This window comes from Dendronephthya gigantea, unplaced genomic scaffold (assembly GCF_004324835.1).
Source record: "Dendronephthya gigantea isolate DGI-Jeju-01 unplaced genomic scaffold, DenGig_1.0 000387F, whole genome shotgun sequence".
In the NCBI taxonomy this organism is placed as follows: Eukaryota; Metazoa; Cnidaria; class Anthozoa; order Malacalcyonacea; family Nephtheidae; genus Dendronephthya; species Dendronephthya gigantea.
In genome coordinates this window covers 1-71,127 of record NW_021163397.1, presented here as the reverse complement: position 1 = coordinate 71,127, position 71,127 = coordinate 1, and the positions used below count along the sequence as shown (strand labels likewise).

The 71,127-nt window shown below is 36.6% G+C and overlaps 6 protein-coding genes and 2 long non-coding RNA genes across 11 annotated transcripts; 1 reads left to right on the top strand and 7 right to left on the bottom strand.

Annotated features, from left to right (window-relative positions):
• Positions 1–13,661: 13,661 nt before the first annotated feature.
• Positions 13,662–15,232, bottom strand: LOC114542750. The gene is made up of 3 exons (XR_003689746.1): positions 14,825–15,232; positions 14,351–14,413; positions 13,662–14,162 (listed from the first exon to the last, which is right to left on the bottom strand). It is a non-coding gene; the product is annotated as an uncharacterized LOC114542750 (long non-coding RNA).
• A 16,438-nt stretch (positions 15,233–31,670) lies between these two features.
• LOC114542746 lies at positions 31,671–34,661 on the top strand. The gene is made up of 5 exons (XM_028562217.1): positions 31,671–31,886; positions 32,717–32,757; positions 33,483–33,641; positions 34,239–34,428; positions 34,497–34,661. Exons 1-5 carry the CDS (start codon positions 31,844–31,846, stop codon positions 34,640–34,642), a joined length of 579 nt encoding a protein of 192 aa, XP_028418018.1. The 5' UTR covers positions 31,671–31,843; the 3' UTR covers positions 34,643–34,661.
• A 194-nt stretch (positions 34,662–34,855) lies between these two features.
• On the bottom strand, positions 34,856–38,456 carry LOC114542745. 4 transcript variants are annotated; one of them, XM_028562216.1, is made up of 10 exons: positions 38,383–38,456; positions 37,910–37,981; positions 37,575–37,753; positions 37,304–37,400; positions 36,738–37,070; positions 36,537–36,654; positions 36,381–36,472; positions 35,792–35,906; positions 35,319–35,606; positions 34,856–35,139 (listed from the first exon to the last, which is right to left on the bottom strand). In XM_028562216.1, exons 2-10 carry the CDS (start codon positions 37,931–37,933, stop codon positions 34,973–34,975), a joined length of 1,413 nt encoding a protein of 470 aa, XP_028418017.1. In that variant the 5' UTR covers positions 37,934–37,981; positions 38,383–38,456; the 3' UTR covers positions 34,856–34,972. The 4 variants fall into 4 exon arrangements, with proteins under 4 accessions (XP_028418017.1, XP_028418014.1, XP_028418015.1 ...); XM_028562213.1 differs by lacking the exon at positions 38,383–38,456 and having other exon boundaries at positions 37,910–38,076; XM_028562214.1 differs by lacking the exon at positions 38,383–38,456 and having other exon boundaries at positions 37,304–37,397; positions 37,910–38,076.
• A 691-nt stretch (positions 38,457–39,147) lies between these two features.
• On the bottom strand, positions 39,148–40,518 carry LOC114542742. The gene is made up of 4 exons (XM_028562211.1): positions 40,420–40,518; positions 39,871–40,150; positions 39,708–39,779; positions 39,148–39,281 (listed from the first exon to the last, which is right to left on the bottom strand). Exons 2-4 carry the CDS (start codon positions 40,130–40,132, stop codon positions 39,148–39,150), a joined length of 468 nt encoding a protein of 155 aa, XP_028418012.1. The 5' UTR covers positions 40,133–40,150; positions 40,420–40,518.
• A 5,785-nt stretch (positions 40,519–46,303) lies between these two features.
• On the bottom strand, positions 46,304–49,441 carry LOC114542751. Its single transcript, XR_003689747.1, has 3 exons — positions 49,173–49,441; positions 47,111–47,187; positions 46,304–46,660 (listed from the first exon to the last, which is right to left on the bottom strand). It is a non-coding gene; the product is annotated as an uncharacterized LOC114542751 (long non-coding RNA).
• Positions 49,442–52,900: 3,459 nt separating this feature from the next.
• On the bottom strand, positions 52,901–62,408 carry LOC114542749. Its single transcript, XM_028562219.1, has 10 exons — positions 61,507–62,408; positions 60,849–61,127; positions 60,232–60,590; positions 59,072–59,446; positions 58,339–58,474; positions 55,811–55,995; positions 54,496–54,720; positions 54,030–54,330; positions 53,615–53,725; positions 52,901–53,151 (listed from the first exon to the last, which is right to left on the bottom strand). The coding sequence occupies exons 1-10, from the start codon at positions 62,186–62,188 to the stop codon at positions 52,955–52,957; spliced, it is 2,850 nt and encodes a 949-aa protein (XP_028418020.1). The 5' UTR covers positions 62,189–62,408; the 3' UTR covers positions 52,901–52,954.
• Positions 62,409–62,590: 182 nt separating this feature from the next.
• On the bottom strand, positions 62,591–65,193 carry LOC114542741. The gene is made up of 2 exons (XM_028562210.1): positions 65,177–65,193; positions 62,591–64,056 (listed from the first exon to the last, which is right to left on the bottom strand). Exon 2 carries the CDS (start codon positions 64,004–64,006, stop codon positions 62,591–62,593), a length of 1,416 nt encoding a protein of 471 aa, XP_028418011.1. The 5' UTR covers positions 64,007–64,056; positions 65,177–65,193.
• A 1,411-nt stretch (positions 65,194–66,604) lies between these two features.
• On the bottom strand, positions 66,605–68,694 carry LOC114542747 (putative inactive phenolphthiocerol synthesis polyketide synthase type I Pks15). Its single transcript, XM_028562218.1, has one exon. The coding sequence runs from the start codon at positions 68,615–68,617 to the stop codon at positions 66,605–66,607; it is 2,013 nt and encodes a 670-aa protein (XP_028418019.1). The 5' UTR covers positions 68,618–68,694.
• Between the last annotated feature and the right edge of the window lie 2,433 nt (positions 68,695–71,127).

Here is a 71,127-nt window from a genome sequence, read left to right as displayed (position 1 = left end):
GAGTAATTCTCATAAAATGCTGTGGAACTCAGCCTAAATAAACAAACAAAACTTTTATCTTGGCTCTTCTGGCTTACGACGAAGAAGCAGTTGTGGTGCGCACTATACAACAGTTTAAAAAAATTCAGTTCCTTTAGCCACCATGCAATAGTATCACAGGGAACGGGATGGTGAGGTTGTGGTGAATCTCCTCGTATAGGTTCGGTCCATAGGCGTCAATCGAACGTTAATTGAGGGGGACCATATTCGTATATTCTGTTATGCCAGGCTTATTTCTATTGAAAGTGAAGTTGTTTTCAAAAAAAATATGAATATGGTCCCCCTCGATTAACATTCGATTGACGCCAATGGTTTGGTCAATTGCAAATAGTGTTTTAAACTTTTAACAATACACAGGCTTGGTTCGCTAGGATAAGCCAAAAACTCCTGGCGTCCCCAGTGTTTGCCAGGTTTAGACGTTTTTAAAAGTTGATCCACATAGAAGATATATATTTATTTTCTTCACGATCCATGCTTGTTATACTTATACGTCAATTAAGTCATCTTCCTTCAAGCGACATACTGCACTCCATCAGCGTCTCCATGATATCGTTAGCCGTAAGATTTTTTAAAAGTTATCGGGTCGCCAACGTAACTATAAGAATCATGCTACTAAATTTGGAAGGCCGAGCGTAGTATAGTAACACTATGATTATAGCAACAGCATTGGTACTACTATAACACTATGATTTGCTATCACACTTCTTATCGTGAATTTGCTCTACCTGTTGCTGGTTCTTTCGTCGCAATGTTCGGTTGGAATTTGAACTTAAATAATCAGTCGAGTTTTCTTCTTCTTCATCTTTTACGAAAAGCAATGTTTATTCCTTCCAGTGCCACTGCATAAAGAATGATATCACACTCGTCAAAAATTAGCACAAAAATATTTACCCTGAAGCGGGTCTATTATTTACCTGTGCGAATAAATTTTTTTTTATCTATTTAAGAAATCCACAACATGACCAAACAGCCTGCATGGTCCAATATATAACAAGGAAATTGACATTTGCTTTGGAATGATCATGACTGTCTTGATTTTCATAATCGCATGTGGTAACTTTAATTACTAGATACCGCATATAGAATTCTCTTACACTCGTGAACAGCGGTATGCCAAGCCAAGGGATGGTTAATTTATAGGTTAAACCGTTTTATTTCCTTTCACAGCAACCAGTGATACAGTCAACCAGTGACGAGAAAAGATTGATGGATACGCCATGCATATTTTAAAAGCTGTTTTATAAAATCAAATTTTGAGGGATCTCGAGTTATTTTCTGGCTATTGCAATAACTCGTATATGAAAATATGTACAAATAACAAACCCAGTAAATCTATGTTTGTATAAACTTAATGCGAATTTGTAATTAACTTAACCATTTGTAATGGGAAGGCTTGTACACTTATATAACATACGAACTTCTTGGCAAATTTTTAACTAAATGTATCTTTGCAAAGGAAATTAATATGAGTAAATCCATATGAAAATTGAACTGCATTTCCTGTTCTGGAATGCAGAGTTCTTGAATACCAGTAATCTGTGTATACTGAAATACAACAGGACCGGTCTGGCCGTTTTTACGGAAAATGAAATAGATCTATAGCAAGATATATACGACGTCAAAGCCTGGGTATATATATATAGTGATCTGGTTACCTCTTTGGACGAGATCTCGCCTTTTTCTCCTTGCATTGATTACCATATAATGGAAACGCCCTTATAGTAGCGAAATAATTAAATAAATGTAAAGCTTACAATGTCGTAGTCTCCTAACCATTTTACTATAGGCTTTATTTGTATTGTTTCATAAAGACTCGTTATAAGCTAATACCTCAAAAAATTTCTCGTCTTGTTTAATGTCGTCCTTATAGGCGGGATCATGCAGTAAGCAAACGCAACATTAGCACGCATAATGTGTTTTTATGTATATAGCTACGCGATTCGCTAATATGTCTATACGTGATTATATATATGTATGTTTATACGTGAGTATTCTCAAATGTTACTTATATAATATTGTGAAACGTCTTTAAAATAGGATAAAGTTTATTGATCTTACTCTAAAGCCGCGTTTACACTAGAGGCCTTGATCTGGCCTGGAACACGTTCACAATACTGTCTTTCTTGTTAATAATTGACAAAATTTCGAACCAGATGCAAAACTCGCCTAAAAATACTATAGTATCATGCACTTATTAAGTTGAGAATAGATCAGGACTAATTAAAAGCCATTCACATCACAAAAATCGTGCTCAAGTGCAGCTCCAGGCCTGTTAGTCTGTTTTCAGCATTAAAAAAGCGAAGTGCATATAAATTGCCCTAAAAAAGTTTGGCAATGCGTATATATATATATAACAATATTGTTAATAATAAAGAAACAAGACAAAAATGAGCGAAATAAACAATGTTTAATGCTCACGTGATTGATATTTCAGTAGTCCTCGCTAACTCGAACTCCCAAGGATAAAGAAAAATTGTTCGAGTTACCGGGGGTTCGAGTTAACCGGAGTTGGTGTCAGATTACGTTTATTATATAAGTAATACAATAAGATATAAAATCCAATCGAATCATTCTTCAAGCGGGATACCAGGCCTCTCAATATGAATGGTCAGCGAGAGTGGACGACGTTTTAGAATTAAAAAGATCGAAAGAATACAAAAGGAACTAAAAAAGTTAGATCAATAACGACCGTAGCACCACACAAAATCTTTTAAAATTATACACTGATTAACTTGTTGTTATTTTGATAGTTTCCAGTTGTCAAAATTCTATCTTCTCACATTTTAAAGTTTGCTAATCTATGGTTCGAAACCAAAGTTCGAGTTAACCGGATATATTTGACCAAGGGGAAACAAAATTTGTTCGAATTAGCGAGGAGTTCGAGTTAAGCGAGTTCGAGTTAAGCGGAGTAAATTACTATAAAAAACACTATCAAATTCAAGGGGAATTGGATTTAGTTCGAGTTAGCGAGGAGTTCGAGTTAAGCGAGTTCGAGTTAGCGGGGGACAACTGTATATATTTGTATATATATTTATAGGGACAACCTTTTTGATAACGACTGTATATATATATAAATATATATATAAATATATATATATATATATATATATATATATATATATATATATATATATATATATATATATATATATATATATATATATATATATATATATATATTGTCCAGTAATATTACGAGGATATGTTCAACAATATATATATATATATATATATATATATATATATATATAATATATATATATATATATATATATATATATATATATATATATATATATACATATATATATATATATAATAATATGGACAAATTTTGTATTTAACTACCGCCATTCAATTGAAAGGTAGTCAAGCATTTTATATATTACATTAATAGGTATACTTCAGTTAGAATTGTCGTCGACAATTCTAAAATATAAGCACGAAGCGAATGATATGAATATTGCTTTAATTAACACATAGCATTGTATATTTCTGAAGCGCCCTTAAATTTGCCAGCTCGTACAACCTTTCGCAAATTTCCTTGCAAAGTTGTAATTAACTTTGCAATGAAAATTTGTATTAGACAACCTGTTTGCAAAATTCAGTGCAAAAACTACCTTTGATGCAAATTTGCTATCGTGCAAATCTTGCGAACAAGTAGTTTGCACGCGTGTAAACGATTTGCAAACCAAACTCAAATTGAAAGGCTTGCAGTCATATATGCACACATGCAAACCCGTGGCAAATTTTGTTATAAATTTACGACAAATTTGCACGCGTGCAAAACCCGTGGAAAATTTAGTTATAAATTTGCTCCAAATTTGCACGCATGGCAATTTAGTGCAAATCTAGATCCAAATTTGCACGCGAGCAAACTGGTATGCAAAATTGCCGCAAATCGGAAGGTTGCGTTTTACAAAAATACACGCGTGCAAAATTGAAGCAAACTTAGTCTTTTGATTTGCAACTAGTTTGAGTTGCGTGTAAACTTATGCCAAATCCAACTTTTCGCCCCGTGTATAATCTGGGTGGTTTAATCAATCCAAATTAGGCTCTGAACCAGATCAAAATGACCTTATTTTGTGAATCAAACAAATATTTTAAACATGAATATAGGAACACAAAGACATAAAAACATTATATGTTATAAAAATACTGATGTTGAAGTTTGCCAAGCAACTATTCCATTTTTCTTGACACTTTATATACCGAGTTGGGAACAGCAATTAACTCACTGGAAAAGTATCACTCAGCCAAAAAAAAACCACTTAAATTTTACTTCATCAACATGGTAATCAAAGTTTGTTGGAATATAATTTACATCCAGTTTGTGTATGAAAATCTCATTGACTTTATGCTTGACAAGAAGAATGGCATTCTTCTGCATTGAGAATTCATCCCAGTGAATATACACAAGATGGTGAATGAATTTATCCTCACAGCTTAATACTGAAGAAAAAAGTGGCAATGTATTGACATTATTGGCATAAAACGCTTCAATGCCATTCTTCATAAATATAAAAGCTACAATATCTATGAGTTTTGGCTTTCGAGGTCATTCAATCTGATAGGAATTGCGAGCATAACAAGTCTTGCTGAAACCACTAATCTTTGTCGGAAACGCAAATGAGTGGGCACATTTTTGAGGTGAAATTAAAATATCTCCTCAATGCAAGGTTGTTTGGCTAAAATCTCTTACTCCATTCTTCGTTGGCATCAGAGGCACCAATCTAAAAAATTAATTTGTTTCTGTAGTTTAGTTTTTAACGTAGAGCGAGAAGAAGCAAACAATATTGAAGTTGCAACCCCTGATTCACCGGTCAAAACAAATGCACTAATTCGTTATCATTTCTGGGGTTTTTCCTGTGTGCCTGGACGAAAGATTTGTTTGGTTTGATCATAGTTAATATGAGAACCATTATATTAACCATGCTGTGATTGATCTCCTCTACAAACTTGATGTTGATATTATCTTGCTTATAACTATAAGCTAAACCCTGCTTATAAATTACAGTTACATTTGTTGGTTTCCAAACGTAACAGGATGTTTTTCTGTATTTTTGTAAATGCGAAACAAACAAGTTTGTTATTTTCCGCTGCTAGCTAACTGTTTCTGGGTTAAAAGCGCGTTTTAGCAAATAATGCGCAAATTGCGGTAAGCAAACTGTATCCGTTGCGCAAGTGCCAACTTCTAGGTATTTCATTCCGGTGTTGCTGCGCATAAATACCAGCCAAAATCTCAGTTTAGGGCAGTTTTAATGCGGACGCTTGTGAGCAAGCAACTTTGTATTGGATACCTCATTGTCCTTGCATAAGGGCTAAATCTCAATTGTAAGCCGAAAATAGTCATGAAGTCGGAAATGTTTGTGTCGCATAAACCAAGAAGCTTAATAATACAGAAATGCTATAGACTCCAGCGTTCGCTTAGTTTGTCACCTTGCAAAAATTTGAAAAGGAGATTACACGCAAGAAGATTGGTTGATATTGCCGAAAAAGAGAGGTTATTCAAAAAAAATTGTGTGTTTCATTGCAATGAGGTTTGTACTGGTTTACTCGGCGGTGGTAGATCTAAAAGTAAAAGAAAAAATTGCAAGAATGTGTTGGATCAAGCACGGTTTGTTGATTCCATTCGCTTTGCCAAATCGCTTCTCTCGTCTACTAAGAAGCAGTTTTGAAAAACTGTAGCTTCTCAATACTTTGGTGATATGAAGGTAAGCAATAAGAAAGTTGATAAGTTACGTTTATAGCTTGGCGAAGGGATGAAGGTGGAATTCAAAAAAAGTGTGAGAACAACCACGATGATGATAATGTGGTAGGTCACACTTCAACAGGGTCTGCAACAAGTGAATTCGAATTTCAAAGCGGTTCCGAAAGTACAAGCGGCAAAATATCAGATTTAAAAACTAAGTTAATGGAGGCACATTCTGAAAGTACAGGGTCCAAGAGCATAGCATTAATGGATAAGCCCTGTCACAACGGTGACGAAATGACCGAATTCCTTGGCAATGTTATAGGAAGTGCTATAAGCTCAATTTATCGGGAAAATTTCATTGGCCAAAATGAGCATCAACGCGTAAAAACTGAAACTATACCGCCACAGCAAGCTAATTTCACATCTAGTATTAAAAAGACGCAGAAGTTATCAAAGCGTAACTCGCAAACAAATTTCGTAAGTAACTTGACTTCAGATGAATGTCTCAGCTACGAACAAGTTAAACCATCTGCGACCGGATTAGAGTTTCTTAACATCCCAAACGTTTCAAGCGCAACAGCTATGTCTTTATCTGGAAGCAATGTCCCTTCTTCTGGTACGTTTTGTGCAAAACTCAACAAAAAGGTGTCCCTTATTCCACTTCCCTTGGCATGGCGTGATTTACCCGTAAAGAACATCTCAGATAATAATCAAGGAAGAAGTCACAGAGCGTTTTATACTGGTTACACCTCATTTTTCTCAGATATTCTAAAAATATTTAATCCATACTGCTGTTGGATTTTTAAACGAAACTATATAAAGAAGGAAGATTCCAGGAAAAAATCGTCTCCGTATTGGTGCGGTATGGCAGCATGCAAATTCGGAGGTGTTACAGTGCGCTTAAGGATTGAAAACACAGATGAAGGTATATTAGAAATTTGCTTCACTGGAGATGTCTGTCATGATATAACATCAGCAAAGGCAAAGAAAATTACTGGTAATCAACGAGCAAAATTGATTGAACATGCCTGGAACTCAAACCAAGAACCATCGAAGATGCACCGAGACAATCTTCTAGGAATAGACGCAGATTGTTTCGCTGCTGGTGTACGAACAAGAGCAGGTCTTACCAACAGCACAATGAAATGAATTAAACACGAAGCGAAAGCCAGACACCAAAGTGACCAACACTTAGCCACAAGTTTATCATCACAGTTGCATGTTTCCATTGCGGAAGAGGACGAAAAGACCGCCATCAATCTTGGACATGTATGAAGAAATTTTTTGGATATATTCAAATGCTTCTGTACGGCTTTATCACGAACTATCAAGACACGACATAATTTATATTGATGCAACTGGAAACTTGTTTGCAAATGAAAAAACGCACTCAAGACTTCCATATTACGCTATGGTGTTACGGAATCCTTTTCCTGAAAACTCGCCTGTTCCAATAGCTGAATATAATTATAGCAAGTCGTCATACAGCAGACTCCATTAGAATAATGATACGTAAGCTAAAAGAGCGTGAAAAGGAGATCTTTAACAAGGAAGTAAATCCCGTGCTTGTGATGAGTGATTTCAGTTTGGCAATTATAAATGCCTGCTTGAAGGAATTTAATAACGAGTCATTGGATGAATCTTTCAAACGAGGGTATCGAATTGTGATAGGAAAAGCTACGGTAGAAGAATCACAGAAAACCATACATCACGTATGTTCAGCGCATATGATGCAAATAATAAAACGTCATGCCAAGACCTTGTGCGAATTTAATTATCCAGCCAATAGTCAAATTCATATTGCAATGCGGTTCTTTGGGTTTCTTATATCCGCTTCCTCTTTAAATGAAATGAAAAACATCGTAGATTTGGCGTACGTTATTTTTAAAACAAAGCATATCTCTGCTATGCTGAAAGAAACTCTTGATAAGTTTTCTGAAACTTTTAATACATTTAAAACACATATTATTGATGAAGCAAATGAAGTGGAATCTGATACCGAAAGCCATGAAGAAGATATTGATCTTCTAGAGAATGATGTCATTGGTCCATGTTCCATAAAGACATTTTGGAATGAGGAATTGGATAAGATTAAAAAGGTGACCCCGATAAGGGAAGATGACAACGGTGATATTAATAAGTATTATATGCCACGCTTTTTTGAATATGTTGTCAATGATTATCTTCCATCCTGTATGCTTTGGTCAAATTTACTAATTGGTGACTTAACTAGGCATAATGCTGTCTATTCCTCCACCGCCAATTTGACAAAAAGTGTCGACGTTCGAAATTATTTAGCAGACAACCAAACCAACGGGGAAATCGAAGATTCATTTTTTTAAAATTAAAAAACATTGTTCATTCAAAGGGAAAAGACACTTACGCTTAGATACATTTATCAGCGAGAATTGGAAAGATAATCTAGCATTACAGAGAAAATTTGTTGACACGATTCTGAAAGAAGGAACGAAGATAAGAAAATCGTCATTTGAGAAATTGAAAAAGCTCGGCTCGGAAGTAGAAGATTACAATGATAAGTCAGAATGGGATTACTCTGCGCTATTAAGTGAATCAATAAATCAATCTGATGATGAGAATGACGATGCAACTTTGTTGCCTGAAGAACAATGGAGGAAAAGATGCCAAAACCGTTCCGCAAGGAAGAAAGGTAAATACTTGAATGCAACAAGTAAAAAACTAACTTTCAACCCGAATATACCGCAAAAAACTAGGCAAGATGATAACAAATTGACCGCAGCAAACTTTAAACAATTTGAAAGTTTAGTATGGCCTGAGGTTTCCAACAGAATGCACGGATACCACAATGTAAAGAAAGAAATAAGGAGAATATGGAAAAGAGAACAAACGACGACACAAAAGAAAAGGATCGGCGATATAACTACGCATTTCAAACCAGTATCCAAAAATCAGGATAATCAAACATCAGAAAATCAAGATTTCACAAGCGCTACGCACTGTATTTGTCGTCAAAAGAGAAATACAACCTCTGTTCTTTGTGTTTTGTGCAATGAAAGTTTCCATTGCAATTGTGTCGACTTCTGTACAGGTCTTGCAAAATTAATTAATACAAACTACTTCTGTACGAGCTGCATTTACAAACTTTCATACCCTTTGCGAATTATGTACTTCGTTCAACGGTGCCAACAACTGAATTAAATAGAGAGAACATAGGGAAGCTAAACGATGAATTCGCCGTCTGTCGTGTAGCAATTAGTGAGTTTGGGAAACGCATTAACGCGAACGCGACGGCGACGTCTGCGCGAAACAATTTCGCGGGAAAGTTTAAATTTGGGAAGTGCCGAAGTGACATAGAAGTTATAAACGTCTTTGATACAATGTCTAGTAGAGCAGATATATTGCATATACTGTTAATAGCTCACAATAATAGCTATATTTCTGATGCAGAGCTTCTTTGGCTGGATGCCAAGCTACGAAAAAATGATTTTGCACAGTCGAATTGTCCGTACAAAATATATCCTCCTTTCAATTGGGAAAATTACGAGGAAAATACGTGTCAAATGGAACTGCAGTTTGAGAAAGCTTACATTCTACGGCTAAAACATTGTTTAGGTATCCCAGACGAAATAAAATTTTACTAAGGAAGCTACTGCAATGGTCTAGAAGCACTTTGCATACTTTTAAAGAGGCTAGCTTATCCCGTTCGATACTGCAACATGGTTCGTACATTTGGACGATCTGTGCCAGATCTCTGTAAAATAACTTACTGAATGCTTAACTACGTGTATGACAGACATTCATACTTACTGCACCGATGGGATACGCCATTTTTACGGCCAGAGGCACTCCAATGTTATGCCAATGCTACCCATATTAAAGGGGCCCCCTTGAGAAATGGCTTTGGGTTCGTAGATGGAACTGTTCGCCCCATATGTAGACCAGAAAAACGCCAAAAAAGTGTGTACAACGGTCACAAAAGAGTGCATAGTATTAAATTCCAAAGTGTTGTGAAACCGAACGGGCTCATAGCGAATCTTTCTGGTCCATGGGGTAGGTTTCTAATAATTTACAAGTTCATCAGTAAGAAGAGTCAGGATAAACACAAAATATTTATTTATAAATATTTTTTCACAGAAGGAAGAAAAAACGATGCTGGGATGCTGGGAGAATCGGGTTTGATGAGAGATCTCGAAAGCTTTGCTCACTCTCCAACTGGTGAAGCTCTGCGTATCTACGGCGATCCAGCATATCCACTGAGAATTCATCTGCAAGCACCATTTCGCGACGCAAATCTCACAGACGAAATGAAAGCTTACAATAAAGCAATGAGCTCTGTTCGTGTTTCGGTGGAATGGCTCTTTGCGGAAATTGTGAAGTGTTTCAAGTTTGTAACTTTTAAACGAGGTCTTTCCATTGGATTAAGTCCTGTTGGAAAGATATACATTGTTTGTGCGCTTTTGCAGAATGCCCACGCATGTTTGTATGGCAACATTGTTTCAGATTATTTTCTACTTCAGCCACCAACCCTTGAAGAATACTTTCAAATAGAGTAAAGTTATCAGGGCCAGACGTAAACAAACTTGTTTAATTAGTTGACTATAAAAAGAGTTGAGTCAGATTTCTTGTAAAATATGTAAATTTCAGTCATAACAATAATATATTTGGTTTGGTGAACATACAAATAATTCGTTAGCGTGAATATACATGAACTGAATATTCTTTTTCTAGCCGAAATGCATAGAAATAATTTTATACTGACTTCTTTGAATATGAAAACAATAGACAAGAGTCACAAATCCCAGTCCTTCAAGACAGTGTCCAACTATAAAATAAACATCTTAACACTCGCAAAATTTTAAATCGAACAAAATATGCCTGGATATACAAAAGAATAACAGAACAAATGTAAGAATTACAGACTCTAGTCTGTCCAATCGATAAATAGCCTGCATACTCCTTGCAACAAATAAAAAAATCAAATACATACAATTTATATAGTGCATGTTCAGTCTTTTTTAGCCAATGCTATTAATGCCTGAAGCATACTTTCACCCCCTTTCTTCTGTGCTTCTAATTCTTCCCTACGAATCTCGATCTCCATTCGTTTCATTTCCAGCTCTTGTTTTTTAATGTCCTTGTTACACTCGGTTGTTTTGAGCAAGTAATCCACTACACTGCTTCAGTCTACGCTTTTTAGTTGAGCGTGGCGTGTCTGAGGACGAACTGCCATCTTCGTCGTCTGAACCTTCTCCGATTGCCCCCTCTGCACGTTTTTTGGTTTCACGAAATGTCTCCATAGCTGTTCGTCTTATCACTTCAGCTTCCGTAGCATATTTCGAGCGTGCAGCATCCTTGGCTTCTTTAGCCTTACAAGCAGTTTCTTCTTGACTTTCAAACTGGCCTATGATATCTTCCATCCCCATATCAAATTCAGTTGATTCAGGGTTCGTGCCACTTTCCCTTAGTTCGTTTGATACGTTCCTCTTGTATTTTGTTTCCAGCAGCCCGTATCTGTCGCGTAGGCTTCTAATGGATTTGAGATTAAATGAAACTTCGGTCTTGCCGTTAAGATTATCCACAATTTTTTGCCATGCTGTTCCAATTTGCCGAGAGCCTTTCGGGTGTTCGAACGGTCGTTCAGCAAGTATTTTGCGCAGTAAATGCATGTCGTGTGCTTCGCTCCATTTCATCGGTTTTCTACAAGATAAATGTTAATTTCTGATTATTTCTGTCTTCACTACTTAAATTGGTCATTTCACTGAAATTAAGAAGAAAAAATAGCGACAATATGCCAAACTTACTTGTCCGTAGCCATAATATTTTGACGTTTTCGAGAGGACGGCAAAACAGTGTATATAGACAGACTTAGATCGAGGACGGGAACGTCATGAGAACGTGAAAATATTGCGCAAGGTCTGGATCGAGTACGTCGTCGTGCTGTCAAAGTAAACAGACTTACATAAGTTTCCAGGACGCCAAAAGGCCCAAAAAAGAAGGAGAACATATTTCGAAAACGAAAAATGGGTCTTTATTATAAAATATCCGCAAATATTATTAATAATCTTCTTCAAGTGGAGGACTGTTTCGAAAGAAAGGTTTATCATATTTAACAATTAAGTTTTAATGAACTGTATAAAATTTTACGAACTGTTTTGATTCATAGTGATTAGTATTGTAATATCATAGATACTGTCTGAATGTTCATACAAGTATACCTTGTAAAATACTTATTATTATTCTTTTTTTCTGAAATTGTTCTATTGCTGTTTCTAAATTAAAATTTAGTCGTTGAAATCATAATCATGCGGCGTGATGTTCATATAGTTGTTGAGCTTGTTTTTAGTAAAATGGTTTACAATTTGCAATCTGCTCGCGATGCTTTAACTCTTGCTCGAGCTTAGCAGTATATCACTGATGCAGAGTTTATTGTGTTGTACGACTGCAACTGGTCGAAACCGTTGTTTCCATACTGGAAATTTGAGTCGTTTAACGCAGATAGTTGGGATGACGAAGAATGCCGGACTAAAATGCGATTTGTCAAGTGAGACTTGCCATTATTAAAGCAACTGCTTGGAGTACCTGATAAGATTACCTGTCGACAAGGAACAACGTGTTCAGGAGAGGAAGCACTTTGCTGAAAAGATTTGCGTATCCATGCAGATACTTTGATATGGTGAGCCGGTTTGGTAGGAATCCATCTGAGTTATGTTTGATTTGCAATGAAGTGCTGGATTTGGTGTATGAACAACATCATTATCGCCTTGACAGCTGGAATCAGCCTTTTTTGACACCAGAGATGCTTCAGAGTTATGCTGATGCTATTCATCATAAGGGTGCCCCATTACAAAATTGCTTTGGGTTTGTGGATAGAACTGTTCGGAAAATTGCACGGCCAAAATACAACCAAAGGACTATGTATAATGGTCACAAGAGGGCTCATGCCATAAAATTTCAGAGTGTTGTTGTGCCAAATGGTCTAATTCCTAACCTCTCCGAGAGAGTTACCCCTTGAGAGTTCACCTGCAGGCACCATTTAGGGATAAACAGCTGACACCAGAGATGAGAGAATTTAACATGAAGATGAGTAATGTGAGGGTAACTGTTGAGTGGATGTTTGGAAACATTACTAAGTACTTTAGCTTTGTTGATTTTAAGAGGCAAATGTAGGTAAATTTAAGTCCGGTTGAAAAGATTGATAGTGTGGCCGCATTACTACAGAATGCTCATACCTGCTTGTATGGGAACATTGTTTCTCATTTTTTTAACCTTCCACCACCTTCAATCCATGAATATTTCTAGCAATAACACTTACACATTTACTAGGTTATTGGGTAGTTAACAGCCCACCAGTTTATAAACAATATATGTATTTCACGAGTTTCCATGGCAATTTATAATGAATTTATTTAATGTTAAAATTCATGGTAATTGATTACAACAAATCATTTAATGTTGAAAATGTTACTATAAATATACAAATGAAAGAAACTTATTTTTTAAGATGAAAATGTAATATAATTAAAACTATTTTTTGAACATGTTCACCAACATTTGTGTTCGCTGTTGCTGTTGCTGCATCAAGGAAACAATTTGCTGCTGCATAAAACTGAATTCTTGTTTCTGCTGCTGCTGCTGCTGCTGCTGCTGTTGTTGCATTTGCAGTTGCTGCTGAAAGTACTGCTCCGATAGCTTCATCTGCGTGATAAATTGCTGCTGGGTTTGCTGCATCAGCTGCAAAGTTTCCATGTGTTGCCTCTGTTGCCCTTCCATATATGCTCTCTTCTCTTCCTGCTTTACCTCTTTTTCTTCTTTCTCCACTCCGATAGCTTCATCTGCACAATAAATTGCTGCTGGGTTTGCTGCATCAGCTGCAAAGTTTCCATGTGTTGCCTCTGTTGCCCTTCCATTTATGCTCTCTTCTCTTCCTGCTTTGCCTCTTTTTCTCCACTTCTATTCTTTGTTGTAGCCATTCCATCATATCACCAGAACTTCTTCTCTTTTGTACTTGTCCAGCAGTTTCACTTGTCCCTGCAGTTGTCTTCTTTGTTTGTCGAATTCTTTCCATTGCCCTTTCTCTCATTTCCAAGGCTTGTCCTCTTTCTTGCTCAATCCTCTGATTTCTTACTTCATTTTCATCCTCCTGTCGTTCAGTTTCACCTTCAATGTCAATCAGCTCTTCCAACAAGCGCTCCTGCTCTGAGTTCATTACCACCTTCCCCTGTCGATCTTTCCTCTCGTTCCATTCTTGCTCGATACTTCTTGGTCATCATGTTGAAGTGATCTCTGACTGCCCTTGATGTGAATTCGTGGCCCAACCCACTTATTATCTGCAACATTCTGCCACTGTGCACCACGTTCCCGGGATCTCTGTTTGTGTGTGAGTACACCTTCTGCTGCAACTTCCTTTAGAAGTGTGAGATCTTTCTCATTAGACCATACCATACTGGACCTAAGAAAAAATATTGAAGGCTGAATGAGCAAACCCACACAACACTGCATGTATAAAGTTCAAGTATGCATAGTATGACAAAATATTAGTTACCATTTGAATTGTATTATTTTATTAATTTGTACTTTAAATTGTACTTTATATTAAACTTGATAGTTTGTAATGATGTTACTATGTATTTTGCTTACTTTTTCTTTGAACAATCCTTTTTCTTTTCCATATTTGGTTTTCTAAAAGGACCACCATTAAATCTAAAAACAAAATATATAACATAAATATAAAAAGCTTATTTAGCAATTATACGAGCCGATATTTATACACAATTATAACATCCTCGATAAAATCCATCTATATAAACAAATCCATTTGTAAATCCGAGTTTGTATATAAAATGAAACTGTAAAAATTAAACTTTCTTTAAATCCATATTTACACAAGTTAGAGAAAAGAATATCAGTAAATATGAACATGAAACATAAAAGGCCGCTAGCAGAATTTGTAATACAAACAGCTCTTAAACTTTGTTTACAAGATGCGAAACCGGAAAACGAATCGAATTACTTATGCCATAAATGAAATAAATACGCATATTATTTTAAAAATAACAATAAAACAATGACTAATGACATCATTTATACATTTATACTTTGTTGTCTACATACCTTTTCGCAAGGACAAAAACAACAAAAACTTTGACGTCCTAGACAGGACGTGAAAATTCGTTTTCGGCGTCCTGAAAATAGGTAAGACGACGTCGCCATCTGAGACAACGCAATATTTTTGCGCCATATTACGCTATCTCGCGTCCTCTTAACGTCACGTCCTCGATCTAAGTCTGTCTAATGCCGTTGTGAACAGAACTTCAGCAAACGCGACATCGTCAACTTAAACTCGATCCAGTCCAACCGCGCAAAATTCAACGTTGCCGTCGCGTTCGCGTTGCGTTTCCCAAACTCACTAATGTTTTCTCCGTACCGCCGGAACCACAAAAGAAAACATTGTGGCCTGCCAAAGCAAGGTCAAGAACATTCGTTTGTTCTTGATTGAGCAGTTCACCCCTAGGGATACAACGTTCAAGAATCTCTATTCGTTATAAAGATAGTATATAAATCGCCCGAAAAACATTACTAAAATAACATTCTCAGCGTTCGTTTGGCATATATCATACTTACATAACTTGGACTGCTGACAGACATAGAATATATCAAATCCAAATAATGTTTCTATTGCGGAAAGACATTTGTCTCTGTTTACTCCACTGAGCTATATAATAACTCCTGGAGGATCGGCTCCTAATGTTTTTTGCTCAAAAAGTGAAGCAAAAAACATGGCGGATTTTGGCCTCTGTTACGTCATTTTGACGTCACCTGGTCCCCTTTGCCCATAGTAATACCACTGACCAGGCTCAATTCTGAGCCCGCTACAGTAATTCCCCCCCTGGTTTTTATGAATATTTTGTATTTTTGTTTCTTCCGACTGCCTTGAAACCTTGTTGTTCTGTTTTTTCGATATATTTTTTACCTAACGCGTAATAAAGCGTTTATTTCGGTTATGTACAAGTCATAGGTACTGTTTTTGCCAATGCCGAAACAAACAAATATTGGGCGAACATAAAAAAACTATTTAATACGTGGACAAAGTCGAAAATTTTACAATGATATGAAGCTGAAAGGTTTTTTCTCTTTTCTTTGTTTTCAATTTCAATATACATTACTGTATAAAATTTTTTTGGTACCGTCGTAATTCTTTAATGTCTTTTATGGATACCAATCTGATTTTTCTTAAACCCTAAAGTAAAAGATTACAGAAAGTATCCAGTTATGTTGTCTTGTGTCCATGCCTGTGCATATTAAATCCAAAGAATCAAGGCCTAAGCTCATGCAAGATATTGGGCAGCAGATTAGCAATTGTACTGAGTGGGGGGGGATACAATAGTTATAACCAGAAGTGATATTTACATGGCATAGGTCATACCTTGTGCCTCAATGAGCTACAGACGATGTATACGCTTTTTGTAATGCACCTTAGTTTAAACCTGTAAATGTGTCATTGATGATTGATTGATGATTCAGTCATTGATGATTTGTATTTGATATGAATTATACTAATAGCAGGAGTAGTAAAAATACAATAGCCTAATGAATTCACAAAAATGCAACTGTGCTTGTTCACCCCTCCATTAGTCAGTCTATTATCCAAAACCCTGATTAGCCAATAATTTTAGCCTTTAATGGTGTGTGGGGGAAATGCATTGTCCAGGAAATTATAAAAGTTGTTGCAGATTGAAGACACACTGCTCAATTAATGCATGTTTTCATGCATTTATTTATTATTTTTAATCGGAAAAACCATTGTAAAAAAATGTCAGCCAACAACAGCCAACAACAGCCAACAACAGCCAACAAGTCTATATAGTAAAATTATCAGTACAATGTTCCAGTAATTTGCATAACAAGCCATCTCTTGTTAAATTCTATAGCATCTTCATCCTGAAAAATGGAGATCTTATTAAGATTAACTGTATTCAATATATACAGTACTTTGCACCCAGAGAGAATAACAATAATACTAATCATCATTAAGAGCAAATTAAATGTAGATTGATTATAAACAATTTTGCAAGAAGTCCATTAAACCATGATAAATTGACTTTTGACAAGGCAAACAAGATAACATATTAGACCTTTAACAGCTGCTACAAGTCTACCAGAGGTTGAATCTTAGAGTGAAATATTTTGTATCAGCAGTCAGCACCTCAAAATTCAAAACATTAATTGCTGATAACTTTCGCCTGACACAAAAAAGTTTTCCTATGAATCCTATCGTAATTAAGTCACGTACTAAAGAACAAAAAGGCCAATAAAAACATATAACTATTTATCCAGACGCTTTTGCAGTTGTTTATGCTATAGTCCGAAGGCAAAAAGAAAAATAATTTGAAAACCGGCTCACCTGAGGCAAAAATAGCTTTCCCGATAAGTGAATTAAGCCATTCACAACGTCATATGTAGAGCAAGAAGCCGCTTCTCCATTTACTTTGTCGAACAGGGAAAAAGATAAACAATTTTATCTTTTTTAGAGCAAATACGAAAAAAATATATACCAAAAATCAAATATATTTTCGTAAAAACCAGGAGGGAGACACATAGTTTTTTACTTTGTATCGCAGTATGCCAGTGGTAATTACCATGAGCAAAGGGGACCAGGTGACGTCACAAAGCTCAAAATCCGCCATGTTTGTTGCTTTACTTTCTGACAGTGAACCACTGAGCTATAATATAATTCCCATAGAGATTATAAATAAACACTAGAGAGGTCATCGAGGAGAAATTGGGGAGCGCGTTAATGGGGGGCAAATTCAAGTCCCGGATGTTCACTCATTCACGATGTCCGAGGCCAAAATAAGTCGTTTTTAACGAGTTTTTTTGGTTTCTAAATGTTTTTCTGCCTAAAATATCATTTCAGGATGTCTAAATTAGTAAAACCAGTTTCAAAAAGCACTGTTTTTCCTTAAAAAACCGGCAAAGCGACCAAAATAACGAATATAATTTTTTTAAAATCGTTGTTAACGTGGTTGCTAAGGAGGCATTGATCTAGCCAATCAGCGCTTGGCTTAGCATCCGGGACTTGAATTTGCCCCCCATTATCGCGCTCCCTTTTTTGACTGATGTTTCTGATACCAATGCCTCCTCTAGTTTTTATTTATAATCTCTATGATAATTCCTGGAGGACCGGCCCGCGACCAAAAAGTGAAGCAAAAAACATGGCGGATTTCGGCGTTTGCTGACGCTAGATTGACGCCACTGATTCCTATTCGCCATGGTAGTTACCACTGACCAAGGCTCAATTCTGAGCCTGCTACAAATGCACTCCCCCCTGGTTTTTGTTAAAAATAGTATTCAGTTCTCATTATTATATTTTCCGAAAAAAATTTAAACGTCAGTCAATATTTTTGAACTGAAAACTTTTTGATCAGATATGTTCGACGTTTTTGTGAAGATATCAAAGTCGTACACGTTACTTCTGTCAAAAACAGGAAACAAATGACAGATAAATAATAAAACTTCAACGAAAATGCAGTTGTGACTGACAGGTAAATATATTATTTATAAATTTCATTTTTTAGATAAAATTTCACCATTTTTTTTCGTTAACAGTCTTTAGATAGATGTCGTTGTTTATATATTTTAATATTTGATTAAAAGACGGCGGCACGAGAAGTCAAATGTATAGTTTGAAGTTTGAACAACTACTAAAAAGATTACCCCATACTTTGGAAGTAATTTATTTTACATATTACATACATATATTACAGGCATTTTCTTCCAAAGAACGCTAAAAGGTAACATGATGTAAATTCAAGTCCAAAGAAACAGAGGCTAAGAATCATTGGGAGGATGAAGATGTGCAATTTCAACCAAGGGTAGCCTGCCTATTTGTTTAGCTGGATTTCATTAGCCAGAAGAAATAGTTTTTCTGTACTGAACTATATCAGCATATATCATGAATATTGATGAGCTTTTTAGCTTAAACCTATAAGGATGAACTATTAAATTGAAAGCTTCCAGCAGTCAGCACCATGCAGTGGTCAGCACTATAATTGTCTGACTGCACAGGCTATGCTCTTTCCATGGTACAAAACCAATAATTATGGCCCCTGTGCAGGTCATATGCTTTTTTATATTTGCAAATGATAATGCAGAGGCTGCATTAAGGAAGATTAGAACCACGGATGTTTATAGGCCAAGATAGCCATGGTAATTATTATTGATTATATGCAAAGGGAAGTTACCAGCTTCTCCAGATTAGCCTGCAATGACTCGAAATTTTCTTTGGAAATGAAATAAACAAAGTCTTACCAATTGTAATATTTATTTTCTTTTAATGAAACATTGTATTTTGTAAAAATAATAAAACAGTTTCTGTATTTTAGAATGTGTTTAGTTCATGGGTATAATAGTATGGTTGTCTCATTTTAATTCTCCAGAATTTTGCATAACATGCCTCCACTTGATCTACCAAACCCTATGTTATCCCTGCAAAAAGAAAGATATGCCAGAGATTAACTGTATGTATAATACACCCTGTAAGTGTTGACAAAATTAGTACAGATAATTTAGTGTCAGCTACTGAGGCCATGATGATGCCTCAGTTGGAAGTGTGAGTGAATTTAGGCAAGTTATTCTCAGACCTTGCTCCTTCAGATTATATTTTTGTTCCTGTCATGGATTTAAATCAGTGTAAAATATAATGGATAAACAAATATTAACAGAAATATGTTGTAGTTAAACAAATTAAATGTTAGTAAATATATCATTTCTGTTTTCAGATCTTTCATAGCCGTCGAACTACGAAGCTATATTTTTTACTTGACGTTCAGAGTTCAAACATCAAAATTGCGAAAGCCTTTTTAAAACTCTTACCTGAGTGTAAATCGCCAAAAATTTCCTCTTTAATGAGTAAATTGCGGTAGGAACAAGCAGAGCAAATAGCTGCTTCTTTGTTGAAGTTGAAAAGAACCAGCAAAAAAAAAAAAATCCATGTTTTTGTTCAAAAACAAAAAATTTCGTAAAAACAAAATCCTGTTTTTATCGAAAACCAGGAGGGTGCTAGCATTTTTTCATGCTTTGGATCGCGGTTGGTCAGTGGTAGCTACCATGGCAAATAAGAACCAGTGAACTCTAATAAGACTGGAACGATAACTGTATACCAGCGCGCTCATCAATCGGTGAAGCCAAGTTTCCGGCCTGTTCGCAGGTATTTCGCGGGGAGTTCGCGTTCTTTCTCGCGGGGTTTCACAGAAGATCGAAGGAAAAGCTAAACGAAAGCATGGTTTGCGAAGGGTTTTTTTCCGATTTTTTATCCGATATTTGCGATCAATCAATTGAAGAAGAAATATTATCCAAAGTAAATTAATCATGGACATCTGTAACAACTTTGACAAGGAACAAGAAAGTCGTTGTTGCGAAAAGTTGATCGACCAAACACAAAATATGATGCTCGAAATTATGTTTGTGAAAGACAAAGATTTATTTTAAAAAGGGCAACGATGTTTCAAGGTGAGATGTAAATACTGATAAATACATTGTTGATCTCAGTCTATTGACCATTGAATAAGATTAGCTTTGTGAGTTGTTGTCTTGTCGTTGGCTTCCCACTTCCTGTAGCCGTGTTGAAACGTTTGCCATGCGTGTAAAGCCGCAATCTAAGGTATCTTTCGGCGATTTTTTTTATAAGGTTTGCTCTGTGATCACCAGTAAGCATACTCTCGTTTAATCCGTCTTCATGGTCAATAAATATTTTCTGGGTACTTTCCCGTGAAAAGTGATTAAAAACGATCAAAACCAGTTTTTCTTTCAGCTTGATTTCAGCTGTCTTTTGGTAATCGGTTTTTGCCACTCTTTCTTTAAAAAGTTTCTCTGAGTACTGGACCACATTGTACACAGATCGAGAAGGGATTCGTAAGCCACCATTGTTGATAAATAGTGTAAATGCAGAAGCAGACACCATGCTGTTGTAGTTCATAGCACAATAGTCATGGTCTGTGGTGGGTGCAGCAAAGTGAGAAATAAGACAATTCTTACAAGACGAACAGCCGATTTTGTCAATGACTTTTGAAACTATGTAGCCTCCTATGTAGAAGAGGATATTGGAGACAAATTCTGTGGTTGATGGGCTGTCCATTTGATGACTGAGCAGTTCTTCTTCTGGTGTTGGATCGGGGTCCTTTGTGGCAGTTGTGGTGTTGGATTCATGAAGGGGGGCTTTGTGCTTTCTCATATGAAAATATGGTATAATTGTTGTTGATGTTTCATCCAATGCTTGACAATTAGCATTTTTGGAAGAGGTCACTGCATTTCGCATTAGCATTTTCCGTAATGCATACTTGAGTTGGAGGCAATTAGGATTATTGTTCCATCCACCCATTGATCTTATGCAAGAGAAAAGCAGTTCTAAGTGGTCTTGGGAGAATTTATATGTCAACAAGTATTTAAATGGATGGGTTGAAGAGAACATTTCCTTTGTCATTTCAATAGTTGATTTAATTGCTGCTACAAATCCAACAATGAAGGTTTTCCTTTTGTGATGTACCAATGGAGCTTGATTGTTTTGCTTCAAGCTAAGCAGGTAAAGTGCTGAGTCCGTAAGGATTTGTTCCCACATTTGTCTCGATTCTGGGCGCAGTGCTTGTTTAAAACCTGTTGCTACTGGATTCCGTGAGTTCAATAAGTCGAACAGTCTATCAATTGTTCGTATGAATTTCACAGTTGGTTCTGCATCCTGAAATTCTTCAAGCTTCATTGATGAACAAAGGAAGTCTATGGCGTCTGCCACCGAGGAACTTAATGTCTGTGCTGCTAGTGAAACATTCATTTTGTTCTTTTGAAATTGTAAATGCCTTCTACTAAACTTGTTTCCCAGTTTAAGTCCTTCAGCTTGTTGAATTTTATGAAGTGAGGAAAGGAAATTCCAACTGATTAAATTATTTTCACCATCTTTGAAGGATTTTAGGTCTGCCAAAGCATTTCTTGCTAGTTTTAGCATGTGTGATGGGTCAAGTAATGCATAGACAAAATAATTTCGAGTGGGATGTTTGAACTTGGTTACAAATGAATCATAACATGATGTAAAATTGCATCCTAACTCTTTGAACATACTGATGTTCACTGATGTTCCATCGGCTGTTACTGACCAAACACGTAAACCAGAATCTGCTGCCATCTCCAAAGCTGTTTTTGCTAGGTTTGCTTGCTCTGTGGCTGACATTTTATCAGCAAGAAAATAGCCAATAGGGCACTTCCAATGAGATCTGGCTCCAACTAATAGAAAGACAACTGATTCAGATGCCAAAGTAGCTGGTTTTGTTGATGGAATTTGTCCATAATCCACAAATCCGACATATTTGTCTTGTTTGTTATCCCATAGCATCTGTTTTCTTATTGATAAAGCATCAATGATGAGGAAGCAATCTGCATAATCTGGCTTTGTGGAACATTCTCTTTTTAGTGCCTCAAAAGATTCAGGCAAAAAACCTGGCTCGCATTCGATTGAACTTGACCATTTTCTAATCAAGGAAGGCTGTGGTAGTGGAATAATTGATCGGACATATTGATAGGCCTTTGCTGAATAAAAGTTCAGTGTGGTTGCAAATTCTTTTACGAGGTCAGAGTACCGTCTTCCACATGGGGCCCTTTCCACATTATTTCTTGTGTCTCTGAATAGTGATAGTTGTAGGGAATCAAACTGACCATGAAAGAAATTAGCATCTTCTTGTGATAGAAAAAGCTTTTGTTCTAGCACATTTATTATATCTGATAATGTCTGTTGCCTTGATTTTTTTCTTCTTAATTGTTGCTGCAAAGATCTAATTTTTCTCTTCAATTTTTTTTCTAGGTCTGGCCTTTCAGGAATTGTATGGATTGTTTCATCAATATCATTGACAGACTTACAATAATTATGGTCATGTGATATTTTTTCTTCATTCGACATAGTTGTTAATGGTTGCAGATCGCATGGACTCTCCATGGACTCTCCATGGACTCGCATGGATGCTTTATTCTGCAAGCACCATTGTCTGATGGTTGGATGATGAAATCGGATGAACGGAAATGGTTACTGCAAATCCGACTGGATTTTGTTGCCGTCCATAGTGGGCATTTGTTTTGCTCACGAACACTGTTTTCCCAGGTTTCGAGGAGTGATTGGTTGTTCAGAGGAAACCTGATTAGGTGGATAATTGGATCTTGAAGTTAAAATTTTGATAAAGTTTGACATTTAAATAATTATTTGTTGGAAACTTGTCTTCCTAATGTGTTTAAATTGTGTCTAGAGGTGTTTATTTGTAATATGTGCTAAGTTGCAAATTAAATCACTCACCTGTGCAAAGCAAATGATCTGTTTTCCTTGTTTTCTATTACATCCTTCTTATTTTTATGTAATGTGATTTATTTACGCATATAGATATATTGCCAGCCATGAATTTTGCATACCCTTTCCGCAGCTCAGTCTTCTGAGCATAATAAAGACACATTAAATTTTACGCCGTTTTGGGATAATTTTGGCTAGGAGTAATGGTTCTCCTAGCCGCTTTATTTCTGTTAAACAAAACGATATTTATTAATACATTGCATTAAAATTCCAAATATTTACGCTCAGAAAAGGGTGGAGGCAAATTACCGCCAGCACCTGTAGATACGGCCTACGACCATCACTAATTAAGATATAACGTTCCTTCCTCTATATATATCAGTTACGGTAAATCGTCCAATGTACATAATTTTTAGCGGAGGCTTTGGGGAGGAGGTGGGTTCAACTTTAAAGGAGCTCTGTCTTTTGCGATGTCACGCTTAAACTGACCGTTTGTGGTTTGGGTATTCGGTCTTTGTTAGTTTTCGATTTGCTGCTGGCCATTCACCACCTTTCCCATATTGCGTGCCATCCATTACCTGTCGGTCTTTTAGATTGGACGCAAAGCCCATAATATAAGATTTTTAATTATCGTCGGCAAGGCGTATCCCCTTGGGGGTACACCTTGCCTAGAGTCTATTTATAAAATCACATTACATAAATTTCTTATTTCCTTCGTAAATATTTTGTTTTATGTAATGTGATTTATTTACGCATATAGATATATTGCCAGCATGAATTTTGCATACCTTTCCGCAGCTCAGTTTTCTGAGCATAATAATGACACATTAAATTTTACGCCGTTTTGGGATAATTTTGGCTAGGAGTAATGGTTCTCCTAGCCGCTTTATTTCTGTTAAACAAAAGATATTTATTAATACATTGCATTAAAATTCCAAATATTACGCTCAGAAAAGGGTGGAGGCAAATTACCGCCAAAACAACGAAGCAAAGCAAGTTGACCCCACCCCAAGGAAAGGGATGCATGCAGAAAGTTTCGTAATACAAATACAGGATCAGCGGTCTGCGCGACCTGATAAACGAACATGGGCAAAAAGGCACTTACAAAGCCCGTTAAAAGGCATAGATTATCGCCCTTGCTGATAATCTACACTTAACTGATATTAGTTTAGCAGAGTCACAATTACCGCGCCAGAAGAAGCTTCTCCATCACCCTGTTATAAGCACTTTATTTCCCCCAGAATGCAAACGATCGCCCTTGCTGACCATGTGCAAGCTGAGGAAGAAATAAAATAGCCGCGCAATTCGAGCAGAAAACTCCCCGCAGTTTTCGCTCGAAAATTCATCCCAAACTATGTTGATAGGGAAGAAAAACGTATATATTTGAGGAATGCGTTCGATTTCCAACGCCCCATAGTTCGAATTTGGGCATCGAGTGCCCGTGTTCAGCTGCGTGGGAGCGGCGCCTATTCGAAATGAATGAGACTTATATTTGGAAGTATCGAGTCCACAGAAGCGGAAAGCCTTTTTAAGAAGATTGGCAAACTCGTCACATGAGACTGGAATGCCCAGTTGTGATAGAAAAATAGCTCCGGGCTGGGCGCCTCGCAAAATCATGTACTCCTCAATAAGCGAACAGGACAGCATGCCGTTTGCCTGTGAATTTCCAAACTAAAAGGTCTACTGTTATAATTGTGCTTGAAATCCTCGAAAGTCAACCTTATGCCTGCAACCCGGCCATCATCGGAGATAGTTGGAGAGTTGTCGCAATTGAAGGGGTTGGCCTATTTGACTTCTTAGTTATTTCTCCAATTCTCAGGAACGCGAAAAATGCTAAAGAGCACATTGCCCGGAATTGACATATTTGGTACGGTGACCCAGCAATATGAGGCGCAGCCTCAATAAGACGATTGAGAATTGGTAAAGTTATAGGCAACCTACTATCTAAGCGGAAGCCTTTCTTACCATACCCCTTTAATATTTGCGTTACGTAGAAAACTCTCGTTGGATCCGGTAGATCGGACATGCGATGAGTATAACCCAGTGCAGATACATAAGTATTAACTGTTGAAGAGGCGTACTTGAGGTCAAATAAGTACGCTATGAATAACGCGACGACTGAGGGCGACAAAGGCAAAGTGAACGATCCCTCATTAAAAATTGCCACATGAAATTGCGCAAAAAGTGCCCATGCCCGCTTATAAGTCGGCACTGAAGAAGGTTGCAAGCTACTTTGAGCTAATTGAGAAACTATAGTCGCCAATTTTCCGGCAGCAGGTGAAAGGGAATAGGCGTTGGAGCTCGATGCATGTCGGCCGGCGCCAATTGTGAAAATTTTTGGAGCTGTAAACGAGACAAACAATCAGCTAGGACATTTTGTTTACCTGGTATATGCTTTGCTTTGAATAAAATATTGTTTTCTAAACAAACCAAAACCATCCGGCGAACGAGTGTCATGATATAAGAATCCTTTGATGTTTGCTTATTAATAACAGACACCAAAGCTTCATTATCCGTGAGAAACAAGATACAATGATTGCGCATTTTTGATCCCCATAAACACAGGCTGAGGACAATCGGATATAGCTCTAGAACGGCAATATTGTAACTCCGCCAGTCAATTGGCCATGCGCCATAGCACCAGTCGCAACCAAACAGGGCCCCAAAACCAATACTACCCGAAGCGTCAGTATAAATTCAAATGGGAGTTATTACGCCAATGGTTGTGCAAAAAGAATGATTTGCCGTTGAAATTCGACAGAAACGTTTGCCAGACACGAAGATCATGTTTCACACTTTGCGTTAAGCGAATAAAGAAATGAGGGTGTGAAATGCCACGCGTTAGATCAATTAAGCGTCGCAGGAATGCGCGACCTGGCATAATGACGGAACATGCGAAATTAAGTAATCCAATTAAGGACTGAAGTTCTTTGAGTGTAACCTTTTTACGAATTAAAAAGCGTGCTATAGATTGAACACATTTCTCGATTTTATCAATCGGCAATCGGGCCTGGAATTGTATTGTATCTAATTCAATCCCAGCGAACGTTAAGGTTGTTGAGGGACCCATGGTTTTTTCCGGTGCTATAGGCACGCCAATGAAATCACAAAGAGCAATGAATAATTGTAAGTTTGTTTTACAAGCAGAATCAATAATCCGTTGCAACAAACAGGAAGTCGTCGAGCAAATGAAGGAGTTTGCCGATGTTAAGCCTTTCCCTAGCGATCCATTCGATAGCCGTACTAAAAATCTCAAAAGTGCGACACGAACTGGAGCAACCCATTGGCATTGCCCGGTCGTAATAATACAAACTCCGCCATTTTATGCCTAAGAGGTGATAATCCGCTGGGCTGATAGGAATGATTCGAAAAGCATTTTTTATATCTGTTTTTGCCAGGAAACAACCCCGGCCCGCTTTTTTAATAAGTTGAATAGCGTCGTCAACGGTAGCGTACCGCACAGATGTTTCGAAATCGTATACCATCGTTAACCAATGCTCCCTTTGGAAACGATAAATGATGAATCATGCGAAAATCACCCGGTTGTTTTTTAGGAACCAGGCCCAAAGGCGAAACCCGAAAATTTGGAAAGGTCGGAGAATTAAATGGCCCAGCAAGGCGAGATGCCTCTAACTCTTTCGTTAATTTTGGTCAACCGCTTCTGGGTTGTCAAGAGCAGACCGTAAATTTTTTGCTTCAAACGACTGTTCTGCGCCAGAGAAATGAATGCGAAAACCCGAAGTAAATCCGGAAATTAGTGTATCAACAATACTTGGATGATAACCTTCTAACAATATTTGTAAATTATGAAGTTTTACGGGTGTTGGCAACGGACTTTGTTGAAATAGGCTTAGGCGATCGATCAGTGGGAGATGGTCTGTTGTTGGCACGAAAATTACAATTCACGGCACGGTGCGATCCGTTGCATTTAAAACAAATGTGCTTGAAATCACAACCGGCACAAAACGTTCCGCGATGAAACTTAAAACAATATCCCCGAGGAACAGACACCTTTGAAGGGTGGCGCGTATAATTGTTGCCTTGCGGGTTCGGCTTAGACGTAGTGGGATATTGAGATTTCAACCATAACTCCCAGTGAACGGTCGCCCAGGGAACGCGCGTGGCCTGTGTTTGGCGCAAAAATCGAAAATTCTCATCGTAGTAAAACCAATTATGACCCCTATTGGCCAAATCCTGGATGATTTGACAATATTTCATGAGCGCGGGGGACTCATGAGGGTACCGTTGTGTATAAATGGAAACAAAAATATGAAACGAACGAAGCCAATCGCTAATAGTTTTGACCCTTTTGGATTTCGCAGCCGGCTCAAGAAGAAGAGAAGCAGGTTGACCGTTGTCAGAGGTCCGTACACTAATCTCGTATTTAGCGGCCGCGTCTGGGCCACCTGACAAAGTACTTATATCGACAAACTCCTCATTCCATATTTTAAACTTTATTTTATCCGGAATCCGCGAATCAAGAGGCAAAGCGGCAGAGTGGAACGATTCCCGTGGACCCGAAGCACTTGAACATGGAAGAGAAAAAGGAGTGGTCTGACCTGTAAGGTTTTCTTGTATGGACGTGAGCGCGTCGTTGACCAGAGAATCTGCATTGGGACCCTGGTTTGAGATTTCGATTCCAGAGGTAGAATCTGTTGGGGCAGACGCCATTGTGGATGTTGAAGACGCAGAGGTTGGTAAGAAGCCAGCTAACTTTTGCGTGACTGCCTCGGTAACCGAAGACACCAGTGTTGAGATAAGCTCACTCGAAAGAGGGCAAAGCCACATCACTCACGGGCACAGTTGACGTTGACGGGGTGGCACCAACAGATACAGCATTGGGCGAACTTCGAGTTCGGCGAGATGTTGTTGGTTGGTTCTGAACAGACTCTCGCTAAACGGCTGATGGAGCGGCGACCCGCTTAGAACGACGCACGGGTGGCATTCTAAAAAATAAAACTTTAAAAGCAGAAATAGATACTTATGGCGTGATGAGTTAAAGATAGTAAAGCAACCGTACCCAAATTTTTGTCGTTGTGCGAGAAATAAAACTATCCCCCGTAAGGTGAACATTCAATAGTGAGGATTCGTTCGTTATTAATTTTGTCGTAATTGAAAGTTGGAATGTGTGAAAGAATGATTATAAAACGTCAGCAGGATGAACATGGCAGATCCGAAGATCACCGCACCATTCACCCTATGGCCAACAAAAAACTCACAAAACATGTGAGAACTCTCATATAGATGAGAGATAAAGACAAAGTCAAACGTCAGCAGGATGAACATGGCAGATCCGAAGATCGCCGCACCGTTCATCATATGGCCAACAAAATCACAAACAGTGTGAGAACTCTCATATAGATAAGAGATAAAGATAGAATAGATAAAGGCGCTAAGGCGCTTCATAAGAAGTAATCACGAGTAAAGTTTGTCAAATTTCAAGGTTATAGAAAAGTAAATGTAACGTACGACATGCAGCTTGTATATATATAATAGTCATATAGGAGAAAGAATTTTATAACATTTTAATTGCTTGAAGAATTGCTCCCCGATAACTTCGGTATAATTTATATTGCCCGAATCTATTAAAATGTACCCCGTCAGGTAGAAATGGCGTCACGGAAGGTCGTATGAAGCCATGGTGTGTCCATAAAAACACTCTCGGGACCTTCTCTAAAACTACCTGTAGGTAATTATTTAGCATTAAACGCTGCTTTTCAAAAAGAGGGTTGTTCGTTCGCGGGGAAATCAGGCATACGCATACCAATTTTACGCGATATTGATCTAGCATTAAAGCAACCAAGTCGTCAATGCGTGAACCGACTGTTTCGGGCCTTAAAGCGGACAAATCGTTCGTGCCTATCTCCAGAATAACAATATCTGGGGCACACCGAGAAACTAACCCTAAATCAAATTTGCGGATCTTCTCCACTGTTCTACCCCCTATACCGTGTAGATAAACTCTCGCTGTGCCCTTGAGTTTAAAGGTCGGGCACATGCGAATATCCCGCTTACGTTTCAGGTCGCACTGTAGGCGACGAACAAATGAGTGTCCCAGGACCAAAACTTTTGGGGGTACCATTGTGTATTCGTAGCTACTATATGTATATGCTATATTATATATAAATATATATAGAAAACAAATATAACACTTCTGTAAATACCTTTCAACTTTAAAGGAGCTCTGTCTTTTGCGATGTCACGCTTAAACTGACTGTTTGTGGTTTGGGTATTCGGTCTTTGTTAGTTTTTCGATTTGCTGGCCATTCACCATCTTTCCCATATTGCGTGGCCATCCATTACCTGTCGGTCTTTTAGATTGGACGCAAAGCCATAATATAAGATTTTTAATTATCGTCGGCAAGGCGTATCCCCTTGGGGTACACCTTGCCTTAGTAGTCTATTTATAAAATCACATTACATAAATTTCTTATTTCCTTCGTAAATATTTTGTTTTTTGCCGGTTATTGCAACTGGAAATCACACAGTTAAAGGGCATTGCTGTTTTTTTTATTACATTTTTCAAATAATCTTTAATAATTTTCTCCATATAGACCAAAAAGGACAAAAAATCTGTCAAAATTGTGGTTGAATTAATCGCGTCAGAAGACCCGAAAAGGCCTGGGACGGGGTTATTTATATGAAAACAAAGTTTTCAAGCAAAAAAACACGCAAAATTGCTTTTTTAGCAGGTTTTTTTGCATTTTATGTACTCAATGACAAATATGTTAAAGTGCTCCATAGTTTCATTCTTATTCTTGTCGAAACTTTATAGGTACCAGTCCTGGAAGGAAGTTATTTCGCGACAAAGTTTTTGCCGAAGCTGTTTCTCATTTTTAGCGCCCAAAATATCCTTTAAATCCTTACTGGGCCTTCTGGAGAGTTCTGATACATAAAACTTCAATCTATCGCGATGATTTTTAGCTTTTAGCTGGCTCAAAAACACAAAATCAAGAGGAGGGAAATGCGTTTAAAATTTGTCATATTTTTGTAGCTTGGCCTTCATGGCGGCCATCAGTGCTGGCTTCAAAGATGGCGGCCAAGTTATCGTTCCAGTCTTATTAGAGTTCACTGATAAGAACCAGTGGCGTCAATCTGGCGTCAGCAAAGGCCAAAATCCGCCATGTTTTTTGCTTCACTTTTTGTATTTCAAAACCACTGAGCTATATAATAATTCCTGGAGGACCGGCTCGCCACAAAAAAGCGTACCAAAAAAAATGGCGGATTTTCAGCTTTGCTGACGCCACATGGTCCCCTTTGCCCATGGTAATTACCACTGACATACCGCGATACAAAGTCAAAAACGTGTCCATCACCCTCCCGATTTTTATGAAAATATTTTCGGTTTTCGGTATTGTTTTCGGCATATATTTTCTCCGCATTTCATCTAAAAAGACTCTTTTTCACTGTTCAACAAGTTAAATGGAGAAGTGATTTCTTGCTCTACATATGATGCTGTGAATGGCCTAATTCACCTATCGGGGTATTAATTTTTACCTCAGGTAAGCCGGTTTTCATAATATATTCGTTTTTCGCCTTTGGTATAGACAACTACCAAAGCGTCTGTTGCAGTTATTTCTTTTGAAATTAATGTTAAAAACGGCAAATATGCTGCAGAGTGCAGCCTTTTTGATCAATGGTACATGACTTAGTTACGCTATGAAAAACTATATTTTATGAAAAGGATCAATAACTGATCTTTTGAGTTTTTAATCTATGTTTTGGCTTTTGAATAGAACTCTTATGGGATTTGCACTGGAGCTTTCACTCATATTTAATGCCAATTCATGAGTATTTTCAGTCAAACAATTAAGATGAATCAATATTCAATCCTCCCAGTGAATCTACTAGTCTCTCTATTGATCCTTTCTAGTCTATTTTTGATTAATTTAAAACATTAAACATGATGACTGTGTGAGTGCTGATACAAAATATTTTTCTGTCAGATTTCAACAGTGGTTGTTAAAAGTCTAGTATGTTATCTTGTCTACCTTGTCAAATGCAAAGTCAATAATCATGGCTTAATAGACTTCTTGGCATCTTGCACCTTGTTGATCAAGCTACAAGCTTGATTGTTAATTTGCAATATAATGGTTTTACTCCCCTCTGGCTCTGCCTCTGGGTGTACTCTATAGAGTACAGTTAAACTTGGTCTGATCTCTCTTTTTAGGATGAAGATGCTATTAAATTTGGGGATGGCTTTTTTGCAAATTACTGGAACATTTAACTGTTAATTTTACAATGTTGACTTTGTTATTTATAGTTAAGATGGTTATTTAAATGGAAAATAAATTTATACAGACATGCATTGACTGAGTTTGTTTTCAATTTGCAGCAACTTTTATAATTTTCTGGACAGTTTTACCATCCCCACCATTCAAAGGAATATTATCATGGGGCTAATCAGGAATTGAAAGTTATTAGATTAAAGACTAATAGAGGAATGAATAGGCTCAGTTGCATTATCATGAATTCATGAGACATTTGTTTAATAGCACAACTAGTACCACAATCTTCTTGGTACCATAATAATTTTTTTATTTACCATAGCCTTTCCTTGCATTATCTGGAAAATGATTCCATATCAAATCCTTGAGTCAAGCAGGGAATCATTTGAAAGTCCATTAATTACTTGGGTCTTGGGATACAGTAAGATAGGGGTAACTGGCAACATGAGCTCCACTTCTAAATTTATTATATCAATAAATTCTTAAACACATCCGAAATTACTAAAACAATAATTTCGCGACGCGTGGCCGAGTGCGCCCATTGGCGATACAGCCTGGTGATTAAATTAATGTAGCGCGAGCAAGATGGCGGAAAGCGAGGAATGCGCGGGAAGTTCACTGTGCGTGGGTAAGTTATCGTTTATTTGCATATTTGAATATTTTAGCATTATCATTTTAATTCCGCTGTTTGTATTTTAACGAGTGACAAAGCGAGATTGTGATATTAACTCAGCTTTCTGATATAAAACGTTGTTATTTTTAAGACAATAATGCATGGATTGATCATTGATGGCTATCCTCGGCGAAGTGTCAGAAAAGCCCATTTATTAACAGCTGATGATTTTATATAATTTAATATCGTTATTAGCATTCGTTTTAGTAGATAGAAGTTCAGTCTTAACGCAGAATGTCAGCACTTATATACTGTGTTCCGTGGTGCCAAGTGCAATTTTCGTGTAGTAACGCCACAGATTATATTTTTTATACGTTTATACCAATACCTCTGTGAATGACTGCGATCAGAAATTTCAAATTTGGGATGTTTAGCAAACATATGATCCTCTATTATGTATATACTGTTCCTTCCTAAGTTATCAATGACAATATAAATTATTTGACCATCAAATTTTTCTTAATTTACGGTTTCTGAATGTAATGGCAATTAATATATTAGATTAAGATTCCCTTGTTATTTGCAATTTAAGGGATAAGCAAAAGACAAATTACTGAAGAGCAATTAAGCTTAAAAATGTTACAGCTACTACCGAGCAATTAAGCTTAAAAATGTTATGGCTACTATGAACTTTTGTATATTTTGCATGCAAATGGAAAATAATTTCATAAATAACTTTTATATGATCCTAAGACCCCAATAATCTTTTTGAAGCAAAATGGTGAATCTACACTAATCGTTCATAACAAACTTATTTTCCACATTAAATATAAATGTTTTTTTAGATTCAATTACAGTCAACACCTGTCTTAAAAAAGGGATGAAAGTAAGTTTTTATTATGTTAATTTGCTACGACTGATGAATCCAGCTAAGTGCCAAGCAAGTCTAGTATGCAACTGTACAGTGTGTGCAGTTTTTCTCAGATTTGCATTGGGTAAAATTGAGTATTACCCAATTTAAAATTACCCAAGTAAATTTAGTATAGCACAACATGTACCATTGCCCCCAAAACCTATGTATGCATTATCAAGTTTATTGGCTTTTAAAACATGCAGCTACTTATTGACTCTGTCTAACACAAGAGTATTTTACAAGATATGAACAAGAGTGGGGTTTTTTTCAAAATCATGATCAGACAGACTTAGGTTTTGATGAATTTAGCTGTAACAACTAAAGTACAATTAGGCATATCATTGAGCAATGCAAATTAGTGTGTTAAGTCACCTGCAACTGCCATTGGCATTCTTACCTGAAATGAAGTAATTCTTTACCACTCATGTTTCATATACAAGGGCTGTGATTTTATCTAATGACTAACAGCAAATGTTGTGTAAAACCATTTAGTGGCACGTGATTATTGTGCTCAGTTTGCCAACATTACCTGAAAATGAACAGTGTATTTTATCAAATAGTTCTTAGGTAACATGCAGTTCCTTATTTGTAAGTTTTTAGCTAACCCAAAAATAAAATAAATAGATGTGGTATTTAAACCCCCTCTCTTACTACACTTGCCAACTAATTAAAATAAAAGAATCATAATAATTACCTAGAGATGCTCTGGGTGTGGACTGGAACAAGGGATTGCAAAAAAGGTTTGCAAGAACCAAGGTTGTTCTTTGAGGTTTCCAACAAAAGAGAAGAATTTGGATGCTTTAAAAAATATGAGCAATCCGAACATTACGCAACAAAGGAAGCACATGGAAAAACGAGTATGTTTACAGTACAGCGTCCAAGCTGGGATATCTCAAAGTATGATTTGAGTGCAATTTAGAATTTTTGCACAGTCATGTCCTGGAAGTGAAGCTGTGTAGTGAGGATATTGCGTATGACGCACATGCAAAATAAGTTGAACAGCCAGTTTTGGTTTCACTTCCAAGAGTTTAGGAAGTTGTCACATGACTGTGCAGATCCTCTATTTTTTAGGGGCTGTTTACATGAGCCTGGTTACCCGAGATTCAACGAAGTGTGAGATTGTTATGAGGTATTGAAATAAGTCTTTATGAAACCAAACAAGCACATGATATTATGTTATATACTCATTTCAATGCCTCAATGTCGTCTCATGCTTCGTTAAATCCCGGCTAAGTGGGACCATGTAAACAGCCCCTTAGTGTCTCGAAGGCTATAAAAGGGTACGAATCCGAAGAACGAGTGATAATTGCAATTTCTCCTGTTGTTAAAAACTAATTCCACTGTAGTTATATCTAATCAAATTTGAACAATTTACATAGCTATACAGTATATAGTGTAGAGTATTATTGTGTTACTATATAAAGCAAAATCACATTTCGCTGTTTTTCATTTAGGCTGATATTCTGAACATCCACAACAACTGTGATATTGTCATTTTAATGCATCACAAGCATGGAAGTGGCGATACGTTAACTTTCTATGGAACGGAAGGAGCTGGAGTTTCTTTCATCGGAAACAAAAGTACCATAGAGACTTCCGAAGGTGGTCGAGTAGCACTCAATTTATTTAGAAAATTCATTGAAGGTAAATACGAAATGTTATGACGGACAAGCATATGTGCAATACAATATTATTCCTATTCTATTTGCTAGCACCTCACACCAAAGATAAAGTAAATTCAAAAATTCCTTGGCTTTGGAGCAAAAACTACATTGTCAGACAGCTTGTGATGAACAATGGTCCTCTTAGGTTATTTTGTGCATTTTTAATTTTTGCACCCCTTTCGAGTTTCCTGTGAAAGTCCTTAATACCGCCCGAGAGTGCCCGGGAGCAGCTGAGAGCCTGAGAGCGCCCGGGAGTACGCAAGGGTGAATAAATCTATGTGTGATTCCTTTTGAAGATTTTTGACTTCTTTTTTTCAACAAAAACAATGTTAAACATTTCTTCTAAATTTTCTTTCAACGTGGAAGAAAATGGATAGAAGGTCATTTCTATAAAATGGGTTGAAGGTAATTTCTGCGCCAAACTTAAGAGGCGAAAATGATGCTTTAAGAGACAAATTGCTGGTTAATTTAATGTGTTTTCCACCAAAATCACTGCATGGTTGTTAGAATATATAAACTGTTCATCATGCAAGTCCATGGAAAGAATTCCATGGAAACTTTCCATTTAAAATTTCTTCTATGTTGCTTAGCGGTTCGTCTGCAATTCGATTATAATTTGAAATCAAAGAATGGATACTCTCTTTCTCTTTGCTGATCTTTCTCCTTAACTTATTTCGTTGCTTCGAAGAATCTTGAAGAAAATAATATTTGGTTAAAATGTTACCTTCCCTTTATCCCGCATGTGGAGGCTAATTTTCCGCGGTTTCGTTTTTTATGGGTGTTTTACTCGCACGGAAACGTTGGCTTTAAATGTTACTACTGAAATAAAGGAAGAGACACTGAAAATGTAGCTATTAAATGTAGAACCACCTGCAAGTTTTGCAATGTTAAATGCCAGATGAGAGATCGCGTTATGATGGAATTCCATATTGTATCTCAAATATTCCAAAGATTTATTTTTTAAAACACCTTCACCAAAGGAATAATTGCGACAGATCTTGGGCTGAAACTGTTTAGATTTTTCCTTATAAATCTTTTCAGCAACGTCAAACAAGGCCTTCTCTTTTGGCGTTAACACATCTAATGTGAGCAAATGACATATGTATTTCATTTCCTCCGGAGTTATGGAATATCTTTTATTTCTCGATTTTTCATCCACTGACATAAATTTGAAAGAGAAAAAAGAAACACGTCGTCATTGCACGAAAAAATTACACCAAGACATCGCATTCTGAGAAGAGCATACCTAACGTTTTTAGTTTTATTATTTATAATAATAGATTCGCCACAGTATCATGTACTGCATGTAAACTGAACAAAACTACACAAAATTCTATACGTACGTTTAGCAGCGTCAAATATATCTTCTTTCCATTTCTGTAATGTTGTTGGATCACACTCAAGTTTCTCTGACATGCTTTCTAATTCTTTCTGCATGATGGCGGTTTTATCTTTAGCCTAGAACCATGCATATAAAAGTACAGAACACATTATTATTTTTCCAAGAGAAGATTATACATTTCAGTACTCCCCTTTCCGTGCATGGGAAATTTGCATTGCATCTACATATTTTTCAATCCTCCACGCTTTAAATTTCTACCCACACCTTTTTTTTTAATAAATTTGTTTCTGTCTTATTTTTTGACGAAAACTACCGAAACGGATTTGGCAAAGTATTTGTAGCTATGTTATGTGACAAGGGGGGATTTCGTTTTAAACTATTCGGCATATTTGCTTACACTTTTTAGGCTAAGCCAATCAGAATGCCTAAATTTTTAATACATCATGTAAAATGATGATTATTCTGATTGGGTTACTGAAAATGTAAACAAACTTACTGATTGGTCTAAAACGAAATTTCCCTTGTTATGGTTTCCCTTGTTATGGTATAGTTACTATTACTATTAGGTAAAAAATAGAAAAATTAATAACTTTTGTATATCTTTTCGCAAGAATACTTGACAGTTTGGTTATTTTTCTTTTATTCCACTCCAGTGCATGTTCAGTCAGCAATTCCTCTCGTCCTATGTATGCATACATCAGAATTAAACGTTTAACTGGTTTGATAATTTTATTGCACATGCTTACCTTCAGGTAACATATGCTTGGTAGTGCACCCTAACCGCGAGAAATGACTGTTAATCTGTTCTACTTCCTCTCCTGTTGTTGCAGAAGCGCCATCTTGCCATCGCCCTCCCCAAATAACCTGCAAAAAAGATTACACAATGGACACTGCACTTGACTGCACACTTGCCACGTACGAAATATAATAAGCACAAGGAAATTTACCTGGCAATACCAAGCATGTGCTTTGGCATGCATTACGGAAAGAGCAGGTTTCATCTTTTGAGATGTGGTTACATCATTTTTACACAGCCAAGGCCAATACTTGCAGATGACATCATACCAGAAGAATTGTGTTGTACGACGAAGGTAATATTCCTTTTGCATATAATGTGCATAGCCATACACTTCTCCGTGCTTCATGCTAACTGCATGCTGGGCAACACTGTGACGACAGCCAGCAATTTCTAGCCCAGTTTCATCAACAATTTTCTTTTTCTTCAAAGTATTTCCAGCAGCATGCCAAATAGAATCGCCACACTTAGAATCATCTGTGACCTAGGGTAAAGTATAGCCGAATTGAAACAGCTCGATTTTAGATTATTTTTATACGTACAGTAGATCCACTTGGTATAAAAATAATCTAAATATTTGTTACAAATCATAGCATTACGGTCAGAAACTTCCCACACCAAATGTCACACATTGATATTTAATGGGACTATTGTTCTATAATTGTTTTGAGGTAAACGAAAATTCGTATTGTTTGAGAAGACAAATTGTAACAATACCTTTTCCTTTCCTTTTTTGTAAATTTTACAGAGATGATGTTGAACTTTTTCATTTGAAGCAATAAAAGCATCTCCATAGTAGCAATCTCTTTTCCTGCTAAATAATTTCAATTTATCCTCTTTAAAACATACATATGATGAAATAACTTTGAAACTCTTTCTAGGTGATATACAAGACGCATTTCAGTTGTATATGAGCTGACGATTTCCCTCCAAGCTAGTGCATTCCTGCAATGCATCGTCTGTGATTCAGTGTACAAAATGTACTTACATCCCAGCAGATTTGTACCGATAAAGTTTCATGTTACCATCCATGTGAACGGAGTGTTGCTGCTGTTCACATGCAGGGCACTCCATCCAGTTAATATGCCGTAGTTTGTTCAATTCATATTGGCAATATTTCCATTCACGAAAAGAGCTACCAAATGTTTTGCTGTTAATTGTTCCCATCTATATAAAAGATAGAGAAAGATACATCAAACTAATATCTGTACAACTATTTAACTACTGAGGCAATTAGCAAACATAATCATAAAAGAACAGGATTCCATTTTTTGCATGAAGCGATACATTGAAGTTGATACTTAGAAGTTGGTTTAAACGTACCCGCCCTTTTTGTATCGAAAACATTTCTAGTGATTTCACAAAACTATTTTGAGAAATTCCAGGAACAATCTTCTGTAAATTATCCCAGAAATGAAAGAGATCTTGGTGAAATACATATGTCATGTCACGAATAGTTCCAGGCCAAAACCCCAGCTGTATTAAAACATGGGGTTGATGAAATAACATTGTCACATTGTTTACATTCATATTTTGTGTGACTAATGTCGAATCTACCTGAAGATATAATAATAAATATTTAACCAATTAGCACAAAAATATAAGTTTTGAGTTCCATGATAGAGATCAACATTTGGCCTATAAAGCCTATCTGAATAGCATCATCTGGTTTGAATCTTGCAGGAGCTAGGTTCAGCCTACATAATGTATCATTTATAGCTACAGTATAAAACTATAGAATCTATTTCAGAAAGACAATGTTTTTGTGAATAAAAAAGACAACTAAAATAGCATACCTTTCAATGTTACAGCAATGCAACCCATACCCTTCTCATCATATAAAATATTGCAAGGAAATAGGCATGTGGGACAATAACATCACCAAATGGAAGGGACCGTTCTAAAAAATACATAGACAATTCATATATTTTCAGAAACTGTTTGAAGAACCCTCTAAAAATGGCAGAACTTTCCTACCAAGGGAAAACATTATCTCACACCTAGAGTTTCACAAAGATGCTGAGATAATACAAAGATAATACTGACTGGTCAATTTTTTTTACAAATTTCATGTGACAAATATGTTTCTGTGTTTCTTTATTTGAAAAAGACCTAATAAAATTTTTTATGAGAAAATTTGCCAATGAATATTTACTCATGTAAAATGAACTTTAGGTTTGACATAAATGCTAAATAGATCATGCTAAATTTCATATTTAAAGAGCATCTTGAGAGTATCACGGTCACAATGCACCTTTTGACACAAGGTATAAGTTACATCTTTTTAGCCATGCTATAATATTTACCAACAGTAATCCATTCCAGTTTGCTGTTAATTGAGGCTGTTGGAGGAATAGGTTCATGAAAACCATTCAAAATTGCATCTCGATCATGAAATGGATGGTTCTTATGGTTCTCCTCATCACAATCCCCACAGACATATCTATGTGAAATGCAGTCTTGACATCCAATAACTGCCATGGCCATCTTTACAGCTTTCGCATAACAATTCATCAAAAATGCCAATGGAAAATTTAGTTTGCAGCAAAACTTCGATTAAACTACTTCTGACTTCCTCCAGCTTTCATAAAGGGAATTTTGTCTTTCATGCCAGGTTCGTTTTTTTGCTGACCACCACATTTCCAGTTACATAATAATCCTTTTGCTTCTTCAAGGATATCATTCATTGTCACATCTAAACAAAATCGATGATACTGCTTAAAAATGAGCTGCTAGGTAGAATGCCACAAAATCATTGTACACCATATTACCACATTAAGTTTAATATACATTCGATAAACCAAGTTTTGTAAAGTAGCAGGGTCTTTAAATTCCATATATAAATGCATAAACAGTATCCATATTGGAAAGTTTGCAATATGTGTGAATGATGAGTCACAATCTTCCCTGCACACAGCCAATCTAGCAATGTGGCAGCATGTGTATAATGTCTAGTCAGTAGTCACAGAGGACACAAAGCTATACGAACTTGTTTAGATAATAAATATTGACTTTTAGCACATCATATTTTACAATAGCGGTTCAAAATGTCAACAAAGCGGATTAAAAACTTCACAGCATTTTTAGCTGTTGTAATTGTACATATTTATTAGATCCATACCCTCTACAGCGTTTGTCGTTACATCCATATCTGATTCACGATCCAATAAACTTACTTCTGGTGGTTCTTGTTCTACGTAAAAAGTGACAAAATAATAAATCATCCGAATGATGGGACCTATCTGGCGTAGGTTCTGTGTAAAATGTTACAAACAGAAGCATACCTTGGAAAATATTATCGCTGTGTTCCTCTAAGTTTTTTGATCTTGAACTAGAGGCGGTATCATCGCGATTATAATACTTTGGATTGTAAGTATTTTTGCAACTCCGTTGGCCAGTTTTTGGATCCGTGCTATACTCATAATGAATAGGCTTTCTTCTCTTTTTTCGCTTTTCTAAAATATCATTACCTTGCCTAATAAGACAATCCATGGAAGGGAGTTTCTTCTTGCGAGCATTGGCAGCCCTTTCAAAATTCTCCGCCATTGTGAAAGATTTGAGTTGGTTTTGACCAGTGAACTGAAATTAAACTGGAACGCTCACTCTGCCGGAAGTTTGAAGCCAAGATGGCGGATCATGAAGCCTTTCTTGTAGGTATGATCCATGCCTCCACGCGGAAATTTTGTCGGGAATTCTGATTTTTCCTTTGAAGTTTCCGCGCCAGAGGCCTGGATCATACCTACAAGAAAGGCTTCATGATCCGCCATCTTGGCTTCACTCATCAATGAGGGAAAGTCATAGAGTGAGCGTTCCAGTTTTATTTGAGTTCACTGGTTTTGACCCAGTTTCTTTCCGTTTCATAATGCTCGGCCACGCGTCGCGAAATTATTGTTTTAGTAATTTCGGATGTGTTTAAGAATTTATTGATATAATAAATTTAGAAGTGGAGCTCATGTTGGTAACTGGCTAGCTATAATGACCTGAATGAAAATATCCTATGCAAATATGTTTTGAAGTACTATTACTATATAATCAGCCGCCCAGCATCTTGCATGAGGTTTGGCCTTTTTTTCCTTGAGTTATGGGCTGATATGCATAAGCATGATGTTCGAAGGAAAACATCGCATAACAACATATTTTCTGCCGTTAACCTTTAGTCGCCGATTGATATCCGAAAGATAATCCAAATTTCTGACAAGACTCGAAAAATATTAAAGTATTTTCAAAAATTTTATACAGGAATGTATGAATAATGAAAATGAATATTAAAATAAATAAAATAACCTGTCAGCTAATTGTACATAAAAATCCTTCGTCCACAATTTTTTTTACGTTTTAATATTAATTTTCTCTGGCATTGGCAAAACAGCGTCCACGATTGTATAGAACTGAAATAAACGCCTTATTGCAACGCTTTGTAGCACAAAAATAAATCGAAAAATACAAAACAACCAGGTTTCCAGCATGTTTCACGGCAAAAAAGATATTCATAAAAAAAACAGGGGGGAAATACTGTTGTTTAGATAAACCAGGGGGGAGCATCTCTTGTAGCGGGCTCAGATTTGAGCCTGGTCAGTGGTAATTACCCTGGGCAAAGGGGACCATATGGCGTCAGCAAAACTTCTGCGCACTGCGCAGAAGGCAAAATCCGCCATGTTTTTTTGTGCAAAAAGATGGCGGCGAAGTTACCGAAAAATGACGAACCGGTCCTCCAGGAATTATTATATAGCTCAGTGTTCAAAACATTAGGAGCCGGTCACTGAGCTATATAATAATTCCTGGAGGACCGGCTCCTGTCAAAAAAGTGAAGCCACTAAGATGGCGGATTTTGAGCTTTGCTGACGCCACTTGGTTCCTTTTGCTCATGGTAGTTACCACTGACATACCGCGAAAGGTGAAAAACTGTGTCCATCACCCTCCCGATTTTTACGAAAATATTTTCAGCTTTCCGTATATATTTCTTTGTTTTTCATATAAAATGGATAAAAGCGTTTCTCTTTTCCCTGTTCAACAAATGGAAAGGACACGTAGCTTCGTGCTCTGCGTCTGACGTTGTGAATGGCTTAATTCACTTATCGGTAGAGTGAATTTTCTCATTTTGCCCTTATATTATAAAATCCAGGTAAGCCGTTTTTCAACTTTTTTTACTATAAACAATTTCGTTTTTGGCCTTCGAGTTTGGACTATAGTATAAACTGATTACCAAAGCCTCTGAGACAATAAATCCATCAAAACGTGTCGTACAAACAGCCTTTGGTAAATTACAGTGCTGTCAATGCAATGTTATATACCCAAATTTTATCATATTTTCTTAACTTGTGTCGGGGGAAAGTTAAAATTCCTGGCAGTGTCAATCTTTTGAGTTTGGTCTAAGTTGTTTTCATGATAGCAAACATCAATGTTAATAGGTAAACCATTCCCCCAGTGAGTCTACTATAGTCACTCTTCTATTGATCCCACCCAACATCAATTAACATGATCTGAGGGTGCTGATACAAAATAATAAGTTGCTGTAAACAGTGTAAAATTCCAACCTCTGATAGTGAGCCCTGTTAAAGCCTAGTTAATATATTATCTTGTTTACCTTGTCAAATCCAAAGTGAAATGATCAATTGTCACAGCTCTTAATTTATTTTTTAGCTTCTTGTACCTTGTGAATAAATTAATCTTGATCATATCTCCATTTTTATTTTCAGGATAAAGTTCATGCATTTTATGACTGTGCATTGTTATTCTTCATTTCCATGTTATCTGATTTTGTTGTTGGCTGGTGTTTTCATATACCATTTGTCATATTTATTAATTAATGAAATAAATATAAACATGCATTGCCTGAGCAGTGTGTCTTTAATCTGCAGCAACTTTTGTAATTTTCTGTTTATGGTATCAACCTCCAAAGGGGTTATATTCATTAGGCTAATCAGTGGAGCCTATGGAGGGATAAATGTTATTCTTTACTATGACCAAGGGTCCAGGGATGCAATTAGAGAATGCTGAAAACTTTTAAAGCCTATTAAGGTTTATTAGGGTACAAGTTGATGACTTGAATGAAAAGTATATTATGCAAATATGATTCTTGGTTGAAACTATATTGCTGCACTAAGTATTAGTCAGCTGCCCAGCATTTTGCCTGAGCTTTGGCCTCTGTTTCTTTGGATTTTGTATTGTGCATAGGTATAAAGTCTTGAAGACAACATCACATACTGAATACTGATTACATACTTCCTGCAATTCATCAGTTCAGGGTTTAGAAAAGTCAAATTGTTGCCCATAAATTCCTAGTTGTCTTCAAAATATGCGAGGATAGTGCCAAAACATTCAAACATTTGTAAACTCTCATATTGGAATGTATAAATAACAAAAATATTATTACGAAAATAAAATAAACCTGTCAGTTCGTGTCAGTATTAAAATCTTTAGTTTGTCCACATTTTTCCATATTTTAATATATTTGTTTCCGCACTGGCTAAAAAATAGCGTGTATGACTTGTATTCATCTTAAAATAAAACTTTATTGTATGTCAGTGCGAAAAATATAAAAAAAACAACCGAAAAACATTTCAAAAACAAAAAAGATTTCACGGCAAAAAAAAATATAAAAACCAGGCGGGAGAATTGTTATTTACAAAAACCAGGGGGGAGAATATTGCTGTAGCGGGCTCAAATTGAGCCTGGTCAGTGGTAAATACCATGGTCAAAAGGAACCAAGTGGCGTCAGCAAAGCTTATGCGGTTGCGCAGAAGGGCGAAATCCGCCATGTTGGTGGCTTCAAAAAGATGGCGGCGAAGTTACTGAAAAATCACGAGCCGGTCCTCCAGGAATTATTATATAGCTGAGTGGAGCCGGTCCTCCAGGAATTATATTATAGCTCAGTGTAGTGAACTCAATACAACTGGAACGATAACTCCGCCGCCATCTTGAAGCCAGACTGATGGCCGCCCACTGAGCTATAATATAATTCCTGGAGGACCGGCCCGCGACCAAAAAGTGAAGCAAAAAACATGGCGGATTTCGGCGTTTGCTGACGCCAGATTGACGCCACTGGTTCCTATTCGCCATGGTAGTTACCACTGACTAAGGCTCAATTCTGAGCCCGCTACATATGCACTCTTCCCTGGTTTTTGTTAAAAATAGTATTCAGTTCTCATTATTATAGTTTCCAAAAAAAATTTAAACGTCAGTCGATATTTTTGAACTGAAAACTTTTTGATCAGATATGTTTGACGTTTTTGTGAAGATAGCAAAGTCGTATACACGTTACTTCTGTCAAAAACAGGAAAGAAATAACAGATAAATCATAAAACTTCAAGAAATTTGCCGAAACGAAAATGCAGTTGACTTAAAGGTAAATATATTATTCATAAATTTCATTTTTAGATAAAATTTCACCATTTTTTTTTCGTTAACAGTCTTTAGATAGATGTCGTTGTTTATATATTTTAATATTTGACCAAAAGACGGCAGCACGAGAAGTGAAATGTATAGTTTGAAGTTTGAACAACTACTAAAAAGATTACCTTAAGGTAGCCTGCCTATTTGTTTAGCTGGATTTCATTAGCCAGAAGAAATAGTTTTTCTGTACTGAACTATATCAGCATATATCATGTATATTGATGAGCTTATTAGCTTAAACCTATAAGGATGAACTATTAAATTGAAAGCTTCCAGCAGTCAGCACCATGCAGTGGTCAGCACTATAATTGTCTGACTGCACAGACCATGCTCTTTCCATGGTATAAAACCAATAATTATGGCCCCTGTGCAGGTCATATGCTTTTCTATATTTGCAAATGATAATGCAGAGGCTGCATTAAGGAAGATTAGAACCAGGGATGTTTATAGGCTAAGATAGCCATGGTAATTATTATTGATTATATGCAAAAGGGGCTTACCAGCTTCTCCCAGATTAGCCTACAATGACTGGAAAGGTTCTTTGGAAATGAAAAAACAAAGCCTTACCAATTGTAATATTTATTTTCTTTTAATAAAACATTGTAATTTGTAAAAATAATAAAACAGTTTCTGTATTTAAGAATGTGTGTAGTTCATGGGTATAATAGTATGGTTGTCTCAATTTAGTTCTCCAGAATTTTGCATAATATGCCTCCACTTGATCTACCAAACCCTATGTTATGTCCCTGCAAAAAGAAAGATATGTCAGAGATTAACTGTATCTATAATACACCCTGTAAGGTTTACAAAATTAGTACAGATAATTTAGTGTGCCATGATGATGCCTCAGTTGGAGGTGTGGGTGAATTTAGGCAAGTTATTCTCAGACCTTGCTCCTTCAGATTATATTTTTGTTCCTATTGCATCCTTTATATGCTTTGATCTAATATATCTTGTATGATTTTTCATCAAAAGATGGGCTATAGACACATTGATGATTGATCTGGTTACACCTGAGTTTTGGCACAACTACATGGATTCAAATCAGTGTAAAATATTATGGATAAACAAGTATTAATAGAAATATGTTGTAGTTAAACAAATTAAATGTTAGTAAATATATCATTTCTGTTTTCCGATCTGTCATAGCCGTCGAACTACGAAGCTATATTTTTTACTTGACGTTCAGAGTTCAAACATCAAAATTGCGAAAGCCTTTTTAAAACTCTACCTGAGTGCAAATCGCCAAAAATTTCCTCTTTAACGAGTAAATTGCGGTAGGAACAAGCAGAGCAAATAGCTGCTTCTTTGTTGCAGTTGAAAAGAACCAGCAAAAAAGGAAAAAAATACATGTTTTTGTTCAAAAACAAAAAATTTCGTAAAAACCAAATCCTGTTTTTATCGAAAACCAGGAGGGTGCTAGCATTTTTTCATGCTTTGGATCGCGGTTGGTCAGTGGTAACTACCATTGCAAATAAGAACCAGTGGCGTCAATCTGGCGTCAGCAAAGGCCAAAATCCGCCATGTTTTTTGCTTCACTTTTTGTATTTCAAAACATTAGGAGCGGTCCTCCAGGAATATATTATAGCTCAGTGTGGCCGCCGTTGCACGTCACAGGTCGAAATCCCTCCCCCTTTTCGTTGCATGATTCTCATACCTTAAACTAACAATCGAAATTAAATAAAGTCTAGAAAGCTTCAACCTTACCTGGTCTTTAGTAAGAAAACACTTTCTAGGCAGGAAATGAATTTTAGGGATTATTTTATTTCTGTTGAAAGTTGAACTTTTTTCGGCGCGTTTAAACTTACGCAATATTTACGATACGGGACTGTTACCTCGAAAGTTTCCCCCCTAAATGGACGTAAATCACTACCAACTTTATGTGACATAAATTTCAAGCTTGGAAATTGATGCTGTCGGACGGAAAAGGTCTTGCTGTGGTTATTTTTGGCGAAAAATTAAAAACCATACTAAATTTGACTCGACCCAATCCTTTTTTAGAGATCCAGAGTGTAAACAAAGCGAAATATTTACGATAATATTTTAAAATTGCAGTGAAAAATAGCTGTTTTTCGACATGGTTATGAAAAAAAAACATGCCCATTTTTTGTGTAATTTCATGCTGTGAAAGTAAGCAAAAATCAGTGAAAAAGAAACGAAAAAACCCAGGCAGCAATGAAAAAAAGGTTGCATTTCACAGGTAAAGTTTGCAATTAAAAATAAATACAGACTTTTAATGACAAAATTTAGGCACAAATATCTGTGCACTTTAGCAATTGTATGAATACAGAAATCATTTGCTTTAACTATACAGTCTATACTAGCCATTAGTTTTCAACTTTTGTAAATTAAATTAATTATTATGCTAACCTGTAGCATAAAGTAAACATGATAAACAATGCATTTATAGGTATGCCATTCACATATTACCAATTAATTAAATATACATATATTTTGATTCCCTTTGAGCAATCCAAAATTGCTTGAAAAATGGGAAAAGGTAATATGCGAAGTGAACAACTTTGCCAAAGTGGAAAGCAACACATTATACATGCATCTGCAGCAACCACTTTTCACAATCAGATTACATCATTCCCCCATCTGGAAATGGAACCAGCAGATTAAAACCAACAGGTGTGCCAACTATATTCAATTCAACAAGTAACCCTCTCTACGGCATCCCTAAAAAGATAAGAAAAAAGGTAGTGTCACCTTGTAACCTGGCAGCTTTGAGAACTGTATCACATCTTGATGTTGTTAACCATGATCATACTAACTGCAAACATGCTAACACAATAGAGGATTTAGAAGAAGATAGAAAATCTAAGTAGGATAAACTAAAAAGAAAAATAGGTTTGCAACAACAATTAAGAAGAACGGATGGCAAAAAGCAGACCATGGGAGATATCATAGAAGATTTGAAACAACAACTACTTCTCTCTCACGAGGATGCTGAATTACTTTCAGCCAAATTTAATGGGGTACAACTCGCAATTTTTAGAGATGCAAAGAATAACACTAACTGTGATCCTCGCGGACGGAGATATTCAGATGTTGTAAAAGAATTTGCAATAACGCTACGTCATTACTCCCAAAAGGCATATGAATATGTAAGATCAATTGTTCCATTACCTCAGCCATCTCTTATTAGAAAGTAGTCCAGTGTTGTTGAGTGTAATCCAGGATTCTTTAAAGAGTCATTTGAATCCCTAAAAAAGGAAGCATTGGTTAGTCAAGAAAAGAGAGACTGTTGTCTGATAATTGATGCAATGTCAATTAGAAAGCAAACTTTATGGGACTCAAAAAATGATAAATATGTGGGGTTCATAGACTATGGACATATACCTACTGAGAAGCCAGACCAATTTGCATCAGAAGCTCTAGTATTTGTTTTGGTAGGAGCTAGAAGTCACTGGAAATGTCCTATAGGTCATTTTCTAACTGACAAGATGACTGGGAAAATGCAGGCCAAGTTAGTCCAGGAAGCATTGATAATGGCGGCTCAAGCTGGATTACGTGTTTATTCTGTAACAGCAGATGGTACTGCTGTTAACTTCACCATGTTCCGTGAACTTGGATGCGTATTTACAACATCGTATGAGACCATGATCACCAGTTTTAAACACCCATCTGAGAACTATGTTGTGTATGCCATACTGGATCCATGCCACATGCTTAAATTGGCTAGAAATGCCTTAGCCCACCTTGGCTCTATTGTTGATTCTGAAAACAATATGATTACATGGAATCTATTTTCATCACTCATTAAAATCAAAGAAAAGGAAGGTTTCACATTAGCAAACAAGTTTTCATCAAGACATCTACTGTTGAGAAGCATAAAATGAACGTCCAACTAGCAGCCCAAACTCTCAGCTCGTCTGTGGCTGACGCAATAGAATTTTTGGATAAAGCAATGAAACTTGGAGAATTCCAAAACTCATCTGGGACTGTTAAATTTGTAAGACTAGTGGACAGATTATTTGACATTGTAAACTCTCGAACCCCAGTTGCAGTTGGATTTAAACAACCATTGCGTGCTCAATCAAGAGATACATGGGAAGAAATCTTAAAGCATTCCTCAGAATATTTGCTCGGCTTGAGAACATGTGACAGTACCAATGGGCTTTTGTCAAAACATCAAAGAAAGACATTTATCATTGGCTTTGTCACCACAATTAAATAAACAAGTAATATGACAACAGAAATGTTTAGTGGTGGAAATCCTTTCAAATACTTCCTTACATACAAGTATTCACAAGATCACATAGAACTCCTTTTTTCATGCATAAGAGCTCATGGTGGATGGAATAACAATCCGAATTCTATGCAACTGAAGTATGCAATGAGGAAAATGCTGTTGAGGAACACTATAACTGCCTCAAAAAGTGCCAATTGTCAGACATTTTCAGACTCCTCAACAACAATCATTCCATTCTTTCACACACGAAAACACAAATCACCTTTAAAAGAAACACCAACAGAAAACCCAGCGCAACTTGAATGGAGTCCTGAGGAAGATCTACTTTGCAGTCACTTGGATTTACCAAGTACATCTGAGTTTCTCTCCAACGTCCTTTTTTACATTGGTGGTTACATCGTGCGCAAACTGCTTCCGAAACTATCGTGTGAATCATGCAAGAGATGCCTACTTTCCCACTTCAACCCTGCAACGCCTGACCATGATTACTGCGCAATGCCACATAATGAAGTTGCATCTGCATCAGCATTCACATTATTTGTGAACAACGGTGGTCTGCAAATATCATCAGAGTCTGTTTACAGAGTAATAGAATTTTCAGAAAAAATTTTCAAAGTATACGTCTGCAAAGATGGCTTCCAGATTTCGAGAGAAGGCAAGCTAAACCAAAAACTGGTTCTGAAAGTTTGCAACCATTTTTTAATGGATTCAAGCCGTCAAATCTTTCAAGACCACGAACAGGCATCCGAAGACATTTTATTAGAAGAAAATCACCGGTCATCCTTTGTCAAGTTAACGGCAGAAAGGTATTTTACCTTGAGACTTTTCACGTACGTAAAGCGATACAACAATGCGGTGGTTAATGGAAATCCGAGCGTCAGGCACCAGTTAACGAAGATGATTCTTTTTAGAAATCAATAAAGTTTACAATATAATATTGTTTAAATATCAGTTGCTAAGTCATAAGAATTTGTTAAAAAAAATGCAATTAAATACCTGTTTGTTAATAAACACGATTGTCGGTATATCGTTAACAAAATTATTACAATTCCAAAGCAACCATATTTCTTGAACAATTTTCTCTTCTTATCGCCTTTGCCTTTATCAAGCCATCAACACAGAATCTAAACGGCTTTCCCTATCTTGGTTTTTGACTTCAGTTTTGCTTCAAATATTAAAGGATAAATTAGATTCCAAACTGGTAAATTTTAACAGAAAAATAACTTTCAAAACCGCCATAAACAACCACTGTTCGAACATCATTCCCCACGCTTCGACCTTCGTCCGCGCGCAAGCATTGCACTCGAGGCTTGGCGAGACTCCTCAATTTGGCTTCAGCCAATCGCAGAATTTTAGAGACTTTATCACTGGAGTTATCGTTCCAGTTGTATTGAGTTCACTGCTTTCTTATCAGGAGCCGGTCCTCCAGGAATTATTATATAGCTCAGTGGTAATATCGAAGAACTTTCCCGCCAAATTTTTTGTTATGATTTTCGTTAAATGCTCGCAAGCTCTCGTAGTATTCCGAACAGTTGGCGATGATCCGATGATGACGTAGTTTCCTGGCTACTTGCGGAACACATATCGTGAAAATAAGGGGAATATTTTTACAGCAAAATTACATGTACAAAGAAACATTTCCGTTGTTTTGACTTATACGACCTTTGAAGGATTACTACTGTAAAAATTTCGCTCAATTGTTCTAATAATTGTAGTTCATTAATGTATTTTAAAAGGCATTGAAACAAAGCAAATTCTGATGTTTCATCCCTTTATTATTTTCCTCTCTCTCCCTATAATTGTTGCGCCCGCGGTCCAACACATCAGTGCTTAAGGCTCCACGCTGAAGTACTTCATGTACGTTTATAACAAAGTTGCCTTCATTTTTTCTTATGCAATTCTTGTAGACTGTTGTCAAATTTACCTTGGAATTTACTTTTTAAATTCAACTGAAAGTTATTTTTCTCGTCGAATATATTTTTAAATTCAACGGCAAGTCGTTTCTTGTCATTTTTGCAGCATTGGTTTTTACAGCGATATTTTAATAACAAACGCTGAAGCGGGCACCCTGTGGTAAAACTTCAAGTTGCAAAACAATTTAAAGCTTTCGCTTTGCTGGAGAAAATATTTCTAACCGTCTCCCAATAGAAAATAGGTTGGCAAAAAAATTTACAGAGTTTAGGTCACTTATTTGTGACCACTTTCAATCTTAACTTTTAGCTAGTATAGATTTTTAACTTTTTAGGGAGCTTCTCATATTACTTGTACTTATCATAACTAGATAATTTGTTCTTATTCTCAGTCTGAAACAGGACAAACAAGGATAGCAGAGTTGCATGTTATATCAGTTGTATATACCTGTAAACACTGATGTTTTTATCCCGTGTATAAAGATTGATAAATAACGCCGCTCTGGCGTTAACTCGTTAACGTGCCAGTCTTCAATATAGAGCTTCTGAACATAAACAATACAGTTCGCGTATTGTTCATATTCGCATTTAGATGCCCTGCGAACCTAAATGTTCGATCGCGAAATTCAGAAGCACATCGCAGTATAGAAGTTCAATTGTTAAAAAATGTAAATAAACCGCATGATACATTCGCTTCGTCTTACGCTTTGCCTTTGGAATTCGCGCTTATATAGTTATATTAAATCTTCGATCCTGTGCAAACTACACGCGGGTCAACACGCCCATACACGACCACATCATCTTGTTAAACGGCTAAATATATTAATAGCAGCGATATTATTAAAATAGGACCGGAATCTACATGTATTAAATATATTCTTACCCCGATTCAATCTAAACTTAATCGAGCAGCATGAAAAGAACGGTTTATTTGTTCCTCTTGGAGGAATTGCCGTATCATGCGAGCGAAATCGAATCGCGCATTGGAAAATTAGCCAAAGCTGTGCACCACAACTCTTGGGAGATAAGACTGGGACGTAGATAAATACGGTCACATACACATTTTGAATACTAGAATATTTCGCGCCATTTCAGACATGCGACGACGAAAAATAAAAAAAAAACAAAAACAAAAACAAAAACAAAACAAAACCGGGGCGAATTTTCAACTCCGTCGCTGACGCCGGAGTAATAATAATGAAAACTTTATTAATAAATTTTTAGGGTATATACAATTGTAAATCTCACTTATATAAGGTAATTTACAATCGGCTACTTGAATCAATCAATAACTACAATTTTACAATTAACTACAATACATCATCTATAAAAACGTTATAAAATATAGGTCAAAATGTTAAAAGTTCAGGATTGGACCAATCTTTATTCCGGCAACAAAATATGTAATAGGTTGTTCGAATTGCAATCGTCGTCATTCGTTTAATAAGGTATTCATGGTGGTTCCTTTCAAAGCCAATATCTTTAAGCATTTCTAAGAATGTCGAACATTCTTTTGAAAAGACACCAAGAGAGCTAATTGATAGATTAATAAATTTTACTGCTTGGTAATGTTTGCGTTGTTCTCTAATTAATTCTAAGTATTTGCATTTTTTGCGCTTAACATTATTTTCAAGATTTGATTCAAAACCAACAGTTAGTTCAACAATATAGAGACATTCTTTAGAGGTTAATAGAAGCAAGTCAGGACGGTGGGAGTTTCCAGTGATGATTGATGGGCTCTTGTAATTTGGTAGATCGGCAAAGAGAGTCGCGCCGTTGATGGTTTGTAAGTTGGCTGCGAGGAGGTTTAAGATGGAGTCATGTCTCCACGTGAACCGTTCGAGATACGATTTACAACCCGCCACTACATGTAGTAGTGTTTCTGGAGATAAACAGTTTGAACAATCTGAAGTTGCCGATAATCCCCATCTTGCAAGATTCTGACGTGTAGGAAGTGAATTGTTGATATACCGTATGGTAAAATTGAATATATTTCTAGGTAAATTTGTTTGAGATGCACACCACATTCTTGTCAGCTCTGAGTGACAAAATTTCGATACATTTTAATACATAATAATAATAATAATAATAATAATAATAATAATAATAATAATAATGAAAACTTTTATTCAATTTTTTAAAAATACAATTGCAAATCTCGCTTAAAAGGTAACTTACAATTGGCTACTTGAGGTTACATATTTTACAAAGGGCTAAACTAGATTTCACATTACACAATATAATAATAATAATAATAATAATAATAATAATAATAATAGTTTTGAATGTATATCACGTTTGTAACTTTTGTAATTCTACATATGCAATGCAACTTCCTACGTAGCTACCATTGAAATTTGTTTTTAATAAAACTCTAAACTTTATAATGCTTACTGCTGTATAAGGTTTTTCATGTTTTGGAACAGGTGCTTTCAAGTTACGACCGTTTTCAAAAATCATTTGTGCGAACATTTGAAGCGTTTATACGCCAACTAACCAACAACAACCGTTTGTAACAAACTAACGAAGTTAATCGAAGGCGTTTACGTGTTTTTTTTCCGTGCAAGATCACGCACACAAAATAGAACATATTTTTACGCAGAGAAAAAAATTTATTGTTTGCGATATATAAAAAAGTAATATTGTAATATAGGTTGCATGGATTTATGTCCTACGCTTTACTAAGATTTATCTTACTTTGCCTAGAACAATTAAGTTTCTTAATAAGTTCCTAGACTTTGTAAACTACATTGCAACAAATCCATGAGTATGAGTTATTTTAATAAAAATGCCAATGTAAACAATACACTGCTTATTAACCTTATATATGAAATTATAATGATTTAACGTAATCCTTTATAGTCCCCGTCACTGCACGAACGGTATTCCAAAAAGAGCTTCCAAAGCATCTACCAGCATTTTGAGCCGCTGAAAATCTAACGAACGAAACGTCCAAATCCCGCCGTTTTTGGTCAGCATACAAGTGAGGAAATCAATGAAAGGATTGTTGCCATGGCGCTTACGGATTTCATCAACATGCCTACCAGGCATGATGTTTGTCAAATCTTAAAAGGTAAAGTAATCATATGAATATGCATGCAATACTCTATTAACCTAAAAATTGCCTTTTGTTCATGTTCTGATCTAATGAGGGTAACAGGACAGCATTAAAAAAAATCTTTGACCAATTATTACTACACATAATAATGAACGCCGCAAAGAGGGCATAATTGAAGCCTCAAAGGAGGGTTACTTTGCGGATAAAAGAGGGACATCTTGGGATTTTCAAGCTATACAGCGTGTGGGGGGGGGGGGTTGAGGCGCTATCCCATGAACACAATGGCACCCGGCTTCGACTATGTCGTTCTTTTTGTAACTGCAGCTGTATTTTAATGAACCGAAACCCGACCTCTACTTTTATCGACAATTTTCAAGATAGACTAATTTTTTTCTCATCAGATGAAAAGTTTATATTGACTCAAAAGGTGTCTATTTATTTAGGGTTGTTATTTGTAATCTGGGGCTTACCTTTGACAAAGAATTTTCGTACTGTATAAAATCCTAACAATTTATATTCAAAATTAAACTCTGTTTCTTCCGAATTTAACTGGAGAGTGCCTTTCACCCATTTTGAGAAACCTACATACACAACAAATAAATTAACGATTAACGATGTGCGGCATTTAAAAATTTTTCCTAACATAAATTTTTTGAATTTTAAGGGTGTAAAAGTTGTGTAAAAATCCAAGTCAAGCTATCATCAAGTTACCATTTTTCAGCCCAAGGCTCGAAGTCACGCTAAAAGTGACAGAACAAAAGGCTCTTTAAAAATGGTTTCAAAATGGGGCTATAATTAAGAATAGGATTCCCCAGCTTGATTGCCGATGCTCTCGCAACTATATTTCTTCTGAAGCACGTTACGCTATAGTAATATTTTGTTTACTTGAAAGCATCCAGATTTGTATTCCTTGCTTTAGAAATTCCACCAATTTCTCTTGACGTCTTGTTCTTACAGCCAGGAAATTGTGGTGTTGAGATTTTGAAAGATAGCTCATTGCTGCTGTTGTCATTATCATGGATCCACAATTTTCTCCACTAATTCCATCTCGTACTTTTAGATGACTTCCAGGCGCGTAAAGGAAATCTATTCTTTCAACTAACGTTTTCCATATCTCTGGCTTGCTTAGGGAGAACGACTTAGTCTCGTCACAGCAAACGAATGTCAATACCCCGTCATAGGATACCTTAAAATAATAAAAAAAAAATTATAATTCATCGGTCCCTTCGGTACACACTCTTCAGTATTTAATAATTATTGCCAAAAGACAAGAAGAGCGGTCGCTGCCATGTAAGTGCCGAGCAATTCCTCCTAGTGAATAAAATACCATAATAAAGTGAATGTAATATACCTTAGAAGGCTGCCAATCTAAATGAGCTTCAGCAGCAGATTTGACTTCGTACTTAGTAGTCTCAATTCTGTCTTTCAAACGAAGATCAATATTCTTTTCAGCAGCTTCACTCTCCAAAACAGCGATAACCTTTTCCTGATCTTGTAATTCCTCGTAATAATCATTGACGTCATGTTCACTTTTACCCATTTCGACGAAGGCAATTTTTTCGAGCAGTCGTCTTGTCTGAGAAGGAATTTATACAACGTAACATGTATGAGCATTTTCTGTTAGCCCAATCGTGCGTAATTATTTACGACGGAGAAAAAACAAAAAATTGAAGTGGTTATCTATTCATTTTTTTTTGACCAAGGTAAATCATTGGTTTACAAATATTTCTTGTAGTGTTCAAAACTCACTCATCCTGAGTAAACATTGTGAATTCTCATTGTAATATAAGTATGATATAATGAGCAATTTGATTGGCTACTGCGCGTGCATTGTGAGGCCATAATGCACGCTTCTGGCTTTTGAAGTTTTTGTTGCTAAGCAACATCTTAAATAACATGTAAGGAGAATTCCATTATTGATCATATAAATAAATTTTTTGTTGCCCTATAATTTCTTCTTTTATTATAAAAGAATTAAAAAAGCTCGTCGCGTGCCTTTATGGTGTAATAATGCACTCGGGGAAATGTTGGAAGAATACTCGAGAAGCTTGTAAAACACTCGGTACGCCTCGTGTTTTACAAGCTTCTCTCGTATTCTCCCAACATTCCCCATCGTGCATTATTACACCATAAAGGCACGCGACTCGTTTTTTAATTCTTAAGTAAACAACATACGCACTCATTAATTGAAATAAAGAAACCAATCGAGAAATATATTTAGGGCTTGGATTCTCGAAGTATACAGAAAACCAGTATGAAACTCAATTTTTAAACAAAAAAACCCATCCGTCACCGGGTTGAACATTAAAAAAATCATCCCAAATTGGCAAAATTGGAAAAATTTTTTTTTGTAAAAGATTGAAAAATTGTATATCGACTATCGTCGGCAGAATTGTCAAATTTTGCAAAAATTATAACTTATTAAAAATATTAATTAACAAAGTTTTCCCATGTTAACAATTTTAGGATGTTCTGCTAAATATTTTACTTAAAATTTTTCTAGTCTCAACATTAATTCAAAGCGGAAAATCTGACGGAAGTTTCCGAAACACAAAGTCTACTTTGCCAAACATAGAAACAAATTGAAAAACAAGAATAAAAATAACTATTTCCCCCGTACTACGCTACCGGTTGAGTAATATAGGAAAATTAATATTTTTCTTTACCACATATTTTTCCGTTGACTTCAAGGTTAACTCTGTGATTTTTCTCATGAATTCTTTGCCGTTTGTCAGGGCTTTAGGGTGCCATGCGAACGTATCCACCATGAACACCATCGCAACAGTTTCACCATCTCTTTTCAGTTCACTTGCCATTTCGTAAGCCAACAAACCGCCGAACGAGTAGCCAGCTGAAAATGTGTTTCAAAAATCATGGGCATGAGCAAACATCAATTGAGTATAACTGATGTATCTGATATACATGAAAGATATTTTTCACTAAAAGACCACTCTTGAATGACACGATAGTGAATTTTTTTTAATTTTTTATCCAGTTGGTGACAATATATATATATATATATATATATATAATATATATATATATATATATAATATATATATATATATATATATATTTATTATATAATATATATATTATATATATATATATATATATATATAATATATATATATATATTATATATATATATTATATATATATATATATAATTATATATGATCTATTTGATGAAAATTCCATGTCCGGTAATAATATAAGGATTAAAAGATAAAACTTCAACGGACATACTTTTAAAAACCATTTATTGAAAAGTTGTTAAAAACTGGCTACCAGACGTTTCGCTATTTACAGCTTCATCAGTGGATTAAAAGATTTTATCACTATCGTCCTCTATTTATACAAGTGAAGCCAATTACAAAATCCATTGATAACTAAATACTGATAATCCTACCTATACAACCGTTCATCAGATGCTGAGAGCATTTTTGAATTTCAATAGCCTCTATTATCTTACGTTCATTATAATGCCTAACGCTATTATGCATAATTTCCCATGTAATATGAACGCCCTCCTGAGGGTTAACATCATGTGATTTTAAATGTAAATATACTGTTTGTTTGCTCATCTTTAAATGTTCCTTTATTCTAGATCCCACTGTACGACCCGTTTCTCCTATGTACTTAAGATCACAATGGCCACAGAAAATCCGATATACAACATTTTTCCTAAGACACTGATTTTCTTTCAATGCCATCCTACATGTCTCGCAATCCTGCTTACAATTTAGACCTTCCCTGGGCGGTGCAAAAACCCTGGCCAATGGCAAACCACCAACAAACGAGACTTTGATGTTGCTAATTCCGGTATTACGAATCACTGATAGCGCCCTGCGCTTAAGTTGCTCATTGACAAATGGTAATTTCAGATAAATGGTATCCGTATTCTTTTCCTTGCTATTATGTTCCTCTCTTGTAATACGTCTTACAACCGATGTTAAAAATCGTTTAGGATAGCCATTACTTCTAAAAATCTTCATGATCTTTCGTATCGAACGTCTTTCCGATTTTGTATAAATAGAGGACGATAGTGATAAAATCTTTTAATCCACTGATGAAGCTGTAAATAGCGAAACGTCTGGTAGCCAGTTTTTAACAACTTTTCAATAAATGGTTTTTAAAAGTATGTCCGTTGAAGTTTTATCTCTTAATCCTTATATAAATATATATATATATATATATATATATATATATATATATATATATATATATATATATATATATATATATATATATATATATATATATATATATATATATATATATATATATATATATATATATATATATATATATATATATATATATATATATATACACCCATTTGCAAAAACGTTGGCCGCAGATAGATAGATAGATAGATACTCGAAGTCTAATTAGAAATGCATATGACTAGATTTGCATGGGATTTCAATCATATTACACAACATATGCAATTCTAATTAGATTTTGAGTATCTATCTATCTATCTATCTGCGGCCAACGTTTTTGCAAATGGGTGTATATATAATATATATATATATATATATATATATATATATATATATATATATATATATATATATATATATATATATATATATATATATATATATATATTTATATGTTATTTACCGGCTGCGAGGTCCGGATGCAAAAAAATGTGCCGGAGGTCTCGAAAACGGCCCGAGGCCGTAGGCCGAGGGATGTTTTTGAGAACCTTGATATTTTTGACTTTATAAAACACAAAAAATACAACAAATTTAATGAATAAACTATAAAAATTTTAAATTCTGCAAGCTATTTTAGAATTTTAATACGTCAACAACTTCTTATAAGGATATCCTAGTCGGGAAACACCCAATGAAATGGCAAATATTGTTACCATAGCAACTAAATCACGGCGAATCGATTAAAAAAACAACGTATTGACAAGCGAAAAAAAGCGTAAAAAATAAAAAAAAGAAGTTTTTCGGGTATGTTTTTTATTTTTAACATTCATTTAGCCTTTTCCAGAAAAGTTTTCACACATTTTAGCCGTACGTTGCTTTGGTTTTGTCGTTTTGCTTGCATTTTTCACAGCGGGCCGGATGCATTTTGCAGCGGGCCGGATGCAAAATTCCGGCCCGCTGTGAAACGCTTCTCAGCCAATCAGATTGCTTCATTTACAGAGTTAAAAAATAAAATGAGTTCTTACCAAGATAAAATGGACCTTCAGGCTGGATTTCTTTTATTAAACCTACATATCTTCGAGCCAGTGTTAACACTGATCCATATTCACTACTCTCAAATGACGTATCGTTCACTCCAATACCATATAATGCAACATGTGTCTGAAAAAATAATAACTGATGAACGAATGCCGTCACTGTACACAAGGTGAAGCATGAAATAATTTAATTTGTGAATTGATGGAGAATCAATTGATATGTACATATAATAATTGCGTATATCCTCCAAACTTGCATTTTTTATACATATTGATAGATTCAAACACTGCCTTTATGTAATATTTCGTAACTTACTGCAGTAAAGTGTTTTTTAACCAGGTAATTTTTTTCTATCAACCACGGCATAAAAATACCTGGTGATTTGCAGTTTTCTACTGTTTTTCGTCAAACCCAGCATAAGCTTTTAATTGATATTATTATTGGTTGATATTACTATTATTATTATGTATTATTTGGTCCTAGCTAGATTTTGATTGGCTAAGAGCCTAAACACAATTCTCACTGTCTGGTCACCTACAACGACATTAAACAATTATTAGCTTTTCTTCGGCCGATAACTTTGACCTCGGTGTGAATAATACTTGATATCATGCTCAGCCTCATCCAATAGTTGTTAATAATTTGTTTTTTGACCAAATATATTTTATAAATCTGATTTAAAAAACCCTCCCAGCGGACAAAGTTATTTAAAATCGTTACCTGTTTTTGGAAACCTTGCGCGAATGACGCTAGTCCAAGTGCCGACTTTTCGCTGGAGTGTGTCATAAAAACTTTAACAAATACGTTATCAGGAGTATAAATTGGAATAACTTTCTCTGGGATTGAAGGAATATTTATGTTCTGCAGCTCAAGCCCATGGTTAATTCTTTCAATCTTAACGGTGTCATTGTTGTTAATTTCAGGTAAAACAATTTTATTTTTTTCCTTATGGTTACTTGACAAACTGCGTTTCCTTTGCTTTATTTCTTTCGAGGATTCATTGTCCGCACTCGTCGATTCTACGTTTTCTATTTGTTCCAGAATATCATTGACGATTTTTAGACCATTCACATTTGGTTGGATGAAATAATATGCCTATATGTTGAAGAAAATCACCAATTTGCAATGCATAATTATAATGGCATACAGTTTTTACGATAACTTAAAAGAAGGGAATGACGAGAGAAGCATTGCTCGCTTTTAGGAACATTTGAACATTACCCTAACTTATATTTCGCTAAATGTTCGTAAACGCAATCGTTTCATAATTTTTAAGTGTCTACTGTAAATATTGCGCGCTTCAGTTCAAAAAAGCTCAATTAAAAATATTTCTATCTTGCATTTATTGCATATTTTAGAAAGATTTCAAAATAATTTACTGACTTTTAAATTTAATCTATCCATGAATTTTTCTTAAAAATACAACTAAAAGAGATCAAATCTTTATAGCTTTCCTCTATAACTTATACGAAAGTTGCTGATTTCGACAACTTTACCCAAAATGTTTATATCAGTGAAATTTTCAGTAACAGTGCAAATTTCTGTAACAACCATGCAAAATAGAGAAAAAAACTTTGAGGAAAACTATGGAAAACAAATTTCCGCGAGTTTATTTGAGAAATTAGCTTAAGAAAAAGAAGGATGAGTGTTATGAGCTCGTATTTGAAGGAAGAAGATCATAATCTTACACACGAGTGCATGTACGAAGCTGCATGTTATTACCATTCAACTTCAAACCATGGCAATTTTCCGTCGTATAACTGATAAGTGCATTGTTTCACACACGAGAAAAGAAATGCACTTTTGAGCATTTTAAAGGATTTTTACTGGTTCGTTGATTAATTACAGAAAATATACAGAAAATTACTGAAAAAGCTTACCTCAAATTTAGCCCCAATGTTGTTTTCAATTCGATGTTTCATGTTTGTTGCAGCAATTGAATCGATTCCAAACTTGTACAGGCCGAGGTTTAAGTCCACTTCAGAAGCCTCACTACCTGACCACGAACTCAGCAAACGCCTAATAAAATCTTGAACATTTTGAATTCTCAAATCCAACGGTAGCAGTGCTAGGCTCTCCAATGTCATGACATTATCCACGGCTAGCAGCGTTTCTTCTCGTTTCCATTGGAACCTCGGAGAAGTATGACTTCTAAGATAAACTTGCCAATTCACAGGAGATATGCAAACTTGAGCTTCGTTAAAATTTTTAAGAATGATGCGTTCCATAAACTCAGTTGCTGAAAAACAAGTTTTGCAAGATTTAGTCCTGAAAAATCAGTGCCAAAATAGGCGAATAGTTATGTGTACTTATTAACAATACAATGTTACTTCAATGTTATGACAACATTTTCGTGCCAAAGGATTGGCTGCCATGCAATGCAATAATGTCCTACTGAGTAATTTCATAATCTGGCTAGCTTAAGGGATTATTTTCTTGATTTGAAGTTGCGAGGAGTTTTGCAAGAATGTATTTCAATTTGCTATCCTGAATATACCTTGCGTATAGTGAAGAGGAAAAAATCCGTATGTTTCCAGGACTGATGTGATATCCGCATTTCTTTCCAGTACTCCAGCACCACTAATCGGTCCCCAGTTAATAGACAAAGCAGGCAGGCCAAGCTTGTTTCGACGATATTCACATAGTTGGTCTAAAAATGTGTTAGCTGCAGCGTAAGATGCTTGGCCAACATTACCAAGAACTCCGGATATTGAGGAAAACATAATGAAGAAATCTAGATCCATCGTAAGACTGAGTTGGTGAAGGATTACACTCCCTATTGAAAAAAAGGAAGATTGCATTTTTTTAATTAGAAATGGAATTATAACATAGCATTTGTAGTACGCGCGTGCCGATTCGTCGAGAAGCGTGTTTCTATACACGGGAATTTTCCCGCCCAACTTGACAAACGAAGCGATGTAATGAGAATTTGTAATCGAATTATAACATTTGTACAAAATCTTTTTATTGAGTTATTATATTAGATTAAGAAATACGAAACTTTTTTTCCTGTGTTTCTATATAGTTATAGAAACACTTGTGGGAGTTTAGGAGAAGTCGAAATAACGCTACCAGAGATCGTGTATTGAAAAGTGAAATGGTCGATCTAGTGTACAATTCAATAGCGTGAATTGCCATGCAATGAAAAGACTTACCTTTCACCTTTGTCCCTACAACATTTCTGCATGTCTTTAAATCGGCTTTCTTGAGAAACTGGTCGGCCAATACCATAGCGGTAAAAACGATTCCAGCTACATCAGGTAGACTTTCGAGTTCGTTTTTAACTGTATTCATTTCTTCCCAAGATGTTACGTCTGCTTGACGTAGAAGGATACGAGATCCAGTTTTCTTCTCCAATTGTTGAACCTCCGAAATCTTTTCATCACTTGGTTGTGAACGCGCTGTACACACGACTGTTTTTGCCCCATTTTCAACCATCCATCTTGCGATTTGGAACCCAAAACCTCGAACGCCGCCAATGACAAGATAAGTTCGATCATCTTTCAAACCATTGATGTCAAGTGGTAGATTATAGAAATCAACCTGCCCAGGAACAGTCTCTGGCTTCACAGAAATTATGTTTAAACTAAAGTTCCCTTTTCGCTCAACTTCAGGTAGGCATCGGTTATTGGATTCATCGCCACGTTGCATAACATCGTAAATGCTGGATGCTTTTTGAGTTATATCTAGAAGCTTGCTCCAAAGCCCTTTCGATTTCAAAACTGAATAACACGAATCTAATAGCTTAGAAAAATCGGTAGAACTCTTAGTAATGTCTTGTAAACTAGTCAAAATAAAGTGGACATCTTTCACGTAAATCCATGGATTAAGCATCATAATTTCAGCTCCGTCGAGGGTACATGTAATAACACTAGCTCCTGGTTTAAGATGTTTCAGTATTTCACCTGTGACATAAGCACTGCTTCTACTCAGAAGGCAAACAGCATCAAAATCTTTACAGCTAGTATCCTTAGGTTCAGCTTCCGCTACTTCATTTTCACTTACAACCAATAACTCTCCAAATCGATCTTTACTAGACTGACTGTGAACAAGACACACAGCATTTTATACCAATAGACGCGGCAACGCAAGCAAAAATGAAGCATACTTCCTCACTTTGATGATATACAAGAACTTTCTTATCACCTTCTATTTCACAAAGAAGATTTGTAAGAATGTAGTAAGACATTGCCATGGGAAATCCAATGCACACAGCTTGTTGAGGGGTGAAAATGGCTTTTATCTCCGTGAAGCAGGTTTCCTCTGCAGCAACATAACTTCCAAGATTATCAATTTTACAGATGCCAAACACAAAGGGATCATCGTTTGCCTCCAGTCCATTGCACATTTTCCAGCAATTGAAATAAGATCGTTTGGTTTAAGATCTTTCCAATTCTTATGAAGGATAGGACAGGCATAGTAGACTTCAATTTCTCCAATCCGTTCTTTCGACCCTTTCTGTAGAAACCACTGACCTGACCAACTCGCCATCTTTACAGGCTTTAGTGCTCCATCTTCCTCCAAAGGTGATTCGCTTCTCGTACATTTGGACCCGTCAGGATCAAATTTTTGAATACGATTGACATACCGTTCACCATTCCTATATACAATCTCTTCTTCTAGCAATGTTTTTTCAATGTCGTGTGCCATTGCATGAAAATCTTCATCGCTAGGATTGACCGGCAAATCAATCACAGAAGCAGTGGGGACTGTGATTTCTTCTGAGAAGGTTCTTCTAAATCCAAATACAGTTCCAGACCATGGGAACGTATCTTCACCACTTCGTTCTAGTTGAGGAATTGAAATCACGCCTGAAGTGACAAACACAAGCTGAATCTGTTTGAGATACCCCTCTCTGTTTAAAATTTCTTGAGAAATCAAAAGACAGCTCTCAAACGCAGAGCTATGAGCAGCATCAAAGTTGCGCGCATCCATATTGAATTTGCTTCCATCTACAGGCCAGAAATTGATCACCATTATCTTTTGATTAGCTTCTATTTTAGCCAATACTTTATCTAGCGATCGGGAAAATGCATCACGAGATTCATCTGAGGTATCTCGTTTGTCAACAAAATCAACACTTCCGCTTTGCGGGACATGCTGTGCAAATCGTTCAGCAAACTTACTTTGGTCTCTCAGAATCAGCCAAACATAATGCTCACGAACTTTTGAAGAACCAGACTCTAACTGCTGCCAACCAAATGTGAACACTGCGTTATCAAATTTCACTTCCTCTCGATCTGACAGTATTTCTTCTATGCTAAACTGGTCAATAATCATCAAAGCACGGGCACACTGATCCAAAAGGAAAATGTTAAACGCCTTTCCTTTTTCTGATTCTACGATCTTTGCGTAAGCATAAAACTGCTGCGTGTACGTTGCCTTTCTCAAAATGTTGATGCGCTTAATCTCCTTTGGTACAGCTTTAACAACAGATTTGATGTCCAACAGAATGGTTGTCTGTAAACATGCATCAATCACCGAAGGATGCAAGACATATTCTTCTGTATTAACGATTTCTTCAGTCGGGCATATGAGAGAGAGGGCTTCGTTGCCACTGGACCACGCTCTCACTATCAAATCAAACTGAGGACCGAATGCGAATCCCGCAGTCTCACGAGCTTTAAGAAAATCTGCCCTTGACCATTCTTCCATTGAAGATTTAAGAATTTCAATATCGTAGATATTTACTTTTTGGGAGGCTTCTAAAATAAAACAGATTTGAATAAGCGTTAGGCTAAATGAAGATAAGCACTACGCTTTCTACCTGAACACGAAGCCTTGTAGTGATTGTGTCGTCGTTTAGGTGCAACCCAGAAGTTATAATAATAATAGCTGCCATTATTTAGTAATTAAAACACGAGAGAGAGCGTTGATATTTAAACCGCGAGGCGCAGCTAAGAGTTTTAGATATGAGAAAACGGGAATGTTTTAAACTATTTCAAATACGCCGTATACCGGCTTCACAGCTCATAATCGATGAGTAGCAAAACAAAATGGCCGATAGTTTTGCTTGAGAGAGATCAAGAGGAAATGAAAACACTTTTTGAATGTTCAGTTCCCAGATATTTAAAACAAATCAAGAAAATATGAGATAAAATATTTAGTGGTAAATAGAACTGACAAAAAGCGAAAAGCTTCATTCAGCGAAATCATTCAGCGAAAGATTGACTGAAATTAAATCAATTGCCAATGTATAGTTATATTTTTATGCAATGTCTATTTCGCTCAAATGGTAGTTATAAATTATGTAGCTATATTATAAAACAATTATACCACTCGCTCTCGTTGTACATGGCTGTAGCCATATCAGTCATATACGACTCGAGCACGTCAACTGCATTAAAATCGTAACACATCATTATCAGCTTTGACGTTATAAATGACTACCACTACCAGGAAGGATTTATATGACTGCATGCATTAAGTGCCTATAACATGGTTGCGGTATTTAATACAGCAAAAGTTTAAGGTATTTTAAAAACTTTGCAATCAGAGTTTTTTCACATTATAATTCTTGGATTTATTAGCCTTTATATTAACCGGCGTGCATGATGTCAAATTGGAAATGGCAAATCAGTTTTCTTTTGTTTAATTGAGTTGCGTTGACATAAAAAGCGAGAACGTTACGAGAGTTGAGATAACCGCGCGAACCGTGCCGAAGGCGAGCAATTTTGCGAGCTTTTCTTAGCTCAAACAACATTCCAATCGATCAGGCCATCCAAACACAGGAAGCTATCAAGTAATTGTTTAATAACAAAACAAGGTAGTGTTATATATCTATAAAAAAGTTATAGCTATAAATCTTTTTAATAAAATATTTACCTTTCGATCCATATCTGTCATCATCCAAGCTGAATGGAGCCTTGAGAGACAGTTAGTTCTCTCTCGTCCCTTTCCACTGCGTGATCTGAAATGATTTATTTTCACCAAGGGATTTTTCAGGTAGAAGACGTGTTCTTATCTTGTGCGAATCATTCTCGGATATAGACAGTAGACTATCGAAAGTGATGTTACGAACATCTGGTGCTGCCCGTGGGACAAGTGCAAAGACATGGCAACACCATCTCTATATAACAGCGGCAGGTATCAAGGGGTTTGAAGATTGAGAAATTTGTGATCCTGGAGATATGAAACATCGTGCAAATTGATTTCAGATTCCCAAGCCTGCAAACCACTGAACGTTTCCGTCGGCACTGCTTTACCAAGAAGAGGATGGAATGTGTTGATTTCCTTATTTTTTCATTAGTGTTGTGCTCATCGTAAAATGTAACACATTCTGGTGGACGCGCTTCGCGGTACCAATACTTTGTCTCTTGCCAAGGATATGTTGGACGGGGGAAAAATGTTTTCGATCCAGAGCCTTGCACTTTGTTCCATGATAAGGGCACACCATTTACGAAGAGACTAGCCACGCAATTTTGAAGAAATGATAAGTGCTGGCTTTTAACTGATTGTTTTGGGAGAGTTTGAACTACAACGACGTCGTTTGAACGTAGAGAATCTGATGGATGATTGTGAGACCAAGTCTGACGAACATGGTATGAAAGCTGAGGTACTGCGTTTATTTCAATGAAGAACCGGTGACCATCCGAAAACATCTTTTTTAATACGGGCTCCAGTAAAACCGCTTGTCGGATGTTACGCCACCAATGGTCAAGTGATAAGAGACTACCAGGCAACTTGGTGCCGGTAACAGTTGAATAAAATGGCAAATGGCTTGAAGTTTCACAAACTTTGAATTCCTTTGTGAGATTAAGGAATGCTTGCTTTATTTCATCCATTTCTCTACTATGGTATGCTCGGGTCGTAGTGAGTTTCTTCCACAAAAGATTTCTTCTTTCCCTGGACACATGGTTTTCCACCAGCTGCATTGACCTTTGGCTACCAGATAACACAACATTACCTGGGCTATTCACGGCGGCAACGTCGATCTCATTTGTCAGTTGAAGATCTTGCAGCATATGTCGAGCTTCCTCTTCTGTCATCCAATGGCAGCCATACAACCTGTTGGTGAACATTTCTCGTGAAGTTGAGAGCGAAACAAAACCAACTGCAAAGCTTTATTCAAATTTAATGCTCCAGATGCCCAGGCTGCAGATATTTCTCCAAGACTATGACCAATAACTGCGGACGGTGAACCCCATGATTTTAGCAGCTTGGTTAAAGCAAAATGTATGGCGAACAGAGCAGTCTGTCCAATTGGGTTTTCATGAATTCGCGACGTTTCTTCAGGTTTCTTGAGCTCAGAAATCAAGGACCAGGGGCATGGTATTGTTTAAGGAGTGCGTCAATTTTTTCAATGCTTTGCTTGAATTTTGGCTCGTGAACTAGCATTTCTCTCGCCATACCATACCACTGTGCACCTTGACCACCATAGAGGAATACGGCTTCACGACGCGGCTTAGCGACGACCCCTGTAGCCACCAATTCTTCCCATCCATTCTCCTGATCAGAGAACATATCCAATGCCTTTGCTGCATCTTGAAATGAATAGAAGCTAATCGCCAAGCGATGGAGTTGAATTGTGTACCTTTCGTTGAAGGAATAACAAATATTATCTTTAAGAAGTTCGTCGTCATCAGGCTTTATCTTTAGCGATAAAGACACTTTTCTAGCCATTGCTCTCAATGATTCTTTCGACGCTGCCGACAATGTTAGGACTCTGTTGGATGAATTTCTGCTTGGGATTATAGTTGTTGGCCTCGCTGTTACTTCCCTAATGATTGCATGAGCATTTGCACCACCGAATCCATACGAAGATACCGCGGCGGTTCTCGGCTTATCATCCTCGGTTTTCCAAGGCTCATTGGAAACTTGAACAACCATTTTTCTCTGAGACATCATGAGCTGTGGTTTAACTTGTTGAATATTAATAGTAGGAACAAATTGAGCATGTTTTATCATCAGACATGTCTTGATTAGTCCAGCTAAACCTGCTGTTGACTCCGTATGGTTTACGTTTGATTTCACTGATCCTACACGAAGTAATCGTTTACCACTATTGCCATAGACTGTTGACAGCGATCCCATTTCGACGACATCTCCAACGGCTGTACCGGTGCCATGTGCTTCCACGTACGTTATATCGTCCTTGGTCAGACCTGATTCTTGAAGAACTCTCCTAAAAAGAGCGGTTTGTGTTACCTCACTAGGGGCTGTCATTGGAATGGCGGTTTGGCCATCATTATTTGTTCCGCAAGCCACGACCTCTGCATAAATATTATCTCTATCCTCTAAGGCTGTTTCGGTTGGTTTTATCACGATCGCAGCTACACCTTCACCTCTCCCATAGCCGTCACCTTTGATATCAAAACATTTGCAACGACCATCTTGGGCCAGCAGCCCAGTTCTGCAGCATGCCGTGTGAAATTGGTTTCCAATAAGAATTATATTAGGGGCGCAAATTATAGCCGCGTCACACTCGCCAGTTTGTAAGTGTTGAAATGCAATGTCCAAAGCAACCAAAGATGAGGAACAAGCTGTATCCAACGCGATGCTAGGGCCAGTTAGGTTCAGCGAAAAAGAGATCCGGTTGGCTATAACTGACATAGAGCAGCCAGTTGACGAGAACTGATCAATCTTTCTAATATTCGAAGGATCAAAAACAAGTGCACTATATTCCGTGCACATAGATCCGACATAAACGCCAGTTCGACATTGTTGTAAGTCCTCAAGCGGTATACCGGCGTCTTCAATCGCTTCAAAGACAACTTGAAGAAGTATTCGCTGTTGGGGATCCATTGAACGGCTTTCGATTGGAGATATTCCAAAAAACTGAGCATCAAATCCTGTAATATTTTCAAGAAATGCGCCAGTAAGGATGTAATGCTTCCCTGGCGTGTGCTTCCCTGGGTTAAACGAATCTGTGAACTCCCTTGCGTCTGGCCTGTTCATTGGATACGAGCCAATACTAGATCGACCTTCCACCAACATATCCCAAAATGCATCTTTCGAGTTTGCCCCACCTGGAAAACGACAACTCATTCCCACAATGGCAATCGGATTGGATTGCTTGGTTTTTGCGTGTAATCCAGATAAACCTCGGCTTGTATTTCTACTAGATTTGTATCTTTTTGTAATGTTGAACCACTTTATGATTGACAAGTCAAGGTTACTTCCACGAAGATTAAAGAGCTTTCCGAGTAGAGACAGGTACACAGGTAGTATAACCAAACCATGAAGTAAACCAAGAAAAACGATACCAACAAACATTTTGAAAAATGTCTGAAATACCATGGAGGAGGTAAATCCCGTTGGCATCATTCCAAGGAATGTGCTAAGCCCACCTAAAAAAACACTTCCGCCTACTTTGCTTAGAGCATCGATGACACGGAGTTCGGGAGTTGTTGCCGGGAGGAAACAAAGTGGAAAGCGACATGTGCGTTGTAATCTACAGAAAATCCCAAAGCCATAACAAGATTAATCATAGAGATTGAGTTCAAAGAGACATTCCAGATGTACATTAGACCAAATAGTTCAAATATAAGAGCACCGAATCCCCATATAAGACAAAATATTACTACAAAGTGATTAATAAACAGCCAGGATATCAAAATAATTGAAATTCCAGCAACACCAGTTCCTGATGGTTTCATTAAGTACATGAGCATACGTTCAAGTATATAAAAGGCAAGGCATAGCAAATGCACGAGCATCCGCTGAGTGGAGATCCTTTCGAATGCTCGCCATATTTCTTTGAAAGTTTGAGTCAGGATCACTCTTACAATTACTAGCATCCTTGAAGCCGTCAAATGAGTTTTATCTTTCGAAAATTTTACATCCTGGGCAAACCTTTGATACTCCGGGAGTGAAATAAACTCCTTCTAGTGATGGAACATTCTGGTTTATCGATTTTGATCTTTCTTTCTGTGCCCACCATATATATTGGGATAACCACGATATCCTTCTTGAGAGAAATATTGGTTACTTTCAACAAGAGTTTCGACTTGGGAGTATATTTTCTGAATTTCAATGCTCGAGTGATCAGTTTTTTCCGGGAAAATTATGCTAACTTCGATATTAAGGTGAAAGTTTCTTCATAAACATTTAGGAATTTTCGGAAATGTGAATCTTTCGTTGTTAACCACTTTCTGTTAAAACTTTCATCGAGGCCAAGAACGCCATAAATTCCAAAGCTAGGAGAAGTAGTGAACCTAAGAACACAAAGACTTTTCCAACAGGTGAAGTAATTAGTTTTCCCCATGCTTTCATAACGTTGTCAAAGCCACTTCTCCGAATTCAAAGCAACATCAGTTGGGGACGACTCATTAGGCAAGGCAAGAAATCTCTGCGTTGAGCGTTTTCCTTTTGATATCAACCACATGCAACCAACAAACTGTCAACAGAATGAAAACAGATGAGATTGCACGCTGTGTAGTGCAGAAAGACGATCGAGGAAATGGAACTCTGCTAACGGCAATGCTACAGATCAGTAAGGGTTTGTCTGGTAATAGTTGGACCACTTCTAGCCATTGTCCCGCTTAGCTATGCGTCGAGGGCAAATCTTGACGGATCATTTTAAGTTCGTGTGGATAATGAAAACATCGTCTATGCGATATTAACCAGACGTAGAACACCACCATGCTGATAAAGGAACACCAACAATCATTAAAAGGCCAGTGCACTCGTGACACCAAGTATGACAACCAATTGCACCATATCCAACAATTGTGACCAAACGAGCATCACCACATCTCCTTCACATGCCACTAAGTGCCCTGATTGTAAATGTTACTGCGAAAAACATATCAGACCAGTACTTTCTGATACGAGTCGTCCAGCTTCTTTCTGCAGCATAAAAACATTCGCACAGGTAGTGTTTTTTGAAATGATGTTTTTTTTGAGGTATACTTCCAATCCATGTTCTCCTTCTCCTGTCCATCTCTATCATATTCTTTCATATAGTAAGCCATTCTCAGCGCATTTGTGGAATCAAGTGAATGCCGGAAGCATTATTTCCAAAAATTCTATTAAATTATCGACGAGTCTTCTGCCATTGGCCAAGAAAAGCATATTTGTAGAACGGTCTGGATACGTTGTGTAATATGGCAACTAAGTTTTCCTTTTGATACTGAAATTTCTACAGGTTTGTTGAAGCACAACTTCTTTTGAGTTTTTCCTATAGCAGTATTCGTCGTAGTGATCTATATCTGTAATAATGTTGTGTAAATCAATCATTTTGCCAAACATTCTTGCGACCAGAACGGATTTGCCAGTTTAGGCAAATAACAACCTCTTCTTGTCGTACTTCGAGTTCAAACCCTAGACTTCTCGCCTTTCTTATATCCTGTGATGCTTCACTGTTTTCAGGTAGGTACAAATTTCACATTTTTGTCAACTTTTAACATTGCAAAGCCACGTTAGGCCAATAGTGACAAGCGAAACAAAATACTCGAAAAGGTCGACGTGAATGATAGCAGACATTTCAAACAGTTTTTCAAGAAATATGATCAAATCATCTGAACCCAAGCCATTTCTCTCTGTAGCCAATAACGTGACTTCGAAACATGGCATCCCTCTGCATGATGTCAATATTATCAGCATTGCTCTTTGTCTCCGAATTGAAGCTGTCAAGAAGGTATAAACAATTAGCTACACTCAACTTATTAACACGGAACGCCTAGAATGGGTACCCAAACCCATTTTATCCGTGCTCGTACTACCATGCAGTACAAAGGTCGAGCGCAGTCAAATGGGCAGGGGTACCTATTTAACAGTGCCGTGCAAGTAAATCGAGAGGCAGTGTAAACCATTCTTTATTTACGGGTTGCAAC

What these genes read in the sequence shown, in the direction of transcription:
- LOC114542746 (XM_028562217.1), top strand. Translation starts at nt 31,844, where the DNA reads ATGGCGGAAAGCGAGGAATGCGCGGGAAGTTCACTGTGCGTGG. An exon ending in GGGAAGTTCACTGTGCGTGG is followed by an intron (nt 31,887 to 32,716) that starts GTAAGTTATCGT and finishes ATGTTTTTTTAG; the next exon opens with ATTCAATTACAGTCAACACC. An exon ending in GGAAGCACATGGAAAAACGA is followed by an intron (nt 33,642 to 34,238) that starts GTATGTTTACAG and finishes TTTTTCATTTAG; the next exon opens with GCTGATATTCTGAACATCCA.
- LOC114542745 (XM_028562213.1), bottom strand. Translation starts at nt 38,032, where the DNA reads ATGACATATGTATTTCACCAAGATCTCTTTCATTTCTGGGATAATTTA. An exon ending in CGGTACAAATCTGCTGGGAT is followed by an intron (nt 37,401 to 37,574) that starts GTAAGTACATTT and finishes GAAATTATTTAG; the next exon opens with CAGGAAAAGAGATTGCTACT. An exon ending in CAAGCATATGTTACCTGAAG is followed by an intron (nt 36,473 to 36,536) that starts GTAAGCATGTGC and finishes ATGCATACATAG; the next exon opens with GACGAGAGGAATTGCTGACT.
- LOC114542742 (XM_028562211.1), bottom strand. Translation starts at nt 40,132, where the DNA reads ATGGCGGAGAATTTTGAAAGGGCTGCCAATGCTCGCAAGAAGAAACTC. An exon ending in CAGCGATAATATTTTCCAAG is followed by an intron (nt 39,780 to 39,870) that starts GTATGCTTCTGT and finishes CTTTTTACGTAG; the next exon opens with AACAAGAACCACCAGAAGTA. An exon ending in AACGACAAACGCTGTAGAGG is followed by an intron (nt 39,282 to 39,707) that starts GTATGGATCTAA and finishes GATTTTGTTTAG; the next exon opens with ATGTGACAATGAATGATATC.
- LOC114542749 (XM_028562219.1), bottom strand. Translation starts at nt 62,188, where the DNA reads ATGATGCTTAATCCATGGATTTACGTGAAAGATGTCCACTTTATTTTG. An exon ending in TGTAGGGACAAAGGTGAAAG is followed by an intron (nt 61,128 to 61,506) that starts GTAAGTCTTTTC and finishes TTTTTTCAATAG; the next exon opens with GGAGTGTAATCCTTCACCAA. An exon ending in CGCAAGGTTTCCAAAAACAG is followed by an intron (nt 58,475 to 59,071) that starts GTAACGATTTTA and finishes TTATTTTTTCAG; the next exon opens with ACACATGTTGCATTATATGG.
- LOC114542741 (XM_028562210.1), bottom strand. Translation starts at nt 64,006, where the DNA reads ATGGAAGAATGGTCAAGGGCAGATTTTCTTAAAGCTCGTGAGACTGCG.
- LOC114542747 (XM_028562218.1), bottom strand. Translation starts at nt 68,617, where the DNA reads ATGATGCCAACGGGATTTACCTCCTCCATGGTATTTCAGACATTTTTC.